Source organism: Siniperca chuatsi, linkage group LG8 (genome assembly GCF_020085105.1).
Source record: "Siniperca chuatsi isolate FFG_IHB_CAS linkage group LG8, ASM2008510v1, whole genome shotgun sequence".
Taxonomy (NCBI): domain Eukaryota; kingdom Metazoa; phylum Chordata; class Actinopteri; order Centrarchiformes; family Sinipercidae; genus Siniperca; species Siniperca chuatsi.
In genome coordinates, this window is record NC_058049.1 from 3,284,601 (window position 1) to 3,347,176 (window position 62,576).

The 62,576-nt window shown below is 39.8% G+C and overlaps 2 protein-coding genes across 3 annotated transcripts; both read right to left on the reverse strand.

Moving 5' to 3' along the window:
* Window positions 1-5,242: 5,242 nt before the first annotated feature.
* Window positions 5,243-18,404, reverse strand: g3bp1 (GTPase activating protein (SH3 domain) binding protein 1). Its single transcript, XM_044206204.1, has 12 exons — window positions 18,247-18,404; window positions 14,406-14,522; window positions 14,101-14,182; window positions 12,570-12,743; window positions 12,320-12,410; window positions 11,609-11,702; window positions 10,614-10,860; window positions 10,107-10,211; window positions 8,217-8,334; window positions 7,370-7,495; window positions 6,801-6,910; window positions 5,243-6,484 (listed from the first exon to the last, which is right to left on the reverse strand). Exons 2-12 carry the CDS (start codon window positions 14,498-14,500, stop codon window positions 6,236-6,238), a joined length of 1,491 nt encoding a protein of 496 aa, XP_044062139.1. The 5' UTR covers window positions 14,501-14,522; window positions 18,247-18,404; the 3' UTR covers window positions 5,243-6,235.
* Window positions 18,405-23,028: 4,624 nt separating this feature from the next.
* On the reverse strand, window positions 23,029-49,347 carry sparc (secreted protein, acidic, cysteine-rich (osteonectin)). 2 transcript variants are annotated; one of them, XM_044206205.1, is made up of 10 exons: window positions 49,203-49,346; window positions 35,530-35,595; window positions 35,071-35,124; window positions 32,698-32,785; window positions 30,099-30,220; window positions 28,971-29,091; window positions 26,567-26,700; window positions 25,386-25,534; window positions 24,380-24,528; window positions 23,029-23,465 (listed from the first exon to the last, which is right to left on the reverse strand). In XM_044206205.1, the coding sequence occupies exons 2-10, from the start codon at window positions 35,584-35,586 to the stop codon at window positions 23,437-23,439; spliced, it is 903 nt and encodes a 300-aa protein (XP_044062140.1). In that variant the 5' UTR covers window positions 35,587-35,595; window positions 49,203-49,346; the 3' UTR covers window positions 23,029-23,436. The 2 variants fall into 2 exon arrangements, with proteins under 2 accessions (XP_044062140.1, XP_044062141.1); XM_044206206.1 differs by lacking the exon at window positions 35,071-35,124 and having other exon boundaries at window positions 49,203-49,347.
* Between the last annotated feature and the right edge of the window lie 13,229 nt (window positions 49,348-62,576).

Genomic DNA, 62,576 nt, shown 5'->3' on the forward strand with positions numbered 1-62,576 from the left:
CACTTTGATTTAACACCAAATACCTGCAAAACTGGCATTCCCATCAGCCTCAACTATACTTTGCCTTTAATGCTAATTAGCAAATGTTAGCACGCAAACACACCGAACAAGATGGTGAACATGGTAAACATTATACCTGCTTAGCATTATCATTGTGAGGGGGGTGTATTGACTGTGCTTGATGTCTCCCTGACCCTCCAATCAAGTTTGTTGCACCTGTATCATTCTTATTGGTTCATGGAATTTGGTGACCTCATGTAATTAGTGAAAACACCTGTGTGAGTGTGCAGGGCCTTTTAAGGATGTGGCCATTCTTTGGTTACACAGAGATGTATACTGTTCATTTATTTTGTAGTATGATAATGGAGAGCAAATAGCATGCAACACAACAGTTTTAATGACCTATAGTTGCAGTAAATCATCACAATAATCGCTATTTTTGCCCGGCCTCAAAGCTAATTATTTATCACACTAACTGAATATCTCGTCAGACATCAGTGGTGGCTACCCTCGGTCTCTGCTGGTCTACATGCTGTGCCTTTTCATGACAAGTGTTTTAGGCCATACAAAGTGGTTTTTGAGGAATTTTAATAAGATACTGAATATTAAAACAAAATATTGACTATAATCATTACAAAAATATTAGTACTGCCTTTCAGAAATTATACTAGTTGAACCCAATTCTCTAGGAGATATGTGTGTGAATAAGGATTATCACAGCATAAAAGCATAATAAGCATACATTTAAATCTAACATTGCTTACATTAAACTGCTGCTCTCATCCAGATCAACTTAAAATTACATATCCAGCAAATCAGTAGTGTCAGCTGATCAGAGGTTTGAACCTGTGTGTTTTGACTATCACTCTTCGTGCAGTGACAGGTGAGAATGCTCTCCTCATATATCTCCAGTTCCTCTCTAAACTCTACCATCTACCGTGGGTTGAGAAATGAAACTCTTACCTGAAGACCTGAATGGTAAAACATTAACTGTTATCCATGTCAGCATTTAAACAGTCTTTGACCTGCCTGATTGTGTATTGATACGCTGTCATGATTATTGGATGTGCAGCCATCCTATGAAGAAGTGCTTTTTATTTTAAAACGTGCCTTTAAGGGCTATTAAGTCAGGGAAAACAGGATTTTAGTGGGTCCTACATGCTGAGACGTGGCTGCTTTACTAACAGGGCTGAGCTCAAATCATTATTCAGCTCACAGTAAGAAATTATTCAAGTTACACAGTATATGATCCACCTACTGAGAGCAGTGTGGGTCGTTTTACATTTATTAGACAGCTGAAGGTAGAGAGGAAAAGAAGTGGAGAGACAGGTGATATGCAAAGAAGTCCCAGCCAGACCAGAGTTAAACCTGAAACATCTGATCTAACAAGATGTTTAAACTACAAAAGAGTTCATCAATAAAACCAAACAATGTTCAGAAACTTAATTTGCAACCCTGTTCTTACAGACTTTGCGTCACACTTCAGGCCAAGTTAGGTGGGTTAAGGATGCCAAACAGAGCGGTAGATTAGAATAAAAAAAAAAAATACTGAGGTCATCTGTATACCACCAGTTACAAGGTACCTAGTCACTATTATTGATAATAAACTAGGCCCTGTTATTGATCAACTGCATTTTGATGGCAACACGGATTCACACTGCACACAGATTGCAGACTTCAGGAAGTGTTTCAGCTACAAACATTTTTTTATTTATATCTTGCACTATTACATTTTTAAAATGTGCAAAAAAAAAAAAAAAAAAAAAAAATAATTGTCTTTTTTGGTGTATTTATAGAGGGGGTCTTCATTCCTGTAACATCTACATATATAATATGAAACAGTACAGTCTTTTTGAACTATCCCGTTTAAATATCCTTTAAAGTACCTCAAGCAAACAGGCATGCATAATTGCAACTACATTAAAATCTTATTTCTTAAAATTGTATTTATTTATTTAGTAATTAACATAAAATATATACATACAAGTCATGTAAGTGTATTTTGGCATGTAAGTCTAAGTATTAATGTGCTTCCATGTCTTGTATATTTAACTGCTGCTTCGAGGCAAATTTCTCTTCAAGGGAGAAGATGAAGTGAAGTCCAGTGTTAAAATGGTTTGTTTCTTCTGACCTTTGGAAGCTCTTTGCAGACTTAACCATTGAGATTTCCCATTGTTTGCTGCACTTTGTACATGACAGAAGACGTTATGTAGCATGAACTCATGACAGGACATGTGAAAGTCGTGTTCACAGCTTGGAGAAAAGTGCATCTGCCCTGCTCCTGGATGCAGCCCGACTAAATTCTGTAACCTGGCAGCCTCTGCAGAAACACCATCACATTAAAACTGGCCTCAGTGATTTATTGAAGCCATTTTGTCTCTTTTCTGGTACTGTATCGATCCTCCAGGGAGGAATCAGTCTTTCCTCTTGGCTGCTTCCACAGAGAGGTCAAAGGACAGTGTCAGTTACAGGACAGCGACCCCTCGAAGCTGGTCAGCACTCAGCTGCTGAATCTCAATTAGATGAGTGTGTAAAGTCGAAGGTTTTGATCCACCCTGAGAGAAAATCTGTCTGATGTATAATGTATGTCACCTGGAGGGAGGCTGTACAGACTGAAAGGTTATAAAATAGGTTTGGGATGAGGTGAACAATATAATAGCAGTAACACATTGTGGCATTTCTCTCTGAGTGCAGAGTGAGGAGGAAACATAAAAACACACATTCAGACAGAAATTTCATTCCGTTTTGCTCGAGGGCTCCTCATCAAGGTGGGAGTTTGAATCTGTCTTGATGGACTACTTTCTGCTGTCTGAGGTGTGTGCTTGGATTAGGGATACATGAACACACACGGTCTAACTTTCAGCAGTGGAGTTCACCTGTTTACCTGATGCTTGGTGCAGATGCAGACATTTTTAAAAAAATTTATCAGTGCCTGTCCTGATTTAACACAGAACACTACAGTTTGCTGGTGTCTTCAGGTGTAACATCAGTTTTGCTACAGCAGGTCAAATTAATGTTACTATATCTTGGGCACTGTTTGATATCAGCCCCAATACCAGTAACAGTAGCTACTGAAAGGCTCTAATAATGCAAGCATTCATTAAATTATTCAAAAATTCTTGTTAGTAGGGGTGCATATGGAACCTCAATACTTTTGTGTTAGTAACAGAAATTTCAGATCAGAAATACTTTATTGATCCCCGAGGGGAAACTCTTGTTACAGCTGCTCACTGTCACATCAGTGCACACAGGGATAGAAGTACTAAGAAAATCAAAATATAATACAGGTCAGATAAATTAAGTACAAAGTGGATATAGGTATAAAAGCTAAAATAAGTGTAAGTACCAAAGTGGATTAAGATGTTAAGTATGTATGGTATAATAATACAATCTAATAATATATTTGTATATATAAAATATTTGTTGGTAGCACCAAGTGTCAAGCTGTACTGTCAAGTATGAAAGCTGGCATCTAATCTCCAGTCAGATGTGTAATTTTTTTATTTTTCTTTGATCATAATGAAATTATTTTAGCTATTTTATAGGCAGGTTTCTTGTAAAGCTGCATGTGTTTAGACATTTAAATTTTGAACTTCACACCTCTTTTTGGTGGATTGGAGAAAAAGTTGAAAATCCTCTAAGTATCCAAAATAGTTTTGTTCTACCATCAATATCAAAACTTAGATACTCATATTGGCAATAGTTTCCAGAAATGTCAAGCAAATCTCTTCTGCCCCTGTGTGTGTGTGTGTGTGTGTGTGTGTGTGTGTATGTATACAGCTTTGCAGCAAGCTAAACACTTTTCCAATAAAAGGCAGTTGTTCTTTGTAGTTTTTACTGGAAGCAATTGTGAAACTACAGATTAATACTCCAATAAAGGGGATTTAGGGAGTAGATAAAAGATGGATGTTAATATTCGCTTGGTCAAAATGCTGGACATCATTTCAGTTCAACTACAGTTGCTATGGATCTCTGCCAGTAGGGGTTGCTATAGCAACAGAAGTAAAACTGAAACTAACTGCTGGTGGCAGCCCTAATCCCCCCACTTGTTAGCTGTTCATTAATTAGCAGTTACTATGTCATTTTGTTTTCACTAGTCCTCTGTTACTGTATTTGAAGTTGCTGCCAAAACTGACAATTTAAGGGCAGTTGACCTTTTTCCACAGACATCTTCGCAGGTCATAGCAGAAAAAAAAGTACAGATGTCATTAATAACATTCTTGATTGCAGCATTGCAATTAGGTGTTCCAGCTCCACGGCCCTGATAGGCCCTTTTCACATTGGACATTTTGACTTGTCACAGGAAAAGCACAGGTAATAACATTAATGATGGCTTCGTTCTATTCAAGTATCCCAGAGAGCCAGCACGCACATTACCAGGACCATGAAACTGAAGCAGCTAAATGGAATTCAGCTATCTTTCATTTTATTTACACCTGTGCTTTTCCTATTGTGACCTGTCAAAATGTCTTCTATGATAAAAGCCTACAGTTCATGATCCTCAGTGGCACATTTAATGGAATGAGGCTCTCATTACCATTATTAGTTACACCTGTGATATGACAAATCAAAATGCTGTGGAAAAACGTCAGTACACAAGTGGATTTATAGCTCAGTGTTAAAAGGTGTAATTAGCAGTGTGGCATGTGAAAAGTACCAATCCCAGTATAATGTCATACAATGCAAATGGAATAGTTTAGTTGTTTGTGTTGACTTTTTTTTTTTTTTAAATATACAAACATGTAATGTCTTATGAAAATGTGTTTCAGTGTAAATTATAACATCGCACAGGAGTTTTTCCAGGCATCATTCAACAAATCAAAAGAAATCTTATCACTTTACTTATTAATTCTTGTAAAGTGTGACATGATCAGTATGGGTGATGAGTTTCGGTGGGCCGGTCCGAGTCAAAAGCACCAAGCTGATTTTCATTCCCACCCCATGTCACCTCTGAACTGATTAAACTGGAAATAGGGCTGGGTATAACTTGAAACTGCAATACTAATGTAGATATGATACCTGAGTTCTGATACCAAAATGACACAACAGCTTCGCCAAACTTGTCTAAATTTGGCAACTGAATTAAAATGAGCAAATATCTTATTAAGTAAATGACAGCTTATACTCTTGCTACATATACATTCTGGCCAGTACCAACAAAGTTTCCAGGTTTGATACCCAGCCCTGGTCAAATCGTTTCCTGACAACCATCTGCACAGAATCAAAACAAGAGCAAACAGACTAAAGGTTTAAAACAGTAAATCACTTTTAATTTAGTTCTCTCATCGGCAGGTGAGTTCATTTTAAACATGATGACAAATGAAGTGCATCGGTAGTAGAAGCCTAACAGGATTTTGATACATGCTCCATTCAGACGCGTTCGTGAAACCACATATCACAAGCCAACATTATTACTCAAATAAAACCACTACAGTTCAGCTCTTGACCTGATAGAATAAAAAGATAAGACAGATCCATCGCTAGATACAACGGTGGCAGCAATACACAGGATTGCCCAAGCAGTAAAGTACACGTTCCTTTAAGAAACAGGGAGAGAGAACGCGAAAAAACCTAACCTCTGGGTTTTTAATCCCCAATTCAAGTAGTATTTACCCTTTTTCATGTTTGCGTGTTTCGATTTGTATCTTAATAAATTCAAGTTCAGCATGAAAAAACAAGAACAAAAAAAAAAAGACCAAAAAAAAAAAAAGTCCAGATAATACATGTGTCGGTGAAGGAGGAGACAAAGGAGGATAGGAGGAAGAGATGGGGGAAGAATGACATTCTGGATTCCTCAGAGGGAAACAAAAAGCAGCAGGTGAGAAAGAAGAAGAATCAGGTGGGGGTGGAGGGAGCCTGGGGAGGAAGAGGAGGCAGCCATCTTCATGAGAGACAGATGTCGAGACTGGCTGTTGAACTCAGCAGGAGCTGGCATGACTTGACGGTGAAAGCTCTCAACCAAACCTGCATCAATTACTAACAGAAATCCCTTCGAAATATTTGTATACTCTCACATGTAGGAGAAAACGAGTCAAATCAGGGCGTGTATGTGTAGCAACCCAAATTCTGAATTAAAATGAATTCCTACAACTTTTTGCTCCTAGGTGCAATGTAAAGAAGGGTTTTTTGTTCAATTTTAAGTTTATCCAATTGGTTCCTGCTGCAGTAAATCTAATCACTCAGAAGTAAGCTGAATCCAAATAGTAATCTAACTCAGGTTTGAACCCCGGGTGCCTCACTGGCGCTGGGTAGAGTAGCGCCCCTCGCTGGGCCCAGCGCCCCGCCCGGAGCCAAAGCTGGGTTTCTGTGCCATGCCTCCACGGGTGGGGGGGCCTCGGGGGCCTCCTCCGCCTCCTATTCGCTCTCTGGGACCGCCGGGACCTCCTGGACCCCGGGGCCTCATGTCCCGCCTGTCGCCCTCCCTGGCCGACCGGGTCTTCTTCTCCTCCACATTCAGGCGTACGTCGCCTCTGAATTTAATGGGCTGAGGAGACAATAAGGATAAAAAGTCATTACAACTTAATTAAGTTTCCCTTTTTACTATTAAACCCAAAAAACTGTCCCAACAGTAAAGTTAAAACTCAAACCTCAGTTTCAGGTTTTAACTGAGGGAACTCAATATGTAAATATCTTAAAAAGACCACCAGTGGAACACAGTGGGAACAGTAATTACCAACAGCAAGGAGCTCTGGGTATTTAAAATATGCAAACTGGCCTGTTAGCAAATAATTGGTGCAGCATCCAAGAAAGACACACACACACAAAAAACAAACTGTAATTAGCCTGAAAAGCTGCGTTACCCTGTTGCTGAGGATCTTCTGCACAGGTTCAGAGTCGTCAAACACCACAAAACCAAAGTTTGGTAGCTTCCCTCCACTGTTGATCCTCAGCTCCAGGACTGTACCATATTCTGTAGACGAGGGGGAAGAGACACACTTTATTTAGCCAACATTTTACCACCATTGTTACAACAATAGAGCATCTTTAAATATTCAAACCCATAGATGTGTTATCAGATTTCAATTGTCACCAATTTCTAAAAATTTCAAAATACTACTTTCTTACAAACAGAAAATAGCAATAACTATTGAGAAGCTCTTAAGAATTCTTCGTACATATTTTACAATCTACTTAATTCATTCCGTTTCTCCATATTGTAATTTTAATAGTTATTTCTGTCTACCCTGATCAGAGGGCCTAAGGATCGAGGATGCCATGTGCTCTATAGATTGTCAATCTGGGCTGCATAAATAAAAAGGACTTGACTGTCCTATGATTTTGTATACAAGGTGTTGCTGTCCCTGTACCATGTGTCGGTATGTTTTTCTATCACTATATCATGTGTTCTATCACGTATCGTCTGACTTACGTTCAAAGAACTCCTTGAGTTCAGTCTTGTCCACGTCGTGAGGGACGTTGCCCACAAAGAGCTGGTGGGCGTCAGGGTACCTGACCACCCTGCGACCCTCGGACTCACCCTGCTCACCCTCCCGAACTGAAACAACAAAATCAACAGGTCAACACAGGGAAATACACTGTGAGAATATATAGAATAACTACCTGGTTTCTAAGAGTTAGCCATTTGTATACAGTCAGTTTTACAACAGTAATTTATAACTAACACTTAAAAAGAACAAAAACAGCTACAAGTGCGTGGCAGTGTGTCAGAGTTTAAGAACCTTCTGGTCTTGTGTGTGGATTTCAGGTTTACAGTGCATGCTAATGTGTCAGAAAACTTACTTACACTTCCATAAGCCACTGTGCTTTTGGTCAATCTTAAAATGCAGGTTTTGTATTGTGTACATTCTACACTACAGTAAAGCTGGTTGCAAGCTCTAAAACAAGAACACGTGCAGAACAGTGTTTGTGGGCAAAAAGAAGTGCAGCATTTGACGCGCCACCAGTGTGCTCAGGGCAGACATTTTGTGTTGCCTGCAACTGGTCAACGAAGTCATAATTGCTTTCGGGCACACATACTATACAAGTTTTAATGTTTACATCATGTTTTGAGATGTGTCTCTGAACACACCTGCAGCCACAGTGAGTACACACACACACACACATTTGCTCTCATTGCCATATTCAGCGGCACACATCAGATTTGATAATGTTTGGTTTATACCAGCAGCCTAATGCTTGGTTACCTGTCAGAATGCCTGCCAGTTAAATCTGTCCAGGGGCCATTTAACTATTGTATATACTGCATGTGCGTGTACCTGGTCTGGGTCCTCTGTGTACCGGCGGAGGACCTCCAGGCCTCTGTTCCCTCGGTCTCTGGTCTCTCTGTGGTCTCTGTGTTGTTGTCTGGGACTCTGGCTTCACCTCCACTCTGGGCTGAAAGAGTCAACAAGACACACTTTCGTAAGAGAAAGAAAGAGCAGGGTTTCTGCTGTAAGGATTTATGACTTAACTTCAGGCAAATAAACAACAACAACTTTGATTATCATCATAAAAAGGTCCAGCCAGCAGGGGATGTCTCTGTCTTGTCTGCTGCCTTCATCTGTACTCAGGGAAACAAATCAAGCTTCCAAAGCCAACTCTACTTTTTGAGAGATGCAACACAACAGTGCAGATCAGAATCAGAAATACTTTAATGATCCCTGAAGGGGAAACTCTTGTTACAGCTGCTCACTATCACGTCAGTGCACGCAGAAATAGAAGTACTAAGCAAATGAAAATATAATACAGGTAAGAAATTAAGTACAAAGTGGATATAAGTATAAAATTAACAAGTGTAAAGTACAAAGTGAATTACCGGTTGATAAGTATGTACGGTATAATAGATTGAGGTGGTTACTAAAAAGACTCACCCTCAACACATCCATCTGCCTTCATTATTACATAGGATAACAGAAGAGATGTATGCTCTAAAGTCAGAGCTCCACCGTTTTTAAAATAGTGACACCGACAGTCACAAAACAGGACACTAATAGTTGCTTTGAAATGTGTGCTTAAGAATAGAAATTCAAACTTGTTAATTTTGTCAGAGTTTTGACATTAGGTTGTAGTTGAACACTAGATTTACCTTTTTAAATTTGGCTGGGAGATCGTTAAATCAATCACATCACGATTCATGTTATAAAATCCACTTTTCCAAATGATTAATCCTTTTTAAAAAGGGTAACTACACCCTCAAATGTGGTTAGAACCCTTCCTCCCAGCATATTTTATATATAAAAAAAAAAAAAAAAAAAAGCAACAGACTGTGGGAGGCGTGGCCTCGTTGCTACATAGCATATCATGCTGACGGTCAGGGAGCTGTCATTGACAGCGACGTAGACGTGGTCGTCAGTCACGAGAAGCTACTGTCAAGATTCTCCTTTTGTCCGCTGGAAAGACGGAGTCTGCTGGAGCTTTGACCCTTTGAGAGAGTTAATGTGTGGTACTTGTGTTGTGGCTGAGCTAGTGGCTCTACGGTGTGTGTTTCTGTGGGAGAGTGGCAGTACATAGCCATAGCCATGCTGTTAATCCCAGTTAACATTCTTGTTCGTCAGTAAATATGTTGGTTTTATAGGAGGGGGCGGGGGCTGTTGGTGACGAAAGCTGCCACCATGTCACCTGCCACCAGATCAGCCAATAGCAAATAAATAAAAATAAGAAGCGGTTGGGGGGGGGGGGGGGGGGTTTAGTTTCTCTTTAAATGATGTGACTTGCATTCCTTTGCCATATTGTCATTTTATATTGCAAGAATAATTGTATCAAATTCCTGAAATGGATTTCAAAATGATTGCCTAGCCCTACCTCGAACCTGATTACGGTCTAAATGATAACTGATTATTTTCCTACAACCTTCTGGTCAAACAATTACATTTAGTATATTATGTCCATGGTTCCACTTGTAAATTATTTTCATAATACTGCTCTATCCTGCATTTATGCACACACTTTATATCCTGCACTTCTGGTTAGACCTAAACTGCATTTCGTTGCCTTGTACTTGTGTAATGATAATAAAGTTGAATCTAATCTAATATTATGTTAACATCTTGACTATTTTCTAGTGAAAAACCTTTATATATGAAATATAATTCCAATATACAGTCAGGTTCAGTACTTGATATCAGACCTTTCAGGTTTTACACCAACCAGGTGTAAGGTTAACCTACCGGTGCTGTGGGAGTGACTTTGACGACATGTGGGGGGATTCCTGAGACTGGGACAGCCCCACTGGGAGGGAGGTTCTTACTGGTGACTGACGCCCAGGAGAACGGCTGTGGGACATAACACAGGAGGCATTTAGGCCTGATGACAACAAAAATTAATACCCATCCCATCACGATCCTTAAAAAAATAAATATTAAAAAAAATCCAGCGATACATTTGTGCCCCATTTCAGCCGATTCATCTGTGCAAGCAAGAATGATGAAATGAAAAACACCTTTGAACGCCATCTGTAAAAGATGATGTTAACAGGTATCTGAATAGATTAACACATGACTGTATATTGGTTCTCCCATCACTGCTGATATGGAAAAAGGTGATACCTGCACTTCCATTTTCACCTAATCTGCTATTGTAATACTGTATCGCTGTGTTTGATTTGATTTTCTTGGTTAAGAAGAGCAAAATTCCACACTGAGGCATCATTTGGGTTTTCACACGTTCAGACCTACCCTGTTGTCTTCTGGAGCAGCAGGGGCGGGTTCGGCAGGCACAGCGGCAGGTTCTGCGGTGGGTGGAGCAGCGGCGGGGCTTTTCTCTGTCTGGTCGTCGGCCGTGTTTGTGTCTGTCTGTGTCTCCAGCATCGTCTCCGCCTTCAGTTCCACAACCGCGGCCTCTGCCTCCTTCTCGACCTCGGGCTCTGGTTCTGGACTCTCTGCTGCCGCTTCCTCCTCGTCGCCAGGAGCCGCCGGCTCTGAACTACAAGGGACAAGTACGAAGACAGTTACACTCCAGTCTGTTGCATGTGCTGTTGAACAATGCACTTTAAAATGTTGATGTTAGTTAAAATTAGAATGATTTAAAATGAGTTTGACGAAGTGCTATAATGAAATGTGCTCTTCCTTCCTTTGTCTAAAGGGCGGTTGAAGCAGCTGAAGTTAAAGCCAGATGGAACTCAGTCCTTGAATGTGAAAAAAATTATGAATTTCTTAGTACTGCTGCAACATTAAAATATATTGGAGTAGGATTTCATATGTAAACATGAGAGCCAAGGAAACGCAAGAGTAAAAATGTGATTGATTTTTTTTTTTTTTTTTTAAACTATTGAAAGAGTATGAATCTTTAGTAAAACAGTTTTTTGCTGGATAATGGGAATCTTTCCTCAAGGAATAGTCTCAAAGCCCCATCCAATGATCTCAAACTGCTAATGCTTTGCAGCATATTGCAAAGTGTTAGACTCCAGCATGTAAAAAGTGCTGCTTCCTAGGCCTAAAGAGTGAATATCTGTCATTAGATGTGTGTTTTGTTTTGCATAATGTGCAAGGGAAGGACGGGGGGAAAAAAAACAATGTTCTTAAATCTTAGGTCACATTAGAAGGAGAGTTCTAACCACAAATAGCTTAAAGAATTTACGTAGTAGAGTTTTTTGCAAGTTTGACAATGTGAATAATAGATAAAGCCCTATAAAGGCGGTTAAAGTTTGTGAGCATAAGCCCGTGATCCATACCACACTGCCGGGTCGTAGAAGGGAGCAGACTCCTCCTGAGCGACATCAGGGGAGGGGACCCTCTCTTCGATCTCCTCCACCTCATCCTCAGACTCTGAAAACACACAAACAAAAACGTGTTCAGGACAACAAACATCCCATGTTCCTCCTGCAGCTCTTAATGGAATAAAAATACCCATACCCTAGTCAATTTAAGTCCCACTAAAACCCTAAATTATACTAAATGTTAGTATAACAGATATAGAAATTAGTGATTTATGTGTAATCTTGAATATAGAACAGAACAAGAATGGCTGGGTTAATTCAATTTATCTACAACAATGGAATATTTGTCACGATGAAGCTAGTGGTTTAATATTGGAAATTCTTGCTTCACTCTAACAATACCAGACATCACACATTTTAGTGTTCTTTACTTATGACGGTTGGCGCTGCTGAACAAGTTAAAGACACGGCAGTTCAAAGAAAGACGCTCCTGAATTGTGACGCTACAGTGCTGATACAACCTGTGCAATCTGTGAAGAATGAATGAGAAACTCATCTCTAACTTCATTTATCTTTAGCCACATAATACCAAGATCAGAGATATCTATAGAGAAGATGAAACGGCAGGCAGGAGAGAAACAGAAAAGTGAAACCTGGTGAAGAATGAACAATTTTAGTCACAATTATTTAAAAAAAGAAGAAAAAAAAAGACGGATGTTATCTCACCTTCTGGAGGCTCAGAATCAGAGTCGCCAAACACCTCGTCTTGGTAACGAAACACGTCGTTGTGGACGTAGAATTTGTTTGCAACGGTTCCCTGGAGGAAAAAGAAGCAAACACTTTATACAGTACATCAACTTTTACTGCAAACCCCCCCCCAAAAAAACAAACACCAAAACATATTGACCAAGCCTTCACACATGCATGAGAAATCTGATTCGAAAGGTCTGAAGTTTGACAGAAGTGAACTACAAACCTCAGGTGCCAGCACAAAGGTCTGCATGAATTTCCTCATGGGCTGCATGTTGTTGGACAGCTCGCCCATCACCTGCACCACCACGCCCTCGTTCAGGGTGGCGTGGGCGTCCACGTGCCTGATCTTTGTGTGACAATCGCGGAAACTCAGAGCCATCACCCTCTTATGGATCTCCTGTAAAAGATGAGAGGAGGCTGAATAAAAAGATATTCAAACTCAAACAAAAGGCTGAGATTGGAGCAGCGGCAGTCCAGACTTCACTTTGTCCTGCACAGCTTTCAAAACAAACTGTACTAGGGGTGGGTGAAATTGCAGGTGTTTTTGCAATATTAAATTATTTTTTTCCAGTAGCTGTGGTAAGATTTATACAACCACGGCCTTTATGTGGCTCCGAGATCTTCTTTAAAATAACCGTCTGGTGTTTGATAAATCAGTCTTGCTTGTGCGTTTTTCCTCACACATTCTCCCTTCAGAGGGTTTTGGGGTTTCTCCACATCATGACGTGCTGCTCTGACTAATTTCTGCCAAGTAAATGAATCAGGCCTGAACACAGCCCTCGTGTGATGTAGCCGGACGTGCCTCTTTTTCTCTCTGGGCAGGTTAATATTATCAAACCACTTTCACACCCTTTTTGAAAATGTTTATCCAAAGACAGCCCTGCGTTACAAAACGCACAGCGCTATGTCGGTGGATGTGATTTTCCAGATGCAATGACTGTTCTGGAAACTGAAAATCTTTTTTTTTTTTTTTTTTTTAAATCTTCTGTCACAATGATCGCAAGGTAAAAGTCATCAGGAATGCGAGTTTGTATAAATTTGATTCGCTACAGCAGCACCTTGCAGGGTTGAGCTAGGTTAAACTTTAGTCGGACGACACTGTGTGCTTTTGCCGGATCCCTCTGCATCTCTGCTGCATGCAGCGAATACATCTACACCCCGCAGTATTTATAATATGACTGCTTCTTATCACATTAGACATTATGTCATGAATAACGATATGGCACACCCTTTCTACATACATCTCCATTTAAACAAATGTTTGCATTTAGGTGTTTCCTGCTGCAGTTGCTTTAGTCCACAGTCTTACTCTTCATAACATTTCTAGTTTTAGAGGAATAGATGGCTTTTATATTCACGTGTTGCACCTGAGCAAGACAGACTGAATGAAAATGAGTAAACTCTAGGTTTTAAGGAAACTGCTTCAAACACATTTAGCAAAAGCACAACATGTGCAAAAAATAAATTAAAAAAATCACCAGCCAAGAACCAAATATAAAAAAACAGAAATGGGAGTGTTACGTGTTCTCAGCTGTCCAAGAAATTTATTATGAGCTTCTTAAAACTTCCTTATAGCGAACAAGAGACAAACAACCATCCCTGTCCTTTTTGGACAAAACAGCTCTAGCAAACAACTTTCCTTTCAGCTCTGTCCCCCCCCCCACACTGTGTTGGTACTTGGGAGTTAAGTGCGGTGCCGCTCTATGGAAATAACATTTTTAAGAGCTGTTATCTGCTGGATGAAGCCTACTTACAGATTGTCCATAAACAGCCTCTACCGGTTTGCCGTTGTTGTCGAGGCCGCCGTGCACGTAGGAGGAGTTCTTTCCATAAAACCTGAGCAGAAAGACAAAAAGGTTAATTTGTTCCACAGAGGAACACATTTAAAAACAGAGGGGGTGCTCATATGCATGTTATGTAAAGTTGCAGACTTACATTCAAAATACTGCATCAAAGGCAATATTTGCCTTTAATCTGCAGAAATACAACAAACTCACACCTAGGTTTCAGCAAAGTCTGACCAATAATCACATGACAGAAAAACAGATGATGGCCGTACCTGTGCAGGTAGTCGGGGGCCTGGTTCAGGAGTGTGTAATACTGTCGGACAAACTCTCGCCCGACCAGCTGGGCACTTGGCTTCTCCATCACCATTTCTTTGGTCAACTGGAAATCTCTGTGAGAAGGGGGTTAGATAAACTGATGTTCTCATTGACGCACTAAAGTCTTATGGGGGCAGTTAGTTAACACTGAACTTGGTCGTCCTAATAACTGGGAGAGAAAACTTGAGGTATGATGGACTTCTTTTCCCCTACATAGTTTATAGATTTAAAAAAAATAATACAATTAAATCGAGAAAGTAATTGGCAAACAAATCAATGAAAATAATGCTTAGCTTAAGAATGCCCTAGAATGTGAATAAAATCACTGTATTTATACAAGTAGTGCTGAAACAATTGTTCCATTAATCGAGTAATATTCCACAATTTTGATAAATAAATAAGTAATTTATAATAAGGAAGAACACATTGTTTCCAGCTTCTCAAATGCGAGGATTTGCTGTTTAATATCACTGTAATAGCTTTGAATTTATTGTTGGTTTGACAAAAGTAGTCACTGTAGATGTCACATTGACTTCTGACCAATTGTAAATTGGCATTTTCACTATTTAACATTTTAAAGACCAAAAGATTAGTTGTAAAAAAAAAAAAAACAGACTGACAATTGAGAGTGGATATAGTCATCATTCCTAACATTAACCCTTTAAAGAGAAAAAAGAAAATGGAACTGAACAACGTTACCAAATTCGTACAATGGGCACAATAACTTTAGAGCAATACTTGGACGTCCCATAGTGCAAAACTTCCGGTGAATTACAGAACGCTATGACAACTGTTGTGATAACCAAAGCGCTGGATAGCAGCCGGTCTGTTTGTGTCTTTGTCGCCATGCACGATACCTCGAAGTAACGTTGCCCCCTAATATCACACATGCATCAGTTTGCATTTTAGAGAAGCCATAACACTTCTGAGAACACACATTCCTATGATGATGAATCATCCAGCCGTCCTGATTGGAGAGCAGTCAGATCCAATCCCCCGAACAGTTTGAAGTGTAAACCAGGTTAGGTAAACATGACCTGTAATTTCACATCAGCATACAATGTACGACTCTCGTCAGGCTCAGGGTTCATTTTTAATTCGTTTTTCTGGCCCGTGTTGAAATGCCAACAGCATGAAGTGCGTTTGATCTGCAAAACTGACAAGCATTTACTGCCCCATCTGGGTGCACCGACATGAAAACAGCCCGCCCAGGGCACGGAAAACAAACCCAGACATTCGCCGTTTGTTTTCATACCGAGTGGATAAAAATCTGAAATTGCACAGTCATTGCACTCAAATGCCACTTCACCAGCACCGAGTCCTCTACTGCCTTTTTCTTCTTCACAAATGAGCCTAATGCGCATTTAGAAAGCACACAATCTTTTTTTTATTGGAGGACAACATGTACTTAGGCACTGGACAGTGGCTTTTTGTAGAGGTTGGGCACTACTTGGCCTTCAATCGTCTTGTGAAAAATGCAGGACATGATTTTATTTTGGTGCCGTTAACCCATCAACCCCAGCTGATCTGTCCACATAACCAACCTCTTGAGCTATTTTGGAGGTCCTGCTTTGCTGGATTTCCATTTTGAGGTTAATATTATTGATGAAACTGGTAAAAATGTCTGAAGTGGCAGATGAATGCTGGGATTTACAATCCGCAGTAGAAACTGTTCACACCTTCCTGACCAGAATGTGCTTTTAAAGTCACACCTTTACTTTGAAATTAAGTTTATTTTGCATTACTGCTAGCCATTTTCAAAGCCGCCTCAATATTCATACATTTCTTTCCAGGTAGATATTGGTATTCACTTCAAACAGTATGAAAATATGGACATTTTGTTGTTTCTTACGCTAAACTTGATTGTTGTTCTCTTCACTGATTTCACCCCTAAATTAATACTTTCAAGTTAGTCTGTGTTTTTCAAATGCATTTTCACTTGGAAGGCTGAAGCATGCTTCGACTGACCCACATTCTTCTCCATTTCCTGTATGTTCGTATTTGGTAAATGCGACGCAGTGTTTATGGTGCCATTAAATGCAAGAAGTCACCTATATGAATGTTTGCACACGGTGCCCACATGCTTGTCAGGATTGATGGATTGCCCATTTAAAGCAAGTCTCTTCTAGCTGTTTTTCATACTATACCGACATGAATAGAAACCGAAGCCTGCCTGGAAGGTAGGAAAACATAAATTAAGGATATGGCTGGTGATATTTTATGTTTGTCACTGCCAACAATCCAATGAAAGACCAAAACCAACAGTCTGTCTCACTTTCCCCAGCTTGTCTGTGGCATTGGGCCCTACTGAGGATGTAAATCTTTAAATACACAAATAGTTTCACTTTTTAAAAATGCTCAGTATTTTTTTAACAGTTGAACACTAATTTTTAGCAAAAATTACTCAAACAGGAGTAGATAGTGCATTTGAGGTTGTTCACAGCTGCAGATCTAGTGCTTTAATGTGTTTTTAACCGATTTTTGGACAACAGAGATCTATGTCATGCACAGAAAATAATTTTTGGGGTCAATTTACAATTGGTTTTGCTCTTTTCGTGGGATTTGTTGACAATAAGAAAAGTATAGAATATCACCGGCCTTACCGTTTAAACACTATAGCACAAATAATATGGTCAAACAGTAGTGTTAAGTGCCAGGTGATTTGCGGTAAGGAAGCAGAAACATGCAAATACACTGGCATGGTCATTCAGCAACCAGGGGAACAAGTGCTTTCTTTGATCGACTGTCTGCCACACCTGTCCACACAACCTAGAGCCATCTGTTGTTCTGGCACACACTTAACAACCAATACACAACCAGCAAACATTACCTGATCCATCAGACTAAGCCAATCACTCTGATGTACCCCCAACGAGCTCAAGATGTGCTGGGACCTAATGGTACCAGCCAACACCAGGGGGGTTTTAGCTTGAATGGATCCAAGTTTAACTGAAGAATAAGTACATATAAGGGCATGCTATACTGCAGCAGCCATATCTGAAAGCAGCTTGTGTAAAAGAGCAAGCATGGCATGCAGACAAAGGCCACGCCGTGCCCGCAGTGACGGTGCCATTCACAGGATCGGCCGGCCTACACACGCTCATCACCGGGCATGGCGGCTCCCCACGTCGGTGGGAATTGGGGCAATCCACCGGCGGTTTCCAGATATAACCTGGGCTTCAAATGGCACGCTGGCTGGCCCACTACAGAGCCAAACCGCGACAGCTGGGCGAGCACACGGCCCCCAAACTAGGGCAGACACGGGCTACAGCTCGGTTTCAGGAGCAGCCCCAACACGTGTCCTGGCCGGTCCCCAGCCGCGCTTTTCGTGCCTGCCGAGCTAAGTAAACCGGACAGCTAGTTCAAAACGAGGAGAAATCCATGAGACAGACATGGAAAATTGTGGAAGAAAACTGGCGAGCAAGGCGGTTAAGAAAGGAAGGGAGGGAGGGAGTCACGACTGCAATGAATGGGAGCTAACCAGGGGCGGTGGGTATCTCCTGGAAACCCAAAATGAAACTAGGCAGTGATGGCGGTGGCTATATCCCGACATAGCAATTACTACATCACCTGCTGGTAATTTTACACAGATTAACACTGGGATTAGTGTTTAATTTATAGCAATTAAGCATGTTCATCGTGTAAATGCTAAAGGTTGCTAATGGCCACGATCTCCTCACCAGGATGTAGACCGAGCCCCGAAAAGCGACCCAGTTAATCTACCGAATACGATACAGGAAACAAATTGCGACTTTTTTGACGAAAACTAATGACAGTTGATCGAAGAGAACAACTTACCAGCGGGTCAATTATCAAAAAAAATCGTTGATTTAGAAACTAGTGATTTCTTTGAATCACCTCAGCGGCAGCCAGACACACTAGCGGCTTCACAACGTGCTGGAGAGCTCGGTTACCGGTTTCAGCTCCGCAACCGAACATGACATCCCGCCCCTTATGAGTCATATAGCCAATCAAATTGAACTTTGTGAACCATTCACCAATTGTCTGGCGCTACTATAGGGGAGGTCTCAATAGGGCCAATCACGTTACAGTACTGGTTGAAGGTGCGATGGGTTCACCGGCTGGCGTCTACCGTTTCAATTTTAGCTCGCAGCGGGCGGTGCGCCGGAGCCTCTTCTCCGCTTGGGGGCGACAAAACTTTATTCGGTGTTTTAAACTGATTTAATTAGAGCGGATGACTCATCACTAATGCATTTTTTTTAATTCAGTTTAACTGGCTTAATGTATTAAACAGAGAGTCTGAGCTATCATTATCATAGAGTTTTGTTTCCGAGAGGAGAAGAGAAAACCCAGTTCTCTACCTGTCCACGTGGCCTGGTGGTCTGGGACACGTGCCACTCTCCCCATCATGTATATGCACTGTCAACTTTTAAATAAAAGGCAAAATCTTTAACCAAAACACAAAGAAACCTCTAAAGTTATGTTGATGTCAGGTATTGAGGCTCTCTGTTTATAGTTGTACAGTCTCTCTAATGACTTGGCTACATGGCAGAATAGAACAGAATCATTTTTTTTATAACTCAAGGTCCACTTTCTAGCTTTCAACCGCGTCTCATGGTCCTCATCAGCCGATGGAGTTTGCTCAGTTGTCATTGAGATGGCTCATTTTTCACCACGTGACAGAGTTACGGTTACGTGGCGCAATTAAGTAAAGTTTCTGAAGAAGATAGTGAGTGGGCAGTGATTATTATGTCTAACCAGAAGGTCAATAATGAACTTTCACACTCAGTAGAATAGAATAGTGGACACACTGAAAGATAAACCCACCTAAATAACAAAATAATTACTATTATTTGTTATTTTCTTAATTCAAAGAACAGTGTTTACTCTAATGTCTACTCACTAACTGACTGCTGCATACTATTGTATGTTATGCTTAAATAGAATAGAACTGAACAGAAGAGAGCTGTGGGGCAAAAATCTGCTCTAAGACCGCATTGACCCCCTGCTTTGGGGTAATTTGGGGTAAAACACAAATTTATTTAAGAGTGTGCACCATGTGATGTTTGACACAGGGCCGCTGTGAAAGACAGATAATAATGCAGAACCTGCCCTCAAAGCCCTTTATCATTCCAGTTGATCAGAATCAGAAATACTTTATTGATCCCCGAGGGGAAACTCTTTTGCTACAGCTGCTCACTGTCACGTCAGTGCACACAGGAAGAGAAGTACTAAGCAAAACAAATATAATACACTATAATACAGGTCAGATATATTAAGTACCAAGTGGGTATAAGTATAAAATTGCAATAAGTGAAAAGTACAAAGTGGATTTACCGGTTGATGATAAGTATGTACGGTCTAATAATATAATGTAATAATATAAGTAATAAGTAATAGTGCAATAATGAGTACTGTCAAGTTAAGTGTAGCTTATTAAGATGATAATGAGACGGTGGATATTGCACAGCAGTAATAGAGGTATGAATAAATATCAATAACTTAAACTGAAAAGAGTATATTGCACCGGAGTATTAAACAGAGAATATTGCACGATTATTTCAAGTGTTACAGTGATGTTATTGATCCAATGTCCAGTTTATCGACTTAAGGTCCTTAAGAGTTTGATGGCCACAGGCAGGGATGACTTCCTGTGGCGCTCCGTGGTGCATTGTGGGATGTTGTGATTTAATGTTGCACATTCCCAAACAAATTAAATAAATTACCTTACCTGCTTTGCTTGAGTGGTGATCCAGCCTTCAGATTAGAATAGAATAGAAGAAGAGTGTGATATATTCAGTAATGTATCAGTGGAAAAAGCAAGAAAAATACATTTTAAAAGTCAGTGAATGTGGACAACATGTGGTGTCTATGTACACAGAAAGACCGCATCAACACCGCATGTCAAACTATCTGAACTTTAAATCTGAATCTTTCCACATGTTGTCGCCCCCTGCAGCAGGGAGAACAGCAGGAAGTAGCGTGGAAAGACTGCTGATTATTTGAATCAGGAAAAAAAACAAATGTGGCTGCAAGAAGCATGTGAAACTTAGTGGGTTTGTGCTTCATTGTGATGCATGAAATATATAATCATGTTGTGAAACGTGTCACTGCTTTTTTTTTTAAATGAACTTCATTGGCACTGTCAACCAGAACAGGTGCAGCAAGCAAGATCAACATTCATTTTTAAACTGTTTGCAGTCCCGTCTCCCAGCAGGAGATCAAAGACAAACCCACTTCAACTTCCACAAGCAAGGCCTTTTTTTTAACTGTATTAAATTACAGCACCGTGCCCTCCCTTTCTTCCCTCTCTCAGCCACAGTAAGAGGACAGAGAGTGAGGGAGGAAGCTGAGAGGAGGAACTTGGGCTTTGTGGACGAGGCTCGGCTGTTGTTTCACATTCTTGACACTGGAGTCTGGATGAACGGGTGGGGATGGTAACAGGGTGCTCCGTCTCTCCCTTTCCCGTCTCCCAGGGGACCATGAGCAGCTTTGTGCACAGCCAGAAACACTCAAGTGTAACACAGTAGCTTAAATCCACAGGCAGGGGACTGCAAAGGCACAGACACATCAGCCATGTATGGTAGTTATATTGTAACTAAGCTGCAGCATATGCTTTGTTTTTAACAAAATGTTCTTGTGGTTTTCTTTGCCTTGTTTTATGGCCCCTTTCACACAAATTCCAAATATACCATATATGTTTTCTTTAGGCTATAGGTCATGTAACAAATACATAGATATTGTATGCTTATATCCAGCGCAAACAAATTGTTCAGTGCAACATTTATGATTCTCTAAACCTTTTTCATTTGAAAGGTTTCAACACAGCTTTTTCACTGACTGACTGATGTCAAGCCACAAATGTTCATAACACAGTCTAAGTACATGTGTACACTATGCTGAATTCCAGCATCTTTGAACGCACATTACGTATAGGGGAACCTGTTTTTAGCTTGACCAATAGAAATTCTCAGCCTCTTTGAGTTTGACTTGCTTGATATCCTTGTTTTATTATGTTTTAGGTTTGTTTTAAAGGCCCTACATTAACACAGTATACACAGATGTTTTCACTTACTGCCTGATTAGACACCTTTTTATGGTAAAAAGCAAGGCGAAGTCACCGCCAACGCCCACTAATTATTTTGAGAAGCGACAAACCTCTAATGAGGAACATGAAAAGGTCACAGGTGAGAGGGGTGTGGTAACCAAAACTACAACAAGATTGGAAGAAAGCAGTCAACTGTGTTTGCATCGACAGGAGTCGATCTGCATAACTGTCCTATTAGTTATTCTTTTATAGTTTATGGAAGTCTGGTGACCTCAGCATAGCTCCGCCCACCTTCAACTTCAGCAGATGTGATTAGTAATATTGAAAAAAGTTAATACCAGTCAAAACAAAAGTTTGAAGTCTGTCATGCTTCTGATCTCACCCAACAACGATGTCACAATGTACTGACACACTTCTACGTCACCGCAGCAAGGTGAGATGTTTCACCACTAGAGGTCAGCAGAAACAGGATTTTCTGTTTGCTTTGAACTTTGTGACCGACTTTAGTTTATTTTTGTTTCTAGGTGGCCACGCTGCTCAGGTGAATTTAATTTCATTTAATGCGGTTTAAACTTGATCAGTTTTGAATTTGCAAAGGTGCCATGAGCCCAAATGTTGTTGAATTATCTGAGCTCCAAGATGCTACAGTTCAAATATAGCAACCACCTGAAAAAGCTCTTACCAAGAATTTATATTTTAGATTTAAATTCTGACAAATACACGTCAGCAGGACCTCCATAAACAGTGTTAATTCCTCCACTAAAGTTTGCAGGCTTGCAACATCTGCATTTTAGGCCTTTGGCTGACTACAGCAGAATAAACTCAGTGTTGATCATGACATTATAGAAAACCAGTACCAAATCTCAGTGACTGTTCAAGGTTGAGAGAAAAGTACTAGCAAAGAAAACATGCTGCAGGAGAAAAGAAAGAAAAGGCGTGTTTTAGAAGCTTGTAAATGGCTCTTTTTGTGTCTCAAACTAGACTCACAAGGGAAGATTTGAAAAGCATTACTGCTGCACAAAAGCAGCGTTCAGAGACACATAATACAAAAAAAGTGACTCATAAGGATGAGACGAGAGGGCGCGCTTCTTTTAAATAGACTTCTTATATTTCATTGTCCAGGAATGACAAAAATGCAACACTATTTTTTATATTATGGAGCCATGCTGATCCCTTGTCAGATCATCTCAACAAAAATTCCTTAGCAGAGGAGAAAGAAACGCAGATATGAATGCATGCAGAGATTTCCAGATCTTTTCATAGTCTTTTATTCATGGAAAGAGTTTGGTCGTGCTCTCAGTGTCAGTAGAAACACGTCAATAGCGAGAAAAACTCTCAGCCTGCGAGATTTTCTCCTCATTTAACGTCCAAACAATATATCCTCTTTATTGTTTCAAATATCAGTACACGCGTGTCCTCATCTGGGACACGGACTCCGTATGGAAAATAAAAATGAGCAACTCTTAAAGCAGTAGTCAAAAGATCAAAAACCAAAATACACAAAATGAATCCACCACCAAAAGAGTGCAAAAGCTAAATAGTTGTTTTGTAGAAAGCAAGCAGAGGGAGCATTTATTTAGAAACTTTATTTTTGACTTTACACTTTTGTCTCCTCAAGATACTGTTTCAAATTGATCTCCAATTAAAGCCCTGAACAAATCATAGCATATATATAATATTGTCAACAACATACATTTACATCAGAGGTCTTTAGTTTTCTTATCTGGGTGTTTTGTTCAACAAACAAGAGAATTCAAAGTTGCATGAACATGTGATGGTTAGTACAGACTGTGCACATTTCTCTTTTCTAATATTTTTTTTTAGTGGTATAGGTAGAAAAAGGTCATTATTTAAAAACAAAATTAAAAAAAACAATTTGCAATTAGCACCGTTACTGTGATTTATTTTAACTTAGGGATCAGCACCTTGTCCCGTTAGTAGCGACTAGGAGTTTTCATACTGCTGCTGCTCAGAGGAGTTTAGATGACGAGGTCGTTGTCCACGTCCTCTGGAAAACACAAAGACACAAAACATCCATCAGCACATATTAACATCCTGATCGATGTGGCAATAATTATTTAACCAAACATCAAATAAATATATTTGTAAGGAGAAATGTGCTTAACAGTATTTATGGATGAATTCAAAAGTACAAAAAGTACAAAAAAGTGCAGAAATCGTAGCAGTGTTTGGACATCTTTTAGATGTAGATGACCAAATTTCAATTAACAATAAATATTTAAAAAACTGTCTTTTTTTAGTTTGTTAAAATGATGAATATTTAAGGAATTTATTGAGTAAGTATTTAAGAATGTGCAAATGAAAAATATGATATTTCTACAAAGTAAACTTAAGATCCAAAACATTTGCCCCACACAAAATGGATTTTTAACAACTGTTTTGGGGTTAAATGATGGGATCAACCAGATTTAGTGTATAAATGTTTTGATTCTGAAGGAAGCGACTGACACCAAAAGCTGACATGTACTGATGAACAATTCACTGACAGACAATTCTGATAACTGATTACCTGCTGAAGTCATTTGTCAAGCATAAATGCCAAATATTCTCAAATGTGATAATTTGCTCCTTTTCTCTCTTTTTCTGTGATAGTTAATTGAATATCTTTGGATGGTTTGGACAAGAAATTTGAAGATGTCACCAAGGGACATATTTCACTTTCTTCTTGACACATTTTTTAGACTAAATAAATAATCATTTAGTCAACAGAATAATGAATGACAAACATAATCCTGAGATGCCGCTCTCCTTCATTTCCTGCAGCTTAACTTCACTAAAGCTGCAGGAAATACGGTGACAAGCTTTTCTCAATTTTTGTGATACTACAAAACCGACATTTAAATTTAAGGTCATTATTTTTGTTGTTTGGTGATCATCTTCATGCATACAGTCGATACTCACGCTCCTTGATGCCGAAGCAGGCGGCCCACTCCTCCAGGGCGATGTATTTGTCGTTGTCAGAGTCGCACTGCTCGAAGAAGCGGGTGGTGCAATGCTCCATGGGAATGAGAGGGGCACGCAGGGGGGAGAGCTCTGTGTGGGTCAGGTATCTGGTGGCATACAGACACAAGAACAAGATTCACTATGGGAAAACCTTTACAGTAGCAACTATGGTCAATTTCTGTGTTTCTGCTGTATTTACAAAATAAGCTTTGTGTCTCTGTGAGCACAAAATAATTATTCCATGATCATGAGAAAACTGGTTTCAGAGTTTGTTGAATATAAGAAAATATGAGGACAAACTTTTTGTCTCATGATCACTGAAGATGCTTTAAAATTTCGGGTTCACAAAGTAACTTTTTTGTAATCAAGTAAAAACAAAATGCAGAAAATCACCTTCACCCATGACCTGTCTGCTTGGAGAAAAGGTATTTCAGATGTCATTATTCACCCATTGTCTGCTTAAAACACCTTCCCTTTAGCGCGTTTACTGTCCTCTAATATCACAGTCAAAAACTTGCATTTGTCTTCACCCACACTGGAGTTAGGCATCTCCTGCGTGAAGTTAAATGCTTAATTGTACATTAAGAAAGAAATTAAGCAAAAGGAAAAAGCTTGTAAATGTAGGTTCTTGCTGGTGCAGTTAGAGTCTAGCAGCCACATCAGCATTTTTTAGAATAAGTAGTTATAAAGTGAACAGCAGCTGGGGAATTGTTTGATCCATCAGTGTGGTGTGAGATCAGAGGCTGCATCATCCACACTGGAAACCAATCAGCTCTCAGCTCTGCCAGAAGCTCAACCACTGCCTGAGCAATACAGATATTTTAGTTTACAAGACCTTACACGTGCTGACTCTGCCATGTCAGAACCTTTTGTCAATTCTTCCATCTATGAAAGATAGTTGTGGAAGCCGAATAAGTCTGTGTCTGATTGGATATAAAACTACTCCTTTTGGCCCCCTACGTACCCATCGACGGGGTGCTGGTCGAGCTGGCCGAACTGCCAGTGGACGGGGAAGATGTACATGTTGTAGTTCTTCTCGAAGTCGTGAGCCAGCAGGTCCAGAGAGTGATCGCCAGCCTGCAGCCTCTTCTCATTCTCATAGATCTTCTTCACCTGAAAGATGGGACAGACACATTCCACATTACCAAAAAATAAACTCACTAACACTACAGTTAATGACCCCTAATCGGCTTGTTGCATGGTTTAGATGTCGATTGTTTGCTATTTGGAGGCTTAAAGTACAAAAATGTGTTTAAAATATTTAAGTTTAATAATCAATCTAATTAGCACGTCAGTGATTAGATTCATCTAAAAGCTCTCTCACACTCTGCACACTTTCGTTTGCATCTTAAAACTACTGTTGTCAAATCGTGGATCAGCCTAAAAGCTTGTTTGCAAAAGTTGTTTTTTTCAACTATTCTGAATTATCTACAAAAGTTAAATCAACTCTGATGGGTGTAGAGAGTGATGTGGAGTGTAAAAGCTTGTAGAGTAAATCCATAACTTCTCTCTGGTATTTAGGTGTTTTTCAGTCATATAAACATTTCCTCAGTCTGAATGAATTATGTTTTTAAACTGTTTGGATAAGAGTTTGTGAGTCTTTATGAGCCACCTCAAGCATAAAACGGTGTGTTTTAAACACTTACAATAACACACTGTGTCTGGTGAACCAGTGAACAATCTTTCCCCTTCACTTTTGATGGTATTATCTCTCAATATTTGTGACATTTCTCTTATAAAGAATTTTGGAAGCAAACAAAATCTTATTCTGTTTCAGTCTTTTGTATGCAAAGCATCTCCACTCTATGTAAATGTGCTTCTCATACCTATATAAGGTAGCTTATGAATACCTGTTGACTATTGGTCAACTTCCACAACTTTAAATATCAGTCTAGGTCTGAGAGAGCACATTAAAGGCTTACTGTATAAGTTGGTGCAGTGTGCTAAATGAATGAACCGCTCCATGTTATAAAATGTTTGCCACGGCCTGATAATGTATCCAACACATCCAGCTACAACAATCAACAGGTTACATAAAAAAAATATAAATCACTTCCTACACTGGAACATTCTACAGTGGGACCACCGAAACACCTGAACATGGAAGTATGCTGTGAATCCGTCTTTACCAAAACGACTACTCACCCTGAGCTTCTGCTTCTCGGTCAGCAGGTTGTTGTCCTCGTCGCGCTCGTACAGAGTCACCAGAACGTTCTTCAGCCAGTCCCTCATACGCAGGGGGAACTCGTTCAGCTCGGTGTCCAGGCAGGGCTCGATGACTGCGGAGAGAAAACACTGTCAGCATGAATAAAAGCAGACGCCTTTAACTTTAATTCACACATATTGGGCAATAAATTCCAACCTCAAGCAGACACTGCATGACAGTTGAATATATGAGTTGAAAATAGCCGAGGTAAATTGACTTAATAAAGCTTTAATCAAATCAAAACCTGCATTCTATTTTAAAAGGCATTTAATGATACTTGTGATCATTATTGTAGCACTGATCGTGTTACATGATTTTGAATAAATAAAGTTCTATTAAACTGAAACTGACTGCTTGTCCAGGCAATATTTCAACAAAACTGTTCTGTTCTTTCAAACGTTACTGTTTTGTTAATGAAATGATTAACTTCATATTGTTGTTTTAACTGGTCTTTAAACTTATCGTTGTTGTTTAAGCATATCTTTGTTATTACCATTCACTGAAATGCAGATGCACTGACATAAAGTACGTCAGATTCCCACATGGAGTGAAACTTACAGAACTATTACACTATATCACAAAATCACAACCTGCATCCTGTTTTATTCTGGTGTACTGAACACCACCTTGATCTCCATTTGAACCATTCAGCCCTAACTCATCTCCTCACAATGTGTGTGTGTGTGTGTGTGTGTGTGTGTGTGTAGAAGAAATGCAGCCAGCGTGTCTAAACAGATCCTCCCAACGCTGAGCTGCAGCCGTCAGGCCAGACATGACAGCCCATCGATTACAGCAACGCACAGTCATGACACTGAACAGTAACAGTACGCAGAGCGAGCTGAGCTTAGCTTCGGCTTCTTTATCATACAGATGAGTAGGAACAAAATACTCAGGAACACATCTTATCTCTCAGATGTAAACAGATGAACATCAGAAACCACATGATGTCAAAACAAAACAAGAATGAGAAGAATGAAAATTCATAAATTGCAACTAAAGTTATCTTGAAGAGCATCTGCACACACAAAAAACAAAGGCAGAACGGTGAATATTTGGCTTTCCGTCATATTTCCTTAAAATCTGCTGTATTCCTAACAACAAAGTGTGCAAACAAACGAAGAGATGCACTTCTATTACTTTCTTTTGTAGAATCTGTCCATGAAGCATCGCGGTCTTCAGTCTGTGTGCTCGCTCTAATTCCCACTCACCCTTCATGGCTGTGGTGGATTAACAATTTCATTGAATGATGATGAGTTTCCAGTGCTTTTGGTCTGACAAAGGAGCGTCTGCACATTCAGTCCCATTTTTTATTTTTTTTTTTGTCTTTGAAAGGATCTGAGTTCAGAGACAGATTTCAGACGTCAGTGTTTTTCAATTAGCTCGGAGATGATGCACTTTATTTGCATATTGGTGGATCAGCGCTTCATTTGTATTACTAAGATATATACATTTAATAAATACCACAAATCACGTGTGTCCAGTAACTTGTGGGAGCACTCTGTCTTTTTATCCATTTCAAATATATTTGTTGTTTAATTACTTGTTTTTTGTTGATTTAAAGTTGAATTTTTCTCTCCCTTGAAAGATTGACTTGTCCCAGGCTCCCATGATCCACCTTCACAGCACAACTTGTTTATATCTCAGGTGTAAAACTGCAAACAGGTTAAAATACAAGCAATGGCCTTTCAGATTATGAGGTGCGTATTTTTCTGCCTCATTTGATGAAAGAGGTTTTTTCCCCACAGCCAACATCAACGTCTGGCCCCTGTGAGACGGGCGTGTCCAGGGTGGAGGCAACACACTCTCCAAAGAGTCATTTACTCAATGACTCGGTCTAAATAATTCAAATAAGTACAGTTTAGTCTTTATCGAGCTGTTAATAATTTCTAATCAGTTACCAAATCTCAGACAAGAGATAATATTAATTATCTTTTACCTTTCACTCTTAGTGTTATCAGTTTGTATTTGCAATACAATAGTTCCCAAACACTATTAATTAGTATTTTGGAGAGGTTAGTGGTTTAATTCCCACTAGGGACACATGGGCTAAAAATGTCCTCGCTGACTGTACTGCAAGGTTGTTAGAAAAAAGGTCTCCACCCAAAAAAATGCATCCTCTACCAAATCGCCTAAACTAGTTCAGGAGTTTTGACCACTTTCATGAGACTCTCAGCTTGATTCAGAGGCTTACAGAGCTGCACTATGGGCCTACTTAGTATATACTGTCAATTTCGGATTCCATCTAAAATATAAGTGTTTAGTCAGAGCTGTGGAATCAGAAATGGAGCAGCAACAGCTTTAGGAATCACTCAATCAACATTGACTGTAAGTGTGAGCGCTCACATTTGCAGGGTCCGATGTAGTCGAGGTGCAGCTTGTGGCCCTTCTTGGTTCCCTCCAGGGTGCACTTGGTGGCAAAGAAGTGGCAAGAGGTGTCGTAGGTCTTGTTGTCGGTGCCGCAAACCTGAAAAGGAAAACACACGAGTTCTCTATGATGATATTTCATAAATGGCTGCATGCAAAACAAATTATAATGCTGTGGTAGTTATATGAATGTTTAGCATTGAGCTCCTAAGACAATCAAACTCCTAACAAAGAGATTAGTGTCTCTGCTTTTAACTGTGCTTCACAAACTAACTTTAACTACTTTAATGTGTCATTTAAACATGTTGTTTTCTGTCATAGTTTGAGGTTTTGTCCTGTTTCCTGTTTTATTTTGTAGCGTGCTCCTCTCCTCGTGTGTCTTGTGGCTTTACTTCCTGTCTTTGTTTGCTTTCCCTCCAGTTTTGAGTGTTGGCCCCGCCTTGATTGTTTGCACCTGTGTCTCGTTGTCTCCCTTACCTTAGTGTATTTAGTCTGGGGTTAGTCTGGGGTTAGTCTGGGGTTTGTTCATTGTTGGGTTGTGCTTTGTTCCTGCACTGATTTTTGTTTCCTTGGACCTTGCCTGTACTGTGGACTCCATGTTGTCTCCCTGTTCTGCCCTTGCCTCTCTGGAAGAGCTCAGATCCCCCAGTGTTTGCTTGCAGTATATAATAAAAGACAGTTGCTACCTCATCCAAATACCACTTCCTTGTGTTCTGCATGTGGGTCCTTAGATTGTGCATTATGACAGTTTTCAGGAATAGAAACACTGTTTTTGTCATCATTTTGTAAAAAAGTTCAACATGGTTGAACATCTGTTCAGGTCGAAATGGATGCGATCTATATGAATAGATAAGTGTTAGTCCAAGAAATTCCACTCACAGGAGATGTGCGTGAAAAGTGCTTTATAAATGGCCAAGCGGTGGCACTATTTGTATGCACCAAAATGTATTTATATCGTCCGTGGTCCGTGGTCTAACTTTTCACCTAATATCATCAAAATGTGTTCTGTCGTTTTTGAGATTTGACAAATGGGCCGGATCCTCTGTGACGAGTTCAGTCGCAGAATAAATACGAATTTAAAGAAACGTTGGGCTGATTCGAACTCACATGCTCGAACTCTCCCTCAGTAGCAGGGCAGGTGGAGGGGTCCTGGCACACACACATGGGGGTGTTGCTCTCATCGACCTCACACACTTTGCCCTTCTTGCAGTGGTGGTTCAGGCAGGGGTCTGCGAGAAAAAAAGCACAGATACAGAAGAAGAGTTACAGTCTATTTCTCAGGAAATGGCTCCGGATTGAAACACGGATTTAACAGGCCAAACAGACGCCACGACCCAATCCAGACACAAATACTTTCCAGTCCTTTAGTGCAGTTTGCCAAAAGAAAACTCAAATAAAATCATTCATGTATGAGAGGATTAATAAGCAAAATGACTAAATAAACAATAAACCTGTCATCAAAGAGTTTGTGCCTGGCTTTAGCTGCTGTTCGGTTAAAAAGAACATTAGAGTCCTGAAAATGCTGCTCCATGGAAAACAGCAGAAGTCATGGAAAAATGCTGGTGGAAGACAAACCAAACAGTTGGACAGGAGCAGAGCAGAAGGGCGTTGTAGTTTAGTTTCTGTACTTAAAGGGACTATAGTGCTTTAAGTGTGCTAAAATGTGCACAGACATTTCTGACTGCAAAAGCCAAACTGTTGTATTATTTGTTTTCTTTAATTTTAAGATAAATTTCACCTATAAAATCACATGTCGTTGGGACCACAAACCTCAAATCTATACCTCTTGAAAAGGGGATTTTGGAACCAAAATATGATGTTTGTCCTTTTGGTAAATAATTGTTCCTTTAGAGTTGAAAGAAGCAGGAATAGAGACATAGGTACATGCTTGACGATACAGTATTTGTGCCCTAATTGGTTAAAGACTCAGTGACGAGCGCTTAAAATGTACCATTTCGATATATTTCCATATTGTTTCTGAAAGTGAGAAATAATAATTGTGCTACTCTTTGATCTTATTGCATTTCTTTGACAATTAATTTAACATGAGGAAAGCTATAACACTTCCTTTCGTCCTTCCATGTTTCCATACTTTATTCCTTCTGTCCCTCTGTCCTTCCTTCTTTATGTATCTCCAATGTGGTGGATTTTATTATTGCATGGGTAGATCCCACCAGGTAAGTGAGAAGTGAAAATGGAGTACATTTTTTCATCATGGTATTTTTTACTTTTAACGGAAGTAAAGGATATGAGTACGTCTTCACTGCACAAGCAGAGCAAAATATCTCATCCTGTACATTTTGTACAGTTGGACTGTTTTCCTGCTGCTGGTGTTGCCTGTGGCTCAGTTACTGGTCTGAACTGCTACTTAAAGCAGGGTGGAAATCTAATTACAGCCGTCTCCTCACAGAATAAGGCAGTCTGTTATTATGGCTGTTTGATTCGCCAGTCTGAGGCTTCCCTAAACCTTGCAACCAAGATACTGTATAGCTGGAGGGCAGAGGAGCGAAATGCAGCTGAATGAAATGTTGTCAGAGGAGGTCGGTGTGTGAGGCAACAAACATGACACATTTTATCCCTGGAGTCACTGAACCTTCTCAATCTAAAGGATTTATGGAAGTTTGACTTCAGCTTTTCATTTGAGGTCAGGTAACTCTAAATGTACATATGAGTGTGTGCCACAGTTATGTACATGTGTATGAAGTTTTTTTTTTGACAACTTTCACTTTTACTTCACTATATATTGGAAATAAAATGTATGTTTACACCTTTACAATTTTCTTCCACGTTTGTTACTTTTGTTACTTTTGTTACTTTTGTTACTTTTGTCACTTAAAAAAATCATCTTTTATTTCTTTACTGAGGCTGGCTCTTTTTTTTCTTTTTTGATTAAACACAAACAGAATTTTGTTAATTATTTACATTTTGACACTTGATTGTTTTACTTTTACTGAAACAATTTTTTGGGCACTTGGGAGCGTTATGGAGCAACATTATTATTCATTTGCAGTCATTTGGCCGCCTGATGAACCTAAGTCCAATATTCACTCTCTTTTTGCGAGCAGTGAGAGTGAACCAAAACAGTAAAGCTCCATAAAGCCGAGGGGAGCTGCAGATTCAGGTGATAATTCTCTGTAAGTTCATCATACGAGTGATCCCTTTCAGATTGACATATTGTTTTCACATTGATATTTTATACATTGTTATTATAAAATTATCAAGTATAGCTGCTTTAAGTATTCCTTATTAAAACATGTTACACTGTTGCATTTGTGTGTGTTATGTTGTGTAAAGAAGAAATTAAAAAGGTAAGGGAATAATTGCTTGTACTTGTACTGTATTTCTGTAATATTGTGTATAAAAAACAGGACATATACAAATAGTATAAAATAAAAATGAAATACTTAAAGCATAAAACATTAAAACACTAAATAAAATACTGTGGGGCTAAATTTGTGGCTCAGTCTTTTAAATATAGATATGTTCACACAGTCACATTTTGGGGACTAACTACCAATATGGGGACAAAACTCTGGTCCCCACAAGGTAAACCATTAACTTTTGGGGTTAAGACTTGATTTTTAGTTAAGGATAGGGTTATGGTTGATGTGGTTATGGTTAAGGGTAAGTCTTCTGGGAAGTGTAAGTCAATGCAATGTTATCCTAAGTGACAAAAACAAGTTTGCGTGTGTGTTTGTGAACTTACTCTCAGCAACAATGTCTTCAACAATCTCAATGGCCTCGTCAAACTCTCCAACCTCAATCTGCACTGGGTTGGCCCCCACCTCGGTCTCCTGTGGAACATGAGAGGTCAGAGGTCAGACTGTAAGCAGCTAAGGGTTTATAAGTCACATGCACGGGAATTTAATCTCGTCTGGGGTGCAAAGTGATCAGAGTGTGTGACTGGAAGCGAAAGTCTGTGTGAAGAAAGAAACTGCTAACAGCCAGCTTCTTGTTTTTTTCGCACTTTCTGAATTTGGTCTAGCAGATGATTTCCGTGCAACAGTCTTCAGGTCTATTTCTGCATGACGTCCACTTAAACCAAACCGCTTAAATATCCGTGGTTTTCCTGAAAAAAAGTTTAAACGTCACCACTAAAGAAGGTTCCTCCCTGAAGGCCAAACGGAGTCTGGGAGCAGCGAGACCATAATATCCAACAATAACAAGCAGCTGGTTCCACATGTGGTGAAGCCATGAAAAAAGGCAATGGCTTCCTGACCGGCTGGTGGGCTGAACGGCTAAAATTAACAGCTGTGGGATCTCTGGTCCCACTGGACCTCTGGAGCAGCAAACGATAAACCGTTCTCATAAAGGCTCACTCCAACGTGGTTTAGTATTGTTTACAGTGGGTTTTGAAGGACATTGTGCCCTGTTAGAAAAGTAACTCCTTTTCAACAGAGGGATATTTATCTCTCCTAATAAAGCAAAATCGTGGCGGGAGCTGGAAGGATTTCGTGTTTTCATCCGTGTGTGTTTGCTGGAAAGATTTGTCAAAAGCCTCAGAGGTAACAAATGGATTTGGGTGGAATTTGGTGAACAGATTGATTAGATTTTGGTAAATATCCAGATCTAGGATTTCCACCATTAACAGATTAAGCTCTAGTGGAACAAACTGACATCAGGGACTTTCACGTCAGCTGCAAAACAAAATATCTTGCTCTTCTTACAGATGATGCAGCTTTGCTAAACTTGAGAACTGTTCAGATTCTAATCATGAGATCTGGACCCTAAAACAAGTCCCAAGACAAATCTGAGAGGTCACCAGATGATTAAAGACACGAGATAAACGATAAAAAATATTTCTGTTACAAAAAAAATTACGTTCATGTTTTTCAGACTTTTTCAAATTTTTGCCTTTTACAGTATAACTTAATCATTCTACGAAGAATAAAGACACTCCTCAGTTGCACTGCTCACAACTCTTGTTATGAGGGTTAAAAAGTCAAAAAGGGTTGGGAATGTAACCCTTCAAACATGGTGGCATCATGATGGATATCAGATCTCTAGAGGCGTCTGTTGGCAGAATCAGAATCAAACAATTTATCAAGTACAGTAAACACACAGGAATTTTGTTTTTGTTTTTTGCCTTTGTTCAGTTTAATTTCCACTACGTGCATTTAGTTTTAAATTATTCTGTGATGGATCAATTCTTTCACAGGCTGAATAAATGAGTAATTCAGCTGTGGGCATTCACAGGAGAAGTCGCCACCACTGTCACATGAACAAATACCACTGAACTTCTTTGGCTGCAATGTCAAAACCCCAGAGCTCCATCACAGATCAGATCATCTCTCTGAGCAGCTGCTTGGCTCAGGAAACACATCACAGATGCCAAATCAAACTCAGATGAGAGCAGAAGTATTTGTGTCGAGTTTCCCCAAAAAAAATCAGTGCAATGCCAGTATAAACAAAACAGAGCTTAGCAAATTTTAAAGGATCATTCTTGTTTATTACAAGTTGGGTCTTATTTTTGTAGTTTTGTCATCAGTTCTATCAATCATGATGACATTGTACACACCAAAGTAACTGCTGAGATCTGGGAACACAATGACTTGTCTAGTCCAAAAGGCAAGAAACACAAGCAGCGAGACGATCAGACAGCTTGTAAAGAAGCCAACAGTTTATCCGTTTATCTACTTTATTTGGAGGTGAAAGTGAGCTCATAATCCCTCATTGCACAAGAAAACTGTGTGCACACAATTAAGGTAAGTACTACAGTCAACGTATTATACCAGAATAGTGAAATAGTTCAGACTCTGTACCTGCAGGCCAGCCACAAAATGTTTTGGAGAGAAGTGAGAAAAAAATCACCTCAACAAAAGACAAGCTACCGTGTTGGAAGAGTGACAAAAGAATAAAAGACGCGTCTAGTGAATCTCCTCTAATTAGCTCCAGTAGCTATCTTATTGTGAAAAAAAAATCATATTTGTATCTGTTTCAGGTTGATTAAGATATTACTTATGTAACACCTATTTAAGGCCTTTAGTTTACATAATGTCAGATGTCTCCAGGCATTTAAGGACTTTTCAGGAAAACCATGACTAGTGTTCTCTCAAACACGATGAACAGCTGGACTGACCTCAACAATTGGCTCCTCAGTTACCAGCTCTTCCACGATAGGCTCTTCCTCAGTCTGGGACACACACACACACATTAAACCGTTATATCTCTTGCACATGAACACACACTTGTGGGTGCTCAAAGAAAAACAATCTTCATGCACATGCACACACAGCTACAGAGTACACGCAGGGGAGCAACTCAGTTTAGGAAAGCAAACATTTAATCTTCACGGACTTGCAATAAGAACACACACACCCACAAGTAGATATACACAGGAACTGCACTTGGATAGGAAAACACCATTATCAGGCACACACACACGGCGCATACATGGAAACTCACACTCCCACATGTAAATTGATGATCACACAGGAAAGGAGAAAGGTGGAGAAACACTCAGGAAAACACACAAAGAGAGGAACATGCTCGTGAAGACAAAAGCAGAACACACACACACACACACAGTATGACTTACAGGAGCAGCCATGGCGTGGCCAGCCAGGCACAGGACGAAGACAATCCACACCCTCATCTTCAAAGTCTGTGGAGACAAACAGAGCGACAGGTGTACCGACCGTATTCACACAAACAGAAACTATTAAAAAGCAAAGCCACATAAACTTGTATCTAGTTTTATGATTGCTTTGTTGTAATTTTTTAGATTATTCCTGATAGAGTGCAATCAGCACGCAGCACTGAGCAGACCTGACGAGGAGGAGTCACTCTGAGACAACAGAAGATGAAACAAAGTATAATTTTATCTTCCTTTCACGTGTTTCAATATCAAGTGTTTCTAATGATAAGTTTTCATCATCTGCATATGAAGAATTCCAAAATAACATCATTCAATATCCTTTAGGTGTGGTACCTTTTACCCAATCTGAACCAAGAAATATTGTCCCTAAACGAAACGCATCTTAATTTATTGAGTGTGTTTAATCATGAAAGGACAACAAATTAGGATTATTGCAATTTTGCAACCACAGGGGGTCCTCAGAGGGTTCCTTTATGAACACCTAAATACTAAATGAAGCGTAGAGGTGGGTTTGAGTATCAAAAACCAATTCTGAATTATAACAGTTTCCAAATTTATAAGAATTTTACTGATTAATATAGAAATTTGCTTTTCAATTCTGCTTATCAATTTCTGGAATGAAATGTGGATCTGCTGTCTAGTATATCACCATGTCAGCCCAGAAGTCTGACTATAAACATCACAAAAGAGAACAGTGATACAGTGAAATTTAATCACTGTAATTTTCAATCATTTCAATCATTTTATTTTACTCTGATGTATACTTTTTTCTGATTTACTTGCTTTTGTTAAGCACTTTGCAACTCGCCCGCTTCTTAGTAGTAATAGCAGTATTAGTAGTATTGCACTGTGTAAGAATGTAGTAGTTTTGAAGCCTCCCCTTCTAGTCACAAGGCCCAAGAATCAGCAAATGCCAAGCATAAAATAGACAATATTCAACTTGTTCATTGCAACATTGCCAAAATATTTTGTTTTCTTTATTTCACCTTTTTTACCAACAAGGATCACAAAATACCTAATCTTTCAAGACTTGAATCTGCTGAAAGTACAATAGTTTATTTTACTTTCTCTATATTTTAGTTTCTTCATTTACTCAAATAAAATGTGAAGAATCAGTACTAGGATTTCATAAGACCAGGATCTATAAGAATCTGAATCTGAATTAGCTGATAAAGTCTAAACAATAACCAACCCTACTCTCATGAAGCCCTGCAGTCTTTCTGAAGACAACAAGAGCATCTGGACACAACATGTAACACAACTCTCTCTGCAGACTAATGGAAGCTCACTAGTTTCCCAAACAAAACCCACAGTGTCTGCTTTGTTTACTGGCAGCTCGTGTTGACATTGTCTGCTTGTGGTTTTGTTGAAAAGACTGTCCCAGAACATCATTCTGTCCACTGAAAGGGATTTTCTCTCATAGCGTAAATCAGAGCGAGCACAGTGGCTGATTGCACTAAATTAGGCTTCAGAAATACAACTGTAACAACTTATCTTTCTGCCATTTGGATGGAAACAGGCGTATAAACAGCTACTGTCTTTATGTACACTACCACAGCAACATTTTTCCACGACCTGAGGCAGCTTACTTTAACACCTCATATTTCCACCAGGCCATAAAGCTTTGCTAAACACATATTTACATTTGTAAACCCATGACAGATATGTAAGAATCTGACCCTGATGTGTGCTTTGGGTAGTTGGATGGGTGGACCAAGGTTCAATCCCCACTGGGGCCATCTGTATAATAGTTATAGTGATATGAGGTGATTTGGATAAAAGTCTCCACCTACAAGCTTGTAATATTAGATTTTCCTATGTGGCATGTGTTGACCTGCTCTACATCAACCACAGAATCACAGCATGAGTAAGAAAACCTTTTCCATGTGAGCAACATATTATCACACAAATTACAGTAATGCCACCTCATATATATTCTCAAAGGAGCACACGTTTCAAATCATTGGCTACAAAAAGTGACAGCCGTGTTTTTCATAATATCACTACCAATTAAAGCCCAACCAGCACTGTATTTGTAAGGCCGATAATAATATCATAATTTGATAGTTTACAAAACTCTGATAATCTATTGGCCACTAGCTGTTTTTAACATAATCAAACATTTTTGTTAACTGACCCAAAAATTTGGTTATGAAAGTCTTATATGTATTGAGTGGGAGGATGCACAGTTGAAAGAATAACTTTTCAGTACTCTCTAGTTGACAAACTACAGTATGTCACGACAACACTGTTTCTAACCTTAAAGGTACAATATGTAAGAATTGGCCACCTGTTGAATTCATGTTCCAAACAGATAGGGGGCAGCATATCACCAGAGTAACCGCTAAATGCTAACTGTAGCTGCCGTTAGCTAGTTAGCTCAGTTAGCCAAGCAGCTAGTGGTCCTATTAGCTGGGAGGAGGAGGTTTTCAGGCCCGGGCCGGGGTAGACCGAGCGGGGAATGCTGGTCTGGAGCAGCGCTGGAATGGGCACCAGAACCAGAGCCGGGCAAGCAGGCAAGGGAACCGGGCTGAGCAGCCTCCCAGTACACACGGTCGGACCAGGACCAAACACAGCATCCGAGACCCACAGAGGCCAGTTTGACAATTTGATTTACAGCGACTCCGACCAGGACTCTGACTCCAGGGACAACAAAGACAGGGTTCAGGAGAGGCATGAAGTGGGAGAGGAAGAGAGGTCAGCATCAGTCAGCGCCCACCTCCAGAGGCCTGAGCGGGGTCAGCCCCAGGGTGCCAGGAGCCAAACCCGGCAAAAAAACTATCTCTGTGTTGTTGGACTGAGGGCAGACTGGACGCTACAGTGACTCACTATCACATCTTGAGGTACAAAGTGGTATTACGAGACAGGACGGGCTGAGGATGGCTGGTTAGCATGCTAACTTCAGTAGATATCTCTGCAACACAATACATTGACATCTATGACATAACGTCATTACTGTGATTTCTTCACATTCTGTTGATAATTTTAGTTCATTTTTGAATGTATTAAACCTAAATTCTTACATATAGCTCCTTTAAATATACTGTAACTTTGATATTTTCAGAATCAGAATCAGAAATACTTTATTGATTCTCGAGGGAAAACTCTTTTGTTACAGCTGTTCGCTATCACGTCAGTGCACACAGGAATAGAAGTACTAAGCAAAAAATATAATACACTATAATACAGGTCAGAAAATAAATTAAGTACCAAGTGGGTATAAGTATAAAATAAAATAAGTGTGAAGTACAAAGTGGGTTTACCGGTTGATGATAATAATACGGTATAAGGTAACAGTGCATGAACTGTCAAGTTAAATGTAGCTTATTAGGATTATAATGAGACGGAGGATATTGCACAGCAGTAATAGAGGTATGAATAAATATCAATATCAATAAATAGGGAATTTTAAACTTGTAATTTTATTTATTGGTATTATCATTCCCAATTCATCTATGATAAGCTAAAATGTGTATTTTAAGAAAGACTACTGCTGTGGCTCTATGGATGACAATGTCAGTCAGTCGGTCGGCTGGTCGGTCCACTACTTTGCTCCAGACTGAATTATCTCAGCAACTATTGGATGGATTGCCATGAAACTTGGCACACACATTCATGTCCCCCTCAGGATCAATTGTAATCACTTTAATTATCTCTTTAATGTTTCCTCTAGCGCAATTATTGCAGTTTACACGCTATGCCAGGTTCTTTTTCATCTAATCACATGGAAAATATGCTATTTTAATGTAGAAAGGTACAAATTTCCTATGAGATGCGGATGTCGTGAGAGCAGAGTCCCCATCAGTCCCCTATCTGTCTATCTTTCTTCCTCTCCATCTGATCTGAGCATCCATTGTTGGGGTCTCAAAACGCTTTCTCCATCCCAGCTTCTCTTCCTTTATCATGTCTCGTCTGAGGGACTAAACAAGGGCTTCTTTGTTCGGTAATGAAGTGTGACATTGCTTGGTCTTCCTCCCTCTTTCTCTATTAGCTATCTCCCTCTCCATGAAGTCAGCTGTTTCACCCAGACATCCAGAAACTACCTCTATCCCCCATGTCCATCAAAGGACATACAGGGGTAAGTTTAAGTGTCTCAGGAGGCCGACTGTAAAGATAAAAGTCCTTACTGTTATTTCATTCACCCTGTTTCCTTTATGTTGTTGTTTGCATTTTTCGGCTTGATATCAGAAAGAACAGGAATTTGCCTCACAACAACAGACTGTATCTCTTGTTTCTGTTGAGTTTTTACTCTGCTGTGAGGGAAATTCCTCATGCAGGGCAAGAGACTGAAGTGAGCTGACACAGTTCTGTACAATATACTGAATGCTGCAGGAGATCAGCGGGGGATAATAAGATTTACAAAACAGGGCTGAGAATAGTTGGAATTCCTGCACCTCGAATAAGAGGGAAGCAGGTTTAAACCAACAATAAATCAATAAAACTAAATGATCCAATCTCCTCTTGGAACATTAAACTTTGGAGAATCTTTCACTTTTTTCTTTCATGTGCAGCAATTATCAACTCAGAAACGATGGAATTGGAGATGAATGGCATGGCTCTCAAAGACATCGCCTAGAGGGAAACTGGATTTGACATTTTGGGGGTGGAGGAATACATTTCGCTTGGCTAGTTGCCGGGTGTCCTGAAAAACGCAGGAGGGCCTCTTGACACGAAGCGTCTGAATAGGGCGACATATTTGCACAGATGCAGTGAAAAGGGTAAACTCTGCATACAGTGGACCAGAGATGGAGGGTGTTGACATGTGTTGTTTGACGAACCCTCAAGCAACACAAGAACGTTCTGTCATTTGCACAACAAAGATATATTGACTGTTTGCCTGTGGGCACATTTTTCTTCTGTTGTCACCCTAAAAATAGTCAAAACGCATGTTCAGAAATGACTGATGTGTTTGAAATGTACTGTAATCCAGTTGTAGAAGATGTAGCATTCTTTCTTGAGAGCAAGTTTGTACATGTTTTATCATCAGTTGAAACCCTCGGAACGTGAGAGCCTTGTCCTCCTACAGTGATACACTTCAAAACTGCAACTACAACGACCATATTTGCTTACACTGTACCACTAACTTATATGGTAGCATTTGAAAAAGTCTCCCAATTTACATCAGTCATACATGTATCTGACTTTTAACAGTTTCTTTATCCAGACTTTTATGTTTTGTCACTGTTTGGAGAAAACTCTCAAGGCTGAAACAGTTTCACACAGTTTGGTGACAGTACAGAAATAACTTTTTAAGCTAATATCATTATTTTTCTTTCTTGCGATTACAAAGCAGTTGTGTTGTAATCTTAACATCTTAACTTTTTAAATAACTTGTTGTGTTGAGATCATAGAATTATGCCAAAATCACAAATCACCATTTTGTGTCAAGATCTAAACACAGGCGAAATAGCCTATTTTGTGATGAATCAATCAGTTAGAAAACATTGTAATGCAAATGCATTAGTGTGATGTTGCTGCACTAAATTATGAACAGGGCATTGTAAATCCCTATAAAATTCGACATGATTTAAGCCTTTTACTTTGAAGGGTACAGGTTCCGTTGTTATATTTCCTGCTTTCTGGACTTTTCTTGAGAAGGCACACATTGTCTCTTTGTTTACTTCCCAGCTTTCTGCTGTATATGTGATGCTAAGTTACTTTTAACAAATTTAAAGGAAATGTATTGTTATTGTCATGCATAAATCTATTAATCAAAAGGGAAGTTTGTCAAGGCATGTGTGTAGCAAGGCTGCCATGTAGCTTGTGATGCTAGAGTGAGACCATGTTGGCTAGCATGTATTTCATGACTTTTGTTCATGGTGTTACGCAGGCACAGAGAGAATTTACACAGCACAATGCAGAGTTAGACGCACTACATCAAGAGCATGAAATCAGTTTCTAATGAAAAAAAACCCCCACATGAAATGTCCTTTCTGGCCCTCCATATATAGAAAATGCAACATAAAACTACAAACTTAACTACATCTAACAGGTTTTACAGCGGTGTTTTTCTTGGATTTTTCTCAGTTCTGTTAATCTAGACACTAAATCACATCATGGATCTGCATGGCTGTTGTAGATGTGGGTGTCTGTACCTTAGATGTTAGAAAAAAACAAAATTGTGATAAAAAGGAAGATGGTTTGAGTCCCAGACTGGCAGAAAGCTGAGGGTAGGAAAACAAGAGATGATCCTGAACTACTGCTTCTGATGTAGCTTTATGCAAGAGAGAGAAAAAAGCAACATGATTATTGCTGCACTGTTTTGTTCCACCTGTCAGGAAAATACAAATCTTTCAGTGCTTAATGCAGAGTCAAGGCAGGACTTTGACAATGGTGACCACTGTTCATGAAGGTCCAAGAGATGAGAAGTCATAAGTAGGCTTGGACGTGGAAAAATACAGAAACCCTGGCAGAGGACGCAGACAGTGACGTCTCCAAATAACCTGCACACAAGGAAACTTCTCTGTACTTTTGAAAAAGCTGAGCTAAATAAACAAAACAAAAAAACAAGGTGTTCAGCTGACGGGACATTTTGTAAAAAAAACTTCTGATACATATGAGTAGCGTGTCTGACTGAGAGTGAGAGCTTAATGTGATCGCAAAGAGGGGGAAATAAAAACAGGTCTCATCTCCAAAAAGTGTGGAGTAAGTATTTGATTTGGAGGGACACGATGTTCCCGTCGTATGTCCGCTTTAACATATTCCTGTTTGGTCAGAGAGTCAATCGGCTTCGCTTGACAGGAAAGAGGAGGCTGGACGGACTGACGTAACAGCAAAACAAATTATTTTATTTGGAAAGCTGCTCTCATAATCAAACAGGGCCGAGGCTAAAAGGGAACTTCAGGCTCATAAAGGGGCCCTTTTTCTCCTCAAATGTATTTAATTTAGTAGGTTAGTTAAGTAAGCAAGTGTAAACTTGCTATGGAGCAAAACAGCCTGCACTGGAACTGCTGCTAATACAGAAATCTCCCTCACTTTCTCTCTCAGCTTCAGTCTCTTTTTCAGATGCTCTTTAAAGGGCGCAGACTTAGAGGAATTCTTTCTTCGTCTCCTCGGTGACATAACAGGTGGGTTTGGAGGCCTGGAAAAACAACCTGTAGCAGCCTGTCTGCCAGCAAACAGTGCAGACAAACAACACCGGCATGCAAAGGACTGTGAGAGGCAAATATTCAGTAAAGGCTCTGGGAATGAAGAGTGATTTCCTGTCTTTATTGAGCTCTGTAGACAGGGGACTATTGTGATTTTAAAGGTTAATGAAATACCTTTAAAATCTCAGGTTTATGAAATGCTGTACAGTATGTAAAATGCAGATGTTACAGCTGTAAAAGATGAGGATTTAACAGTGTTTCCTTCTCATCATTTCTCATTGACGACTCTTCTGCCTCCATTTGTCAAGGATTACAATGCCAAGATGTCTAAAAGAGCAGAAGAGAAAGAAACTCCACATAAAAACATGGTGGTATTATTAGAGAACCTGACTCTTCTTAAGTATTTTGCAATGGTGTGGTTGGTCTTTCAAAGCATTTTTCATCCTGAGGCGATCCTGTATCAGTCGGGTTGTAGTCTCTCAGCAGTCACTTGTCAGCTCTAATTACACTTGAAACTTGATGCTGGTTGAGTGTTTTGTGGAATCTCATCAACATTTTTTATCAGCTCCCAAAGAAGAAATGTTCTCCGTCCATATGAGCAAGACGAGGAAGAAGATTCTTCTATGACGGCCTCCACCATTTGGTCTTTATGATTTTTTGGGGACCAAACAGGAGTGCAAAAGGTCAAACAGGTGTTAGAAACCCTGTCAAGAGATTTGAGTCTTTCAGTCAAGCCTCTCTAAAGCCCTTTGCGGTCAGTTAGCAAAAATACTGTCAGAAACTGAAAACTCTAATTAATAAATTCGAGTGACAGATGGTAAACTCTTAAATAATGGCCACGTGGTGTGCATCAGTTCAAACAGGAACTGTTTATCACCTTATTGTACATTTCCAACGCATTAATTCCATTAGTACAACAAAATAGTTATGTCATACTGACCACTCTGTCAGAGTTTAAGTATACACAAAAATTGTTCTCACTCCCTGAGTTATTCCAGTTGACTTTGTTGTGCTTTTTGAATATTAAGCTGTCACTGAAATTCAACAACTCTTTAGATTTACTAGGTGGTGAAGTGCTTATGCAGCGTTCACATCATATGGGATGGAAAAGATTACCGTGTTTATGACTCACACACATTCACGTCTCCGAACAACTCAAGACAGTTTGTTTGTGAGGGTTAAACGTATTGTGCATTGACAATATAGCACTATAGGCATTCAGTTTGGGTTTAATTACCTTGAATGATGGACTTTGACTAACGTGAGGCATCAACGTTGGCTTGGTTTTCAGAGACCTCCATATTATTAGATGCTAAGTCAAATATATCAGAGCGTTCAGAAAAAGCAGAGTTTCCAGAAAACTGGTCATTGTAGTAACTGAATCGCTGGAAGACTTTTAATGTGTCGAGGATAGAAGAAGTGATTAGATTAAAATGTAAGTGTAAGGCTCTTTTAAGTGAGACAGTAATGTCCTGCAGCACGGGACCATAAGCTATTTCGGGCTCTGACTGCACCAACAATACTTGTCATGAGGATAAAATAAATTTCCAGTTTTTTCTTTGCATGTCATTCAGTGTTATCCTTTAAACTGACTGCAGACTATGAATATGCCATGTCAGAACCTCGGGCCCTGAACACAATCAGTCAAAAAAACGAAAGATGATCAAAGAGTGACCAAGCAAAAAATGATTGCTTATACATAAGAAACGTTGCAGACTATCAGTTACTAGTCCTGTGACTTTAATAATTTGCTTACATGTATTTTTCAGAAGTGAATTCTGAAAAATGGTCCATTAAAATGTCAATCTTAGCGACCTGCAGCAGCTCGTTTCTTGTTAAAATATCATGCCCCTCCCATCCAAGCTACCTCCTCAACTAGCAATATGACACCTGACAAATTAAATTTTTCTCTATAGAGTACAGGGGGGGGGGCTTTAAGTTGCCTGGACAAATAGTAGTTTCAGAGAGACCACCAGTCATCCCTATCACTCAGGAAACTCTGAGCACAAAAGGGCACAAACAAGAAGAGGCGAGTGGAGAAAAGCAGAAGAAAAGTCAGGATATATGTAACCTGAGTTTCTTGTCACCTGACCTCTTTGACTTGGCTTTTCCCTTCCCCCAATTGCCTTCATCAGGACAGCTCCTCTGTTTCTTTCTTTCCACAGAATTTCACTTTACTTTAGACGTAAACAGTTTGCTCTGAGCCAGTTTCCCTCAGCACTGTCTTTTCATGTCTTCTCTCCGAGTTCTCTACTGTGGTTTGAGGCCAAAAATATTGTGTTGCATCTCAGCAAAATAAAAGCCAAACACATATTGTTCAATCACCGGACATGACAATTTGGTTCATTTCAGAGTATTGAGTCTTTCAGTGAACCACTGTAGAAAATGATGCTTTGGCTTCAATTGCACTTTGATTTTCTCCTTGCTCTCTCTTTTCTATGTGACTTTTTACATTATTGTTATTACTGTTAATAGTATGGAGCTGCTTTTGTACATCTTGATGCTGCTTTCATCAGACCTCCTCTGCCTCTCTGAAAAGATAAAGGTTCAACAACCAAAATCTTTGTTTTTAGATGTTATCTGTCAAAGTCTCCTCGGTGCAAGTCTGTGAAATTACTTTTGTCATCTCCAGTGACCTATCTCAGTCTTTTTGTTGTCTGTACACTGCAAGAGGCCAGAAGCATCTACTTTATGTGGTCAGTATGGCAGCCAGCCAGCAAGTCGGTGTAAAAAATCACTTAGACATTTAAAAAAAATTCTGATCATTATAGTCTTATAATTGTGGCAATAATTCAAGCTTCAGAGAAAAATGCAATAATAAACAACACTGTTATATAAATGTAGCGTTTGCTGCACTTAAACCACTAATAACAGTCATTCAACCAGCTCAGGAAAAACATTTCAATCAGCTGTTCTTAACACTCACTGTCTGCTTGCTTCCAGCTGCCACACAGGAAGTGATGTGTTTGCAGTTCTGGTTTAAAATAAATGGAAGAACTGTGGAGTTAGCATGAATTGTAATGGCTGAATAGACAGAGAAATGAATGCTACCTAGAGAAAGTTATTCAGCTGGATACCCAAGGAGAAGGAGCACCAAAAATGGAGACAAATCAAAAACAAAAGCATGTTGCAGGTCACATCTTTAACCTAAGTTAGTCACATCACTGTTTCTTTCAGTCAGATTGTTTCTCAGACAAAAATCTGAAGCAACTGAGCTTTTTCCATCTCAACAGGACTGAGTCACATTTCTCCCTGATTGTCTCTCATTAAACTCACATGTCTGTTTGTCTTTCCTCCTTCTGTTCACAATTCTACTATTCTCCTGTCTCCATTTTTTAATTCTTTCCCTTTTATTGTATTGTATTTTATTTGTTTTGGCCTTTGTCTTGTTCCATCTCCCAGTCTGCCTGGCTTTTGCTCCATTATCTGTATCTGTTTTATTTTTCTGCTGTCTTTCCATTATGTCTTACCTAAACTTTTAATTTGTCTCTCCTTTTTCTTTCTATATCTCCATTCCTCTTAACATTTCTCCTTATTTCTTTCTTTCCTGATCTTTTTTGGTTTTTATTCCTTAATTGTCTGTGCCTCATCATCTCTTTGTCTTGCTGTTTCTTCCTTCCTTCTTTCATTCACTTCTAAACTCCGGGTTTTTCTTCTCCACATCGAGCCCAGACAGCAGCACAATCCTTCCTTCCTGCCGGGGGATTAGTGCTTTTCTAGAGATCGCCAAGCTGGCCCAATATTTCCCAAGCTGGCTCCAACACCATTACCCCTTCCCCTCCACTTCCTCCTTCTCCTCCTCCTCCTCCTACTTCGGTCCAGACCTGCCACCTCAACAATTAAGAAGCCAGAGACGTTTTGTCTCTACCTCACTAATCCAGACACATTGTCCTTCAGTCTTCCCAAAGACAGCTCAGAAAAATCTTCGACAGGTGTGACGAACACGTACAACAAGAACTTCATTTAGAATCAAGGAGCAACGATAACATTTGTCTTTCTTAAATAGTCTTTTAAACGTGTAATTCAGTGTGAGGGGTGAGGAAAAGACTGGAGATTATAATGTCTTTTCAGAGCAGGAGGACTCTGTATCGCGTCAGATTTGACTGAAATAACGTGCAAGAAAAAAGTCTGAGGAATTATGACTTAACTTGAAATTCTAGTTTTCAACGATGCTGAAACATCTGGAATATTTCCACTTGATTTAACCATGCAACCTGAAATAAACATGGTGTCTTGGAGTTGAATATTTTACTCAATAGTAGCATCATATGGCATAGTTAATAAAGGGCTGGAACAAGCAGATACAGAATATCTGCTTTATATAACAACTAAGAAATGTCAATAAAGCTAAAACAAAAATGTAAAAGCAACTTCGAAATCAGGCTTGTTTAAAGATATATATGGTTCAATTACATCTCGTCCTTATATCTGAAAAATCCAGAATCTATGAATATGCAACATTTCATTTGCTGGACACAAGATGTCTCCTACTTCACTGTAAAGTTTATTCTCAGTGTATGTGCACTGGAGGCTTTCCACATCACACTTGTGTAAGTTGCATACTGGCCCATGACTGGCTTCCAAACTAGCTGTGATGTCACGAAATCATCTCGTACGTACACGTGTTAAACTCTGCACATGCATTATCCTGCACAGGGCAAATATCCAAGTGAAGGAACAATAAGCAAAACACATTTTTTGCCCGGAGGGGGACTTTAAATGCAGCACTCTATGTCTTTTAATGTCTTCGTCTCTTTTAGTCGATTGTTGATTACTAAAGCAGGTTTATAAAATCAGTTTTCAACAACCGGCACGCCCAACCCCTACTACGCACTAACATACTAAGTACTACAGCCATATGTGATTATTAAACATGTCATTACAAAAACACAGACATTAATATGCTGCTTTAACAGCCTCCACTCTTCTAGTTTCAGTCTTTCCACCAGAATTTTAACCTGGCAGCAGGGATTTGCTCCCGTTCAGACACAAGAGCATTAGTGAGGTCCAACACTGATGTTAGGTGATCAGGTCTGGCTCACAGTCGGTGTTCCTGTTCATCCCAAAGGTGTTGCATGGGGTTGAGGTCAAGTTCTTCCACACCAAACTGGGAAAACCATTTACTTATGGCGCTAGCTGTAGCATTAAGATTTCTCTCCATTGAAACTAAGGGCCCCAGTACAAACTATGAAAAACAGCTCCAGACCAACAATCACCCAAAGTATGCACGAATTTCGGCCTTTTTCTGCTAATCCCTCTCCCTGTGGGTGAGCATGAGTGACGTCCCGACACTTGAAGGCATCTGAACTAACTAACAGAGCATTTTAAACAGCTGGTAACTGATCACCATGGCAACCTGCATTCCTTTACATGGGAGTAATCAGAGAGGGGGAGTCACAGAGGGATGAAGGGAGGCAGAGCGACAGGGAGGAAGGGAAGGAGAGATATTTGTCAGAGAAAGGCTCCCATTGCTCAATCAGGCTTTGTTGGAATCCCATCCACCCCCGCTCCTCCTCATCATCGCTCCCTTCTTTCTTTCTTTTTTTCTGTTTAGTTACTTTATTTTCACAACTTTTTCACAGAGATAAACCCTGTAGAAGTCCATTTACAAAACTGTGAATTCTCCAAAAACAAAGAGACAGCAGTTTCTGCATCTAGACTAAACTCTGACAGTGAATTCATCGTTTTACAAAACATTAATTATTTGACAGTAGATAATCAACCCACTAGGATAAGACTAAACAAAAAAAATAAACAGCATATCAGCCTGTGTCTCCCTCCTCCCCCAAGCTTTAACGCCCAGTAACCCCACCACCACCACCACCACCATCCTCCTCCTCCTCCTCCTATTGCCGATGTGGCACACAATACCTCCACAGAGAATGAATCCTCATAATCACGGCTTGTTTACCTGCAGGGAGTGATTTCCCTTGCAGTAGTTTTAGCAGTAGTGACAGAGGAGATTGTTCACTGATGTTTGAGGCCACAGTAGTTGCCTTTTAAACCAGATGTCAGTCATTTTAAAGTGAGTTTAAAGTAAGTTTAAAAATAAAATTGAGAAATTACCACCGACAGCAATGCTGGAAGTTGCTGGAGAATCTGTTGCAGGTAATCAAGTGTTTCATTACTGGATTGAATTTTGAGATTGTAGCAGGGAAACTGTGCGCTAAACTTTGAGAAGAAAAGTTTTTGCTGCTTGGTTCACTTTGGTCAAACTGGCAGAAAATGAAACAGCATATTTTACTTGATTTATTGCAACTGACAAAGAAATGTGAGAAAACAATCTGCATTTAAAAGTTCAACTTCAGCAAACTTACTTAAACATGAAAGTGAAGTTTTATAGCATGATTACACTGTCACACTAAAACCTAAATTTGTCATTAAGTTCCTGCCAACTTTGATGGTTCTCTCCCCCCTTCGCTCTTCTGCAGAGCAGCTACACATTGCTGAAGTCACTCCAGACCAGTGGCACGTGATAAATGATAGACAGAGTCCGGAGATGCTGTGCAGAGTGAGTGCTCTTACCTTTAGCTTAGCAGAGCAGGGACACCAGAAGAGAAGTCAGCAGTATGCGGGCCCTGGACGATCTAACAGCCTCAGCAGTTCACACAGAAGACATTTCCAGTGGGACGTCCCAGATAGGACACAGACCCCCCCCCGTCACCCAAACCTCCCATTACACCCTCCCTCCCTCCCTCACTCTTCCTGCCCTGGTAGGTGGGGCTTAATGTTAACTCTCTGCTCCTGGAACCTGCAGTTTGGTGTGAAAACTAATTCTAGCAGTTTCTTCACTGGCTGTTTGATGTGTAGAGCTGAAGATAAGCAAAAAAAAATACTCAATCCCCTTTTAAATTATCACACTAAAAAGAACATTTCAAAACAACACAAGAATAGTGATAAAATAATAAAATAAAACAATACAAATTTCATTTAATTAAATAGTTCAATAAAATAAAATTTAAATAACTAGAAAATTAGTTTTGTGTAAAGCCACAGATTTATTTGACAACATGTTGAAGGTTTAGTTTTTGTCATTAGTGATTTAGGCTATTGACAAAAACAGTAGTTTTAGATAATCCAAAGTGCACTGACCGTCATTTTTTGACTGAGGAACAAGACGTTGGACTGTAGAGGAACATCCAGTTTAGGATGATGACACAGCCGGTCACTGTGAAACGCCAAATACACTTTCAGCTTCCGCGTAGCTCCAAGGGTGATGTCAGTTTCATCATGTGTTCATGTCTATCAAACGTCCGCATGCTGCCCAACATTGATGCTCAGATTGTACGAGCCTGCGAGCACATCGACTGCTGTCTGTGGAACACATACGCAAACACCTGTACAGAACTGTGTGTGCATCTGTGCTGCTGTTCATGTCAGTTGTTTTGGAGCATGCAGGCCCTGATAGACTCTGGACATGGACAGCAGGACAAACAGCGGATGTGCATGCAGTTACTTTTCAATTACATCGAGTGTGTACATGGATCTGCACATGTGCAGACACAGTCCTGGTGCACAGTTGCCCAGTCATTCATTTTGAGCTGCACACGGACGACCACACAGACCCTGCAGATGCGGGCAGGTGACCCTTGTAGACGCTGCCTGCTGCCTGGAACACCAACAATGTTTTATACACGAGTGTACCGTAGTTACATGACTGATATTAAACATATCTGCAAAATGTTCACTGTCAACATCCCCCCCCCCCCCCAAAGTATCCACTTGGGCCAACTGAAGCATGATTAAGGTATTTATGGTTAGGTTTATGTGGCCAAACAAAGATGGTGGTTTTGGTTAAATACTGAAAAAGTCAACACTGACTTGAAGCATAAGACAGGATCACAGCCAGCAGTATTGCCACCACCCTCACTGTGCGTTCAGACCGCCGCCGGCGAGAGCGTCAAAGTGACCGGAAGTCATTCATTTTCTATGTGAGCCGGCAGCGAGCAGCGCCGTGGACAGTGTGGCCGTCGAGGGACTTTATGGTAATGAGCTCTGACGCGGTTTGGTGGAACCAGTCGTAATTTAGAAGTCCTGGGGGCTTGTGTAAAGCTTCACAAATATTTCTTCTTTTTTATTTTCTCTGAGGTACTTTTTAAGAAAAGTTTAATGCAAATAAATGTTATTTTTAGCTTTATTTTGTTGTTTTTTTATCTTCCTGTTAAATGCACACCTACCTAACTCAATCTGATTTTAACAACTCACATTAAAGCCTTCTTATTCTTCTTTTTACATGACAACATCTGACAATGTTTTATATGTAATATTTTTAGCCACGCTAGCAGTTAGCTGCCGGTTGGTCAGTCCACCACTTTGTCCAGACTATAACATCTCAACAACTGTTTGATGGATTGCCATGACATTTTGTATTGACAGTAATGTCCCCAGAGGATGTATCCTACAGCAAATGTTAGCATACTAACACGCTAAACTAGGATGGTGAACAAGGAACATGAACATTATACCTGCCTAATACCAGCTCGTTGGCATTGTCATTGGGACCATGTTAGTATGCCAACATTAGCATTTAGCTCAGTGCCTTACTGTGCTCTGTCTTGTTATTTTGTACTTATTCACATCTGTTTTATGCTTCTTTAAAACACATTGTGCACTGTGACTTACAAACAACAAAAAGTTTACTTATATATTCCCTACCATAAAGACATTGCTATGGTAAGCTGTATGTAATATATGCAAACAGAAGTTCCCTTTAAAGGCAACAGGTATTTAGTTTATATTAGTGGAATTTAGGACATATTAGTGGTTGTTTGCCTTATGATGACTAGAGCTTGTGCTCCACATTATAAACTGATTTGTATGTTTTATGTACAGTATATGCAGTATATTCCCTGGGCATGATGAATGAAGTCTTGCATTTTTATTGTATTACTCATTAACATGTTAAAGCTCTGAAGCTTCAGTCTGAGTTCCTGTAAGGCTGTAACTCAGTGAAAACACTCAGTCCTCTGGAGAGTTCAAACTTTCAGCCTGTGGAACATTTACCTCATCACAGATTTATGATTCAGTTTTCAAACACCTGCCATCCACTGGCAGACAGAAGCAATCCAGCTCCGAATTCATTCCTCACTCTCTTTTATGCTAACACTCGCTCTGGGTTCATTCTGCTGTTTTTTTTTCTTTTTGGGGTTGGTAGATTACTCCTGTCTGTTCCCACAGTGCAGAGCAGAGCTGATGTGAAGAACAGCTGGATAGGAGGGAGGGAGGTAGAAAAAAGCTGCGATGCAACGTGGCGTTTTCCATTCTGCCTGGAAGCCACAGTTCAGCCGATGATGAAGAGAAGAGGAGGAGGAGGAGGAGAGGAGGGAGGAGATTATACCGTGAGACTCTCTCTTTCCTCCTCCCACATCACTTATCCTCTCTTTCACCCTTTCTTCCCTTTTCCTCAGTTTGTCTACTTTTTCTGTCTCCCTTCTGTTATTCCCCCCTCTCCTCTCACACCCTTTTCTCTCTTTTTTCCTCACCCCTCTCCCCTCCTCTCTCACTCGCCCTGCTGACTCTCTCTCTCTCTCTGAATACGTGGCAGTTGTCTGTCTGTGTTTGAGTTAACAGAGATGATGAAGTGAATAGCTGCAATTATGTTTTCTCAGTGGCTGCTAAAGTATCCATCTGCAACTCTGCAGGTTTAAACATGGTGAGATCTGAAGAACCATAATATCAATGTAATAACACTTATGTGATACTTCAAGCTTAAGGAGCAGCATTATTAAATACTATGAAAACCATTGCAGTCCCACACACTTCTTCATCATGCACTCCTAAAAGAAAAGTCAGAAAGAAGAAAAACATTGATCTGTGAGGGTGTTGAGAACCAAAATTAAGAAGATTTAGCCTTTTATAAGACAAGCTGAAACAGATAAAGCTAGAAAGCTCTCACAGTCCATATCTAAGGCTGCGCAGTCCTCTAAAATAGTTTTCTAAACATACATTTCTTAACTGAAAATAGTTCTTTAATCTGTATGTAGACAGATAACGATGCTGACTGGGTGATGGCAGCTATGATTTTTGGGAATACCTCTCATGCCATTAAAATGTTAAATACTCATGACAAGTCTTTCATACAACAAACGATGGGTTGTGATGGTGATGATCTTTCCAACCATTAACAATCGGGTTGGATGATGGTGGCTGGATGCACTCCAAATTTTCTGCTATGCTTCAAAATGGTGTACATTGTATTTATGTAAGCTGTGGCAGGTTTTAGCATACGTTTGGAAATTTATATTGTATGTTAAATGTATATTATGTACAAGACTGGGTATGTTCTATGTTTCACCTGGCTGCAAGACAAAGTTTCCTTTGGGGACAATAAAGTTGAAGTAAATCCGTGCAGGGAATGGGCATACACCCATGAAAACCTGGCAACCAATTATTGGAAAAATGGACTTATTGAATAATGCTAATAATACCATATACCAAGTTTGGTTAATACTGGATCAATTGTGTGTTTTTCACAGCAGACGTTTTGACTTGTCATAGTATTAAATACGCGTAGCAGTTGGGGTTTTTATTGCAGTTTGCACACACATCTTGCCTGTTTACGGTCAGCTCTGTGCGTTGTAAACTAGCCCACAGTTTGCAGGGCTGGGGTTGAGATCAAGGATGTATTATATGCATGCACAAAAGAAAAGCCTACATTTCTGGTCGGAAGGAGAAACACACCTACTTTAAACATTATGAAAGCCTTGGATATCAACAGGTTCTTGGATAGATTTTTGGAGTAGCCGTAGGACGTACGTTATTACGTTAATAGGAGTGTGCACGGCTGCGTGTAAACGGGAATATTAGTGGAATACTCGTTTTCATTAGTCATGTAAACAGCTTAGCAGGAATAAGGGCAAAAACCGGAATATTTTGTGCATGTAAACATAGTCAGTGTGACTGACAATGAGCCAGCAAGCACAATACCAGGACCCTGAAACTGAAGCAGCTAAATGGAATTGAGCCATCATTCCTTTTATTATTTACACCTGTGCTTTTCCTACTGTGACATATGAAAATGTCTGCCGTGAAAAAGCCAGATTTTCCATGCCTGCCAGCATAACATTCATTGTCGTTTCAGACCCTGTCACATCCATCCTGTTCAGCAGTCGTCCCCAGCTCTTCCAAGCATTCCTCACTTACCTGTCTGCACACCTGACCCAGTCCCCCTAATTAGCCACATTGGTTTTTGATTTCCTGCCTGCTCCCTTTTTGGGCTTTGCCATCAATGACTGCCTACCTGTGGTCAATCTTGTTTTTGAAGAAAGACCAAGTACACTGCTTTTCTACCTTCCCGTGTCCTGCTTTTGGGTCCTCTCAACATCTACCAGAAATATCACAGTTTCATGTATCTTATGTTCAAGTCTGCATGTGCTCTTTGTTTCTCCTGGCTACAAGACAACATTTTCCTTTGAGGACAATAAACTTAAAGAAAAAGGAAAAGTTGAAGAAAAAGCCACACCAACAAGAATTTGGCGACCAAGTAATTGGAATATAGAATATCAAAAACATTGACTAAGCCAATGATGTCATACGCCAAGTTTGATGGAGAGTGGATGAAATTTATGGTAAAAAAAAAAAAGTGGTAAAAACTCTTGGGGAAAAAATGCTTACACATAAGTCACTGTTGGTTTCAGATCCCCAACACAAAGTAATTGCTTGTTACTTGGCTTAGTACGGCTTAGTAGCCAAATTTCTACCAAATTTAATTGAAATATGTTTTTGAATAACCTGCTAGAAACAAATAATCTAGCGAAATGATGTCTGATTGTAAAATATACAGTCATTTCATGAATTTATTCAGTTTAGCTGGAGTCGACTCTACAGTATGTGACCCAATTTCATACATGATGAAAGACTACGAGTTAAATGTGCTAAATAACGTGTAATACAACTGAACTGAGTAAATCTCACAAACACGCTAAATATTTGGAAGGATAATTTGGTATATTCTTTAATTTTTTCCCCTCCTCCCTCCCTGCTTTCCAGACTCACCTTTATGTATAAAGTGCAGTAAACTTCGCAGTGTGTGTCTTACAATGAGAGAGAGGTAAAGGTAGGGAGGGGGTAGATGAAGGCAGCAGAGGACTCAGAATATTTAGACCCAATAACAAACATCAAAGCTACTTTTTTCACCACTGTTTCCTCTATAAAGTCACACTGGCTCTTAAAATGATTACTACTGTAAGCTGAGGGACAGGGAGCCTTTTCACTTTGATAGATGTTTTGCCTTCAGTCCAACTGGGCCTCCTCCTCCTCCTGCAGCTCCTCCTCCTCCTCCTCCTCCTGCAGCTCCTCCTCCTCCTCCTCCTCCTCCTGCTGCAGCTCCTCCTCCTCCTCCTGCTGCTGCTGCTTCTGCTGCTCGACACACAACAGCAGAAGCACAATGTATAAACACATACACAAAAGAAATGATGGGTCAATTTAGGTTTTGGTTTTTTTTGCTCACATGAACAAGCTTCAAGGTGTAAATGACATGTTTGTGCAGCGCCTCTCATTGGCCGACCAGACAAAATAGAAATGAAATACTTAAATAGAAAACTTCATAGCGCACTCAAGAATGAAACTAAATAAGGAGAAACATCACAAGATCCAAATAAAAGTTATTATTGATTCCCTGTCAGTTTCTCTGAAACAGAAGTTGACCACTGTGACCTACAAGTCAAGCTTCACGTAACCAACACGGGCTACCCGAACTAGCACTATCGCTAGTGAGCTAATCTGTTATCATGTTCAGTGGTTTCTGACCAATACTGGCTATGAGCTTATAGATCACACTGGCTGTGGGTTTGACGATGTTATGAAGATTTTACAATTCATACGTTTCAGAAGAAACCGACTATTGAAAATTAAGTTGTTGTTTTTTTACAACAATAGCACTGACTTGTGTTGTCTCTATTATCTGAAGTTTCTCCTGCCAGATATTTTGAACAGAGCTGCTGACAGCTTTGTGCTGGCCAACACATTAAAGAATTGAAGAGGAAAAATCTGTGATAACAAAACTTTGATACAGAAATTTAAAAGCAATTTATATTGAAGAGATAAATATGGTTTTCAAAATCTGATTAATTAGAATGTTTGCATGAATATTCGTTAACAGTATAATGTCAAATTGCTTTGTCAAAACCAAATAAAGGTGAAAGAATAAATGTGGTAGGTTGATTAACAAGCTTAAGCAGCAGTCCCTCCCAGTTAAACATGTCCAAAATACCTCCAGAAAGATCCAGTACTTGAGTTTCTTAGATGTTATTAAGTTATGAATTACTGTGGGATATTTACTTGTATTTTTCTTCAGCTTAACAGAAAAAGGTTTTGTGATATTCAATTATAAGAATATGCTTTACACACATTTATTAACCAGACAACATTTGTGACTGATTTAAACACACTATAAAAAGATTTCTGCACAGTTTGCAGAAAGAATATAAGTAGTAGTAAAATATAAGTAAATGTATAGGATTTTGTATATGTACTTGCATATCTCCAGGAATTAAATCTAACTTTACTGTCATTCTCTTTGTTCTTCAGTTTGGTGTAATTGGACAGCTGAATGCATAAAACGTGACAGAGCGAGCTGTTTGTGCATGTGAGGGAAGTCTTTGATTTGGTCATTCCTCAAAACAGTCTGGCTGAGCCGCCACACAGAGACCAAACCCTGATGGAAGGTTACAGGCTGTAATTACACCGACACAGGACAGCAGATGAGCTCACTGCCTGACCACTGGGATTTCAGTCCAGGTTTGTAGTGATTTGTAAAGGACACGCTGTCGCCCACAATAGGTGTCCGAAGTCAGCCACAGTGGGCGTAAACATAATTATCCAGAAGGGGAATGTGAAGACATAAAACATTTGTGGTCAGACAAAATCTGTACAGCTGATGACAAAACGTATATGTATATTTTAGACCTATGCCATATGCCTGTGAGACCAACATCACAGTTTGGTCTTCATAATTTATCTCAAAATGGGGGACCAATAGATTTTTATGACAACATTGAAATTGTATTCATTGTTGATCTGGATTTATTTTCCCAAACAGTTTCCAAGTCAACTGACTTGAATGACTAGAAGAATCAGAATATCAGAATATCTTTTTTAATATTAAGTGCAGTATAATTTGTTGTTTGAAGCCACAAATACACAACATGACATTCCCAACTACACGTAACTTTTTACTGAACAGCAGCCACTGTGGCCACAAGTGGTAATTACAGCTCAGTGGCTCACTGCGTTTCCATTGCTTTTCTTAAAATTCTCTTGAGCCAGTTGCCTTAAAGACATCATCGTAAGGGACCTGACTGAAAGTAAGTGGAATGAGTAATAGCTATCTAACTTTTTCTAAGATTAGCATTAGCCACCACAAGCTACCGGACCAAGTAAAGCTATAGCGATAAAACCCCGAGTGTGTTGAACTGAGGAAAAGTGTTTTATTAGTTATGAATAGTCTCACTTTAGGATGTTTACATGATTTGCAATGGGGTTCATTTACAACCTGTTGTTGACCCCTTGCCCTGTTGGACTTCATTCAAGCAAAGTTGAGTTGTTCCCAGATCTTTGCGATTAAGTTGGTTAGTAAAATGTTATCACAGCTGACAGGAACGAATTGTCCTTTAATCTCAAGTCCCCAATTGATATTGGTATAATCCAACTGATTTCACTAAACTTTCATGGAGAAGAAAGGACATAGGAACTGACCTGGGCTTGACTAATATGGCCTTGACTACACCCCTGACCATTTTACTGCAGGTACAATGGAAAGTTTCATTATTAAAACTCACAGACCTGCTGGTAAACCACACATTACAAACTCATGCTGTACAGCCAAACATTCTTTATTTAACTTTATTTTAAATTCTAGTGGGGATCCCAAAGTTTCCAAAGATACCAAATATGTAAGGTTAAATTTTGGGGAAATGTAATCATGCACAAGACATCTAGAATATTTCCATTGTGTAAAGGTGCAGCCATAACAACCATGGCGTCTTTGGTTTGAATATTTCACTCAGTGTAAACATCATATAGGTTCGATGAAGAACTGGAAAAAGCTGATAGAAAATATAAATGAGACTGTCAGGCGGTGTGGAATAAGATACGTTTCCTCTGGGTTGAAGCAGAGGATGAAACCCTGGACTGAGTCAAAGCAGCAGACGTCAGCAGCTGCAAACAGCTTGGTGACGTGTAAACCAGAGAGCTAAACTGCAGCTCGGACCCAGTGTACTGACATCAGACACACATACACACTCACACAACAGGTTTTTTTTACTGTATCTGGCTCTCATCTTGGTACCACACACACACACACACACACACACACACACACTGCCTGGACACATCAGAGAATGAGGCTGCAGACTGTGCAGTTAAAAGTTAGTGCTTTCAGCTCTCAGCACATAAAACTTATTTTTACGCTGAAGTGTGGATGGATGGAGGGCAGATCTTTATTTCTGCTCCGTCTCATTACACTGAGAATACATTCACTTCCTGCCAGACAGAAAGTACTTTCAAAAGAGCTGAGGAGTTGGCAGAAGCAACTTTGCTTGACATTTACTAGGAAGCAGAACCCATTGATTTTATATTTTAAAATCCTCTTAAACTGTTTATATTAAGACTACATTACGGGAAATATGCACTGAATAAGTTTAACAAATAAAACAACTGAGCAAAGTTAAGCCCTTAAAGGTGGGGCATGTGATTCTAATCCAATACTTTTTGTCAAATTCAGTGAATATCTCCTCACAGTCCGCTAGCTGGCCGTTCAGTGTGTGCACTGAATACAAATCCGGTGTTTGTACACAGCCCTGGCTCTATAAATGGGAAATAAACAAAGAGACTCGGACCGGGCCACACAACACTATTCCAGCCATTATTTGTGTGTCAGGTAACGTTAAATGACTTGCCCACGGGCATTCAGCTGACTTTCTAGTTAGCCAAGATCTGCTGTTGTTGTGATGTTAGCTATAGCAGCAGGAGAGTTGTGAGTATCGCTGTCTGGAGCTGCTGTGCTGGCTCTGGGAAACCGTCTCGTCCTCTCTGGCTGTTAGCTTCGCAGCAGCAGCTGTAGCGACAGTTTGCTAACCCACAACGTACATGTTAGTTACATTACTTGCTGTGTTCGCTCTATATCATGGTATTTGTCATGGTATTGGATTTCTCCAGAATCACATACCCCACCTTTTATGCACTTCAGTCTGCTCTTACAGAAATGATCATTTAATTTAAGGTTTAGGTAAGGTAAACAGCATTTATTGCACAATTAAGGGAAATTTAAGCCATGTCAGGGAGGCAGCATACCCAATACCAGGACCCTGGAACTAGCTCACCTAAATGGAATGGAGTCATTTTTTATGTTATCAAATACACCTGTCCTTTTCCTGTTACGACATGCCAAAACGTCTGCTGTGAAAAGGTCTATTGGTCCAGTCTGCTTAACATGTGGTTTGACCAAAGCAGTTTTTATACCTTAAAATACACTAAGTCATGTCTATTATTGTTACGATCACATTACTTTTCATAGTGCTTTTTGGTCCTCCAGCTGTGGAGAAACTGTTGTCCTTTAATATTCCAGTAGTTTAAAGGTTGTTTTCTGTGCCTGCCACAAGATCTCACAATCTTAAGGATCTTTTTAGGATTGCTGGTCTTTTTTGGCTTCTTTTGGATCTTTAAAAAATATGATCTTAGAACGCCTCTTCTCAACCTCAGAAGATATGAAAAGTCTGTGCCTTCACTTTTGTTCTTTGCAAGTTCATACATGCTTCTCTGCGTGTTCAGCAAAAAACTAAATAGCTTTCAGAGCTTTAAATCTCCTTCAGCAGAAGCACAGCGACATAATGGGAGACTCCCTCTAGCTTGGTGGACTGCTGCTAAATGCCAACAGGATGTTAAATGTCACAATATTTGAGTCCAATGTACAGAGAACAGAAATGAACTTAAACTTCCAAGAAAATAGGAACACATTTAGCAGGCTCAGAGATGCTGACGAAGGATTCATCAATCATAACATTGCAATATCAGCCCAGGGCCAAACCTGACATTATAGGCTCCACTTACTAGTGTAGATCTAATTAATCTTTCCCTGTGCTTATCTTTGGCCATTACAGGCTTGTTACAATGTCATCTTGGTTGCTGCAACTGATTCTGCCAACGCAACCTCCACGCATCAATCAGATAAAACCACATACAGTAGGCTACATGTATACGTGTTTATGTTCATGTGCATGTATGTAGCCTACATGTTTTTTCATGTGATTCTGAGTTGTCTGTTTTCGTCTGCTTTTATCTATTTTTATCTTTTTTCCAGGCTCGATCTGTCTCCTTCCTGTCCTGTGTTTGAGTGTGTTTACATTTGTGTGTTCATTACATGCATCTCTTTGCAGGTGACGATGAAGACAAGACCATGATAGTGGGAATTCTAGATAATCCGTATCACATCCCAATCTGATCTGTTCTTGTCCTCTTACTCTGAACTATCTGATCCAGATTCAGGCACTCTTTCAATTTTGGAATGCAAATCAAAACTGGAATTGCCCATGTACTTGCCAAAACAAGACAGCTACTGGACAACAACAATAAACACCACATGGTTTTGTGTTGTTGGTTTTTCTAAATGTTGTTCATGCCACTTTCCACCAGATGTTGAACCTGATGACTGTAAATAAAACATTACCCTGACATACTAAACATTAGCATGTTAACATGCTAACCTTGTCATGCTAATGTAACACTAATAATGAGTCAAAATCAGTATGATGTGAATTATGGGCAAAGGTCTGTATGAATTTCCACCCAGAAGAGGATGATAAAGTTTCACAGAGAGGAAATATACGGCAGAGACTCCCAGAGAGACGCGAAGCCGCAGGGTCGGCTGACTGTTTGCTCTCGTCAGTCAAACTGCACATTTCCCTGACTGGCTGTAACCTCCTGGTGATGGGTGTGTTTGTTTTGGCACACTCGACAGGATCTGACAGCCCTAACTAACTACACCCCACCCCACCCTCACCCCATCCCATGACACACACACACACACACAGAGAGAGAGTTTTATGATAATATGCTAATATGCTCGAATTAGTGCAGCTAAACCTAATACAGCTGAAGCTGACTGTCCAGCTTAGATTTATGAAAGTTGAGCCAAATCTGACAAGGTAGAGCGTCTGACAAGCTGAGTCGGAGATTTCTTACAATGGCTGCAGCCAGTCATGATCTACACTATACGGCCAAAAGTATGTGGACATCTGAACATTACAACCATGGCGATTATTCTGCTGCTACAACAGCCTCCACTCTTCAGGTTTCAGACTTTCCGCCAGATGTTGAACCTGATAGCAGGGATTGGCTCCCATTCAGACACAAGAGCATTAGTGAGGTCTAACCCTTATGTTGGGTGATAAGGTCTGGCTCTCAGTAGGTGTTCCAGTTCATCCCAAAGGTGTTGGATGGGGTTGAAGTGAGAGATCTGTTCAGGCCAGTCACGTTCTTCCACACCAAACTGGAAGAAAGCATTCCTTTATGGACCTGGCTTTGTTGTTGTTCAGGCCATCCCCAATACGTTGCCACAAAGTTGAAAGAACAGTATTGTATAAAATATCATTGTATGCTGATGCATTAAGAGTTCCCTTTGTTGGAACTAAGGGGCCTAGCCCAAACCAGGATAAACAGCCCAAGACCCGAAAAGTATGCGGACACAATTTCCATATAAATGGACACTTCTGGCCATATAAAGGGCAAAATATCAAAATTAATGGACAAGGTCAATGAATGTAGTTTTCAGAGCAACTTTTCACCTTTTATTTAGGATACATTAATTCAAAGAGTGCACAGATTTGATACAAGTTAATTTGCCCTGCTGTGTTTTCAGTCAATGGAAAGTCAGTTCATTCAAAAGGACATTAAGCTAAGCATTCAACACGCACAACAAAAGTGTGTTAATCACTGAGTGTGGACTGAACATGGCAACCCACTGGTCAACATTAGCTTTGCAATAGAAGCAAACAGGCTGTATTTGCTTCAGTATATTACATTAATTGTATCAACTGTGGAAAAACAGAAGTCACTATTTGTCAGGGGAAATCTATACTGTATACACATACAGTATATCCCAGTTACGTGGTGTGTGTCAGTAGTCAAGGAGAAGACAAATATACGAAATATTGTTTTCTTTTCTCTGTTCTTCAGCTTCACCTTGATTCCCATTGTAGCGTTGGACACAGTCACACCTGCCTATGTGCCTTGCTCATACTGTAGGCTGTCGGCCTGTGGATGCTGAGGAAGTGACACTTTTAAAAAAATCTCCTGGAGCAGCAAACTCTACAGACTCCCGATGACTGCAGCTTCTTCCAGCAGAGACGAATTAAAGAACATTATCCAGAAAGTCAAACTATCAGATGCACTGAAGAGAGACAGTGTTTGTGTGTGTGGGAGGGTAATATGAGGAATCCAGTGACTGTGCTGACAACCCTGTTATCTGTGGAGTTTGTGCTGTACACAATGAGTCTCTGTTCACCACAGTGGCTGGTTCAGACTGAGGGGGCCAGCGAGGGACTCTTTGCCCTCTGCAGCGCCTTCGACGGCTTCTCCAGCTGCACGACGTTTCCAGCCTGGCTGGGTAAGCATCCATTATCCATGATGTCATCTTTTGTTTATGGAGATTCTAATTCATCAAACTTTTGCTTTATTGATTTTTTTATTTTTAGAACAGTGACAACCCTTTAAACAATGAAAGGGTGGTTCAATCACCTGAGAAGAGACTCCCTTAATGTAGTTATGCAATTTTTTTCTGCATTTGCATTTGTATATGGGACCATCATTAATGCAGATGATTCATTACTACTTTCTAATAGGGCACACTTTATTCATGGTTTATAAGTTGTAACTAATTGCTTTTAAATGTTAATAAAGCAGTTA

Coding starts and splice junctions, on each gene's coding strand:
- sparc (XM_044206205.1), bottom strand. CDS start 35,586: ATGAGGGTGTGGATTGTCTTCGTCCTGTGCCTGGCTGGCCACGCCATG. Junction 26,701..28,970: donor CTACATCGGACCCTGCAAAT/GTGAGCGCTCAC, acceptor TTCTCTCCGCAG/TCATCGAGCCCTGCCTGGAC. Junction 25,535..26,566: donor CCGAGAAGCAGAAGCTCAGG/GTGAGTAGTCGT, acceptor CCCATCTTTCAG/GTGAAGAAGATCTATGAGAA.
- g3bp1 (XM_044206204.1), bottom strand. CDS start 14,500: ATGGTGATGGAGAAGCCAAGTGCCCAGCTGGTCGGGCGAGAGTTTGTC. Junction 14,183..14,405: donor GCCCCCGACTACCTGCACAG/GTACGGCCATCA, acceptor CTTTCTGCTCAG/GTTTTATGGAAAGAACTCCT. Junction 10,212..10,613: donor CTGCTCCAGAAGACAACAGG/GTAGGTCTGAAC, acceptor TATGTCCCACAG/CCGTTCTCCTGGGCGTCAGT.